This window comes from Euphorbia lathyris, chromosome 6 (assembly GCF_963576675.1).
Source record: "Euphorbia lathyris chromosome 6, ddEupLath1.1, whole genome shotgun sequence".
Taxonomy (NCBI): domain Eukaryota; kingdom Viridiplantae; phylum Streptophyta; class Magnoliopsida; order Malpighiales; family Euphorbiaceae; genus Euphorbia; species Euphorbia lathyris.
Genome location: NC_088915.1, coordinates 85,217,780 through 85,289,868, shown reverse-complemented (window position 1 = coordinate 85,289,868; position 72,089 = coordinate 85,217,780). Strand labels below are relative to the sequence as shown.

The following is a 72,089-nucleotide window of genomic DNA, read 5'->3' as shown; positions in this document are numbered from 1 at the left end:
GTTGAAACCCAATTTTGATTAAGTTTTGATTATGACAAAAATTACATTAAGGAATAAGATCCCTCCATAGAATAAAATTCAGAAGCTGGGTACTTTCTCTGTTATTGCCTTTTACTTCTACTGAATTATATATGCTCTAAACTTTATCTCACATATCAACATTCTGAATATTCTTGTAACTGTGCATATGTTACATATCACTTGCTTTACGTTCTTCAAAACCTCTGATAAAAAGTGGTCCTCTGAGTTAGGAATTGTCAGAAGCTGAAGCAATCTCATATAGACTGAATTGCTGAATAGCTTAGTAGAATGAAATTGCCTCTGATACTGAAGTTACCCTCTATGCTATATTGACTTGAGTAAAAAGGGTTTAAAGGCGCAAAATTACTCAATAGTTCTATTCACTTCCTCTTTAGAACTATTCCGTCTTATGAGGGATCAACAAGGGTTTGCAAACATCAGTGGAGCTTAACTGAGCATCCCGCCAATCCTTAAGACTGCGACATGCCAATTGAAAACCTCATTAGAAGAGATTTGAACATTATTTCAAGCCTTCATGTTTCTTCTATACCATAAACTCCACAAAATCATAGCCCAAAGACCACTTTTCTCAAGCGAAAAACCTGTAAATAATCACCATCCAACTATGAAAATCACCAGTCAAAGCTCTAACTGACAAATTCAGATCAAGCAACTTCCAGACCTGAACAGAAAAACTACAATCTCGAAAAATATGCAAATTCATCTCAAGAGCTAAACCATACCAAACACAACAAGGCTCAACATTAACATATCTTTTCAAAAGATTATCAGCAATAGGAAGAATATCATGAGCAGCCCGCCAAAGAAAATTTCTAACCTTAGCTGGAATTTTGAGACGCCATAAAATCTTCCATAAACTCGTTCTCTTGTCTAGATTAATATGAGTGAGATATTGTTTAAACATAGGTCATCATTAGTACGATTTTTCTATTAACATGCATTTATTTTTAACCGTATGAAGACCGCTTGAACTATTTAGGTCTAATCTAAGCGCTCAAATTTGAGAATTCGTTTCGATTTTTCCTACTTAGATCATCTGGGTATTCTTTGGCCCCCTGATCATTTTTTCGCTACCTAGAAGCCACATGAGAGCCATCTAGGCCGCGATCAAAACAAAAAATATTTTTTTCATTATTATTTTAATTTTTTATTTTATTATAATTCACTTTTGAACATTTTTGCATAATTTTTGGTAAATTATGTTTATTATTTTCAGATATTTTTGTTTAATTGTGTCTATACTTGTTTTCATAGTATGGTTAAAAAATTTAAGGACAATGTTTCACAATTTTCGATTAATTATATTATTTATGGACATTATCTTTTACTTGTTTCAATTGTTTAAATGATGTTGTTGATTTTGACATTATCTATATTAAAGCATTTTATATTATTAGTATAATATATATTTTTCTTTTTAATTGGATTTATATCGGGAAATACAAAAATACAAATACGATAAAACTCTGATTAAGTTTTGACATATCACCGAGAGCTCTATCTATCCGACTCGTGCCTAGCAATTTTTTTACTAGCTTAGTAAACAGTGACAAACCTTTTTTTCCAATGAATATTTATACATAATTTTTTTTTAATTACTAGAATATAATTTTTCATATTATTATAAAGCATATATTTATTAACCAATGGTTTTTAGGAAGAAAAAGGAAAACAAATGATTTGAAAGAAGTTTTTGAATTAGGTACAATGTCACTCTCATATTATGTGAGGCAACTATAATGCAGTTATAACTTATCTCAATTAACTCTGTTTGCACTCGGACAAATTTTAGTATACTTCTAATATATAACGTCATCGTCAGTAGCGTTTACCTGGATCCCAGATGAACAAATGAATTTGAGCATCAAAATTTATATTTATATATATATTTTCAACATTATTTATATGACCCTAATGACTATACCTGTTAATTGGCCAGACTAGGCCGGGTTGGAGCTAGGTCCAGTGGGCTTTTTCCTAAATATTCAGCCCAAACCAAGTCCAGCCCGTTATTAATTTAGATGGACTCTGGCCGGGTTGACTCTGGCTTAAAAATCAAATCTCAAGTCCAACCCATATGAGTCTACCTAAATATTATGTATAATTTTTAACAATAAAAATTAAATTTATACTTAAAAATAAATATTAATATATAAATATTGAAATTTATTAATTAATATTAATAGACGGGCCGGGCTGGACCGGTCCATGCTATTTTTATGAATCTCAAACCCATCTAAAAAAGAAGTGAGCTTTTACGGGCTTGGGTCGGGCTCGATCTAAAGATAAATTTTTATATCCAAACCCGGCCCAAGGAATATGGACCTGGATGGGTAGCCAAGCCCGTAAATAAGTCTACTAATGACCAAAGGACTTTGATGATTTACCGTATTATATATATATGCAACAAAATTGATGATGAAATTGATGAAGAGGTTTATCTTCCAACTAAAAACCGGAAAAAACTCGCAAAAAAAAACTTTTTATACACGCACATGTAAAATGAACCCCTCTAACCGACCAATCTTATATTCGCCACTGATGAATTTTTTTGAATTATTATTTTCTCTATCAACTGAAAGAACAAAACATTATAAGTATAGTCGAAGTTGTGGTTGCAGGTCGATTATAAAGAGGTGGGGTTTTATTGAATCATGATAATTTGGAACTGTAAAATTGATTTGTTTGGTATCTATCTATCTTTTGAATTAACGTCACTTAAGACCCCATTTCATTTCATTTCACTTCAAATCATATAATATATAGTATTTATTTCATTTATTGGTTATTATATATGCTTTCATATCATATCATATCAAAAGATATATATATATAATATAGTTTCGGAGTTATTCATATATAAATCCATAACTTCATCATCTTGTTTGGAAAAGACATGTCTTTTCTACTTTCTATTTAGGATAACCCTTTGTTTTAGTGGGGGAAATTCATTTTTGATTTTATTGTACGTAACGGTTTTTGCTTACATAATAGAAATTTGACTTGTTTGTGGTTGGGGTATCTGTCCGGCCCGTTTAGTCTGCGTCTAATATGTTCACAGGTTTGGTCGGGAGTGGGTACATGAGTGGAGATAGAGGGTTTGGGTTCCGAAAAATAAATTAAACGTGTTTACGGTTCAGGTATATGTCCTGCTCATTCAGTGTGCGTCTAATATATGTTCACAAGTTGGGTCGAGGCGGGTACAAAGGCGGAGATTGGTGGCCTAAGCTCCAATATTGAAATTAGACGCATGCAGAATGATTTTATTGTACAAAACGGTATTTGCTTATATAATAGAAATTAGACTTATTTGTGGTTTAGGTATCTGTTTGGCCCATTTAGTCTGCATCTATATATATTCATAGGTTGAGTCAAGGCGGAGATATGAGTCTAGGCTCTGAAATAGAAATTAGATATATTTACGGTTTATGTATCTGTCCAGTCCGCTCAATCTGCGTTTATATATGTTCACAGGTCGGGTCGAGGCGGGTACAGGGGCGAAGACTGGGGTCTAGGCTCCAATGTTGAAATTAGACATATTTATGGTTCATGTATTTTTCCAGCCGTTCAGTCTGTGTCTAGATATGTTCATAGGTTGGGTCGGTCCGGATACAAGGGTAGAAACCTGGGGTTTGAGGGGCCAAGCCCCCACATCAGCTAGAATTACCCCTACTAAGGATGGTTTTCCCCCTTTCGGCCTCAAAACCAGTCCTACCATGGATGGTTTCGACTTTCTGTTTATGACAAATTAAGATTGTGTTGGTTAATGCTAATTGAGTTTGTATTTAATTAAAAAAAATTAACTTGATTAATATATGATAGGGGATAAATTTCTCTAAATTTGTTTAAAACGAGTTAATCTTACTTTTGTAGTCCAAATCTAGCTTAATTCTGATTTTTTTTTTATAGTGATAGTTGTGAACCACTCAGATGATAATGTATATATATACACAGAAAAAAGAAACACACACGCAGGTATAAAATTACTCACCCCAGTAATATCTTGTATCCGCCACTAGCCGGCTATAACTGGGTTTGATATTTAATTACATTGTTCATATTCAATCTAACTCGACATTTTATTTACAATGGATTTGGACAAGATTGGGTTAAACTATAAATAATTTTCAACTTTAACCCAATCCGTCCAACTAATATATTTATAAGGATAAGGTGTAAAAATACATCCTAATGTTTACAGCCAGAAGCAATTTTACCTATAACGTCTAAAATGATGCAATTTAACCCCTAATGTTAGCACCGAAGAGCAATTTTTACCCCCTAACATTATCAAGTTGGATCAATTTGAAAAATAATTCACCACACTGTCTTCTCGATTATGTATCTTGTCATCTACACTTCAAATGTGAGTCATTTATCACTCATTAGTAACAAATCATAAACATATGATTAGACATGATTTTATTTTAAAAACAATCAAAACATATACTGTCTATTGTACGAGTTGGACCAAAAAAATTCAAAATATTTTACCGAATTTATAAATATTAATCTCCAATTCAATAATTAAATCACGAAAAATATGAATTTTTAAAAAAAACAAACTGTTATGCAATTGGTGCAAAATAAGGAACAAAATATGTGTTTTATAATAATATCTAAAATCGACCCAACTTGCCGATATTAGGGGTAAAAATGCACCATTTTTTTAGACGTTAGAGGTAAAATTGCTCCTAACCGTAAACATTCAGGGTATTTTTGCACCTTATCTCATTTTTATATTAAGAATAAATTAAAATGAAAATGATTAAAAGTTAAAGTTAAAGTTATTCATGAAATCTATAAAAACAAATTAAAAATTAAAAAATCATGATAGAATAAAAAAATAAATAGAATGCTTATTTTCTATAATAGCGGGGCTGGGCCTGAGTTTTTTAGTGTTTTTGACAAGTTTCAAATCGTATACATTATATTTGGGCTTTTGAAGAGTTAGACTGGGCCGGACTAAATACTAAATAGAATATCATAAATAAATACAAAAATTACAACTAAATCATATTATCAAACTTAATTATTAATATGTCAATATTTTCTATATATTACAAATAAAGTATGATTTTACACTCTAATTTAAAAGTTTTAGATCCAATTCATAAATTCTAAACTCTAGAAAATATATACTAGACACCTAATTTATAATTTCTAATTCTTAAAATATATTAAAAATGTTGTTCAAAATCATTACTTGACATAATTATAAATAACTTTTCAAACCTGAATTTCTGTGTAAATTTTATGTATATTCAGAGCCGACCCATGAAAGGTAGGCCAGAGCGGATTGGACGGACTAATAAACTTATAAACATTTCTATTTGTTCTAATGGCGGGCTTAGACAAGGAAAAATGACATTAGACCAGCCTAATTAGGCATGTTTAAGCCGTAATTAGAAGTGTTGAAGCAACTCTCGTTTTTTAAGAGAAAAAAGCGGAAATGTCACCGATAAACCCTTTTGTCTCTCTCCTTTTCTATATATGTTTATGGATAGACCGGCTCGGGACTAACTGGGTTTAACATATAAATATTGTCCAAACTAGCTCATTTTGCAAAAATTTTGCATTTGACTCTGGTCAGGTTGGGGTAAGCTAAGGAAACTAATTCCAAGCTCAGCTTGGCCCGGTCCGTTAAACTAATATATCTATATTAAAACATAAGTTAAAATTGTGATTATGTAGGAAAAAGTGCATCAAAGTAGAATTTAGTCCATTAATTCAACAAAACTCAACAAACATTACTTTAAATATATATAAGGGTACCGACTTCGGCTTTTGAAGCAAACTCAATCCGTAAAAAAAGGACTTAAACATATTGGCTGGGACAACGAGTCTATAAACAGGTCTATTCCTTTTGGGGACTTACCTCCAATTGGATGACACATTGGTCATCACTTAAGAGGCGAACAGATTTCGATTATAATAAAAAATCAAACCAAAATGAAATTATGGTTTTATTATTTTCATATTTCAGTACGATTAGTATATTATCTCTGTTTGACAAATAAAGTTTAGCTGCTAGCTGATCACATTAGTTGTTAGCTGATTATCTTTTTTGTTTAGTTGATTTGTGTAAACCTGTAAACTTAACGTATGACTAATAGTTGCTTGTGTAAAATGGCAAATAAATACATTGATATTTTATGACTATTATTTTAATAATTTATAATCTTAATCACCTGCTAAAAAATATCATATACACATATTATAACTTAGACCTTTAAAATATATAAAAATATATTTAAATAATGAAATTATTTTTAGGTTTTTACTAATAAAAGTGGGATGTTCATCTACGATCTTAAATGTTGGATCAAGAACTTTAGACTTGGATTGCTAATAGTATCTTAGATATTATATAATACATTTTATAATATACACCAATTAATTTATAATTTAACATTTTACTAAAATAAACCTAATATTTTTATATTATTCTCAAAGTTTTCAATAGTATTCATTAGTTTAATTTTTTATTTTAATCCATATAATTTTGAATAGAAATATAATTTTCAAAAATATAATAATAAATTTAGATTTATTAATTGACATTTGCCACTAAAATGTAGCTAGATTAATATGTTTATCATGCTATTAGTTTATTTATTTATTTTTTTACAAAGGAACAAAACAACATATGTTTAGGTAAATTGTAGTAATTAGGGGAAAAATGTCATTAAAAAAGATGTAGCTTTATCAAAGTTAGAGGTTTGAGCTTGTATATTAGTGTTGGATTAAAATTGAAAAGTCGTTTATTCATTCCTCATATCTATACTATATATAATAACAGAGTCATAGAGAAATGAACAAGAAGAGTTTTAAATTCATTTTTGATGAGTTGTTAAAATAACAACAAAGGAAAATTGAAAAGTTATTTATATATATTTATTTATAATTTATAATAAATATTGGTGTTGGATCAAAATTGAAAAAAGTCATTTATTTATTCCTCATATCTATACTATATATATATACTATATATAATAACGAAAGTATAGAGAAATGAACAAAAAGAGTTTTAAATGTATTTTTTATGAGCTATCAAAATAGTAATAAAGAAAAATTGAAAAATCATTTATATATATTTATTTATAGTTTATAATAAATTGAATTCATTTCCTTATAAATATATATTTTTCTTTCACTACTACAGTGGAATTGCCACAACATGGGCGTTCTTCTTAGCAAGAATTATTGCAGTAGATATAAGCTCGAGATAATAGTTCAAGATTTAAGGGGTTCTGCGATATTTGTACTTTTCGACAAATAAATTATACAAGGTTTTTTTTTAAACTTATTTTTAAAAAAAAAACAAAATATTATTATTATATGTAAATGATACTATAATTAAAAATATTAAAATATTAAATTGTTGTACAAAAATTTTATCGACTCGTGCGACTATACTGGTTACTATTATAATACAACGAGTAGTTTTTTTTTTTTTTTTTTGAAACACGAAATTGCTTATTCATTTTACCTTATTCTAAAATCTCAGGTTACAGCTGGAGTTAGGGGTGTTCAAAAACCGAACCGGACTGAAATAACCGATCAAACCGATGAATTTTGGTTTTTCGGTTCGGTTTTTCAATCTATTAGGTTCGGTTTCGGTTTTATTTTTTCTAATATTTCGGTAATTTCGGTCGGTTCGGTTTTTGAACTAAAATTACCGAATTAACCGAACCGACCGAATTAATTAATTTTAATTAGAAATTATGATAACTGTATTTTAAAATATAAAATAAGTCATGTACCTCTATTCACCAATCAGATATTTGGTAATTAAATTTATAATTTTTGAAAATAGTGTAATGGTTATTGTAGGAAATGGTTAATAATAAAATTTTATCATTTTTTTATGTTTTATTTTATGGGCAGATACTTATATTCTTTCAAAACTAAATAAGTTATAAAATTAATGGTTAAACCTATATATTCTTTTTTCTTTTTTTTTTTATAATCAACCTGTATAATCTTTTGAAAGGCAGACCCTATATATGTATTTTTTTAATTAATAGTTACTTAGAACCTATCAGATTAAATTAAGTTCATATAAGAGTGAGTTACACACAATTGTTTCACTCCAACACGAGCTAATTTAGTTTTCTGGTCAGAATGAATTTCAATCTCAGATAAATAATTATTTTTTTTATAAATAGTTTGAAAGCCGAATAATCGAACTGAACCGACCGAATTATTCAGTTCGGTTCGGTTATTCATTATTATTCGGTTAGGTTCGGTTTTTATTTTTAAGGTTATTTGGTTTTCGGTTATTTCGGTTCGGTTCGATTATCAAACCGAACCAACCAATGAACACCCCTAGCTGGAGTTATAATGTAGATATCTAGGAGTTATATAAATAACTTATAGACACCAAAACCTAAAAATAATTGGATAAAAGATGAATTTAATCTTGAAATTAACTTATTTAATCTAAAATGAAGTTTTCCGTTTGTTATTTAGGGCCCGTCTGTTTTACCTACTGTTTGCTGTTGCTGTTTGTTATTTACTGTTACGGTTTGCTGCTTGATGTTACGGTTTACTGTTGTTTTTTGCTGTTGCTGTTACGGTTTGCTGTTGGAAAAAACTGCTTTTCCAAAAAGAAGAGATTCTCTGCTTTTGTAAAAGGCTGTTTTTCGGGTGTAAAAGGCAAACAAGAGATCACTAACCAAACACCTAATGCTACTTTTCAAATGTAAAAGGCAAACAGGAGGTCACTAACCAAACACCTAAACTCTCCCTTTTGAAGTGAAAAGGCAAAAATTAGCATGAAAAAGAGCAACCAAACACCCCCTTAGTCTGATTGAATGGTAAGCGACTTGTCGGATATTCTTTTATTAGATGAATCTTTTTCCAATTAATTTTTTTTTTTGTGTGTATATTAGAATTCAAATTCAAGATATTTAGCTTAAGTACCAATTTTTTTTCTTCTTTTTGTAGCTCGTTTTTTTTATTGTTTTTATATAAAACAAAGTAACCATAACTTGTACCTAGACGCTCGATTAAGCAAAACAGTTGCAGAGTCTCATTCAAAGAGTGGATGTTGCGGTAAAGTCAAAAGAGAGTTCTGAATTCACAACGTTCGAAGATGCTCTTAGATAATGTTTGAGATGAATTGAGAAATGATTTTTTATAACTATCTAAAAAAATTTAATCAATTAATATATACATCAACAACAATAATTGAATTAAACAAACTCTAAAAAATATACAATTAGGAAATCAAAGTAATAATATTGAATTTTAAAGAACAAAATATAGTGAAAAGTATTTTAAATTTGGTTATGTTAGAAACTATTTGGGCCTATGCTGTAAAAGGGCAGAATGAGTAAAGCCCAAAGTGGAAGTGCAAATACAAAATAATGACTCTTTGAAGTGGGCTGGATAGACACGTGTCAAAATTATCATTATCAAATATGAAAACCCTTAAGTGGATTGCTATATACCGCTCCTAAATTACTTATCATTACTTATTTGAAAATCGAATCGAAAACACGAGTTCCATTTCTGGGTTCGGAAAAAAAATTCATCCAAAATGTACTAAACGGGTGATTCACACCATTCCGTCTAGCTCCGTTTCTGCCATGGCAGAAACGGGTGGATCACCCATTTCCGCCGCCATGGCAGAAATCATTTCTGCCATGGCGGCGGAAATGGGTGATCCACCCGTTTCTGCCTAGACGGAATGGTGTGAATCACCCGTTTAGTACATTTTGGATGAATTTTTTTTATATATTGATTGGATCGGTTAGTTTTTGGATACGAATTTCAATTAGTGTAAATAGGAATGGTAGTTATTCGATTTCCTCGACGTTCTCCGGTTCATTTTTCATAAATCCAATTTTTGACTCGGGAGAGAGAGGATATTAAGTTTTTGAATGGAAAAATGAAAAGGGCAAAAATGTCCAAAAGAATGCGGTGATAAGTAATTTAGGGGTGGTGAATAGCAAAACCCTTTAAAAAAATGGACTATCTTATTTGTTCTTTCTTAGAATAAGGTGTAAAAATACCCTGAACGCAAAAACAATTTTACCTTTAATGTCTAAAATAGTAATTTCATCCATAATGTTGGTAGTGAAGAGTAATTTTACCCCTAGCATTGCAAGTTGTTTCAATTTTAGACATTGTTATAAAACTCAGATGTTTTGTTCTTTATTCTACACCAATTGCACGTAAGTTAATTCTAAAAAGAGATTTCATATTTTTTTGTGATTTAATAATAGAATTGAAGATTAATATTTTTAAATTTAGTGAAATATTCGAATTTTTTTTCCAACTCGTAAAAGATACGATATATTTTTTCAATTTTTTTTTAATTTCACATTCAATCATATGTTTGTGGTTTGTTACTGATTAGTAATAAAATGACGCACATGTGAAGTGTAGATGACAAGATTCATGACCGATGAGATAATTTGATGAATAATTTCTCCAATTGATCCAACTTGTCAGGTTTTGCTATTCACCGCCAATAAATTACTTATCACCGCCTCTTTTTGGACATTTTTGTCCTTTGCATTTTTTCATTCAAAAACTTAATATCCTCTCTCTCCCGAGTCAAAAATTGGATTTATGAAAAATGAACCCAAGAACGTCGAGGAAATCGAATAACTACCATTCTTATTTACACTAATTGAAATTCGTCTCCAAAAACTAACCGATCCAATCAATATATAAAAAAAAATTCATCCAAAATGTACTAAACGGGTGATTCACACCATTCCGCCTAGACGGAAACGGGTGGAACACCCGTTTCTACCATGGCAGAAACGGGTGGATCACCCATTTCCGCCGCCATGGTAGAAATGGGTGATTTCTGCCATGGCGGCGGAAATGGGTGATCCAGCCGTTTCCGCCTAGGCAGAAACAGATAGTTCATCCGTTTATGCCTAGGCGGAATGGTGTGAATCACCCGTTTAGTACATTTTGGATGAATTTTTTTTCCGAATCCGGAAATGGAACTCGTGTTTTCGATTCGATTTAAAATAAAAATACTTATTCGGGGAATTATTAGTCTTTTTCCATTACCGTGTTTAAATTCCATGAATGTTATTTGGGTTTTTAAATTTCGAAGAAATTTGAGAGAATTTTAGTTTTTGAGTTTAAACAATGATAAGGGCAAATGTGTCCAAAAAGGGACGGTGATAAGTAATTTAGGAGCAGTATATAGCAATCCACTAAAAAAACTGAAACCATGTGAGAACTTTCAAGATCTAAGTAACTACACACTATAATCCCACAAATCATTATTTTATATTTAATTTATTTTAATTATAAATATTATCTTATTGAATAATAGAATATTTTAATACTAATTGACTTTTTATTAAAAAAGAAATAAGATAGCAGAGATGTCAAATACGTACCAAAAAGTGGTAGCATTACTATAAAAAAAAAAGCAAATAATCATTGTCTCTCTAAAGCAAAACATTCTTTCAAGCACTATTCACCTCACTAAGTACTTTTCTAAACACTCCACATTTAAAATGCTCTAAGGGATTTTTAACAGTCCGGATCCTCAGGGCGTATACAGGGGGCCAGACCTCTCCGGCCACCGGAACCATCTTGGTCAGGGGTAGTTTTGACCCCCTATTTCCACAAAATTTAAGGATTAGAGCATCTCCAAGAGACTCTTAGTACACTTCCTAAAAATAATATAAATAATTGACTCTTAGTGATTTAAGAGTGACTAAGACATCATCTCCAACAATACTCCTTATATTCACTCCTTATTTATTATTTTATCATTAAAATTATTAATTGTTGTTATATTTACCAAAAGTGTAAGGAGAGAGAGTCTTCAATAATAAATTATTAATAAAAAATGAAGTTAAGAGGCACTAAGAGGTGGAGAGATGCTCTCTATTAATAGAGAGGATGAGAAGACTCTTAGTGATTTGAGGAGCCACTAAGAGGCTGTTGGAGCTGGTTTTTCATTCTCCCTCCTCAAATTTTAACTTAAGAGCCAACTTAAGAGGCTGTTGGAGATGCTCTTAGGGTGTTAAAGATTCAGCTAGCAGAACAAACATTCAGTTTGTACTCATGATGAACTCTGCTATTTTCCACACCATCCTTGAATAATACTATCACTCATTTTTTTTTCTAAATTTTTCATATGTTCAAGAGGTTGTTTTTTAGTTCAGGTACGTAATACACATCTCCAATCACGTAGCTAACCCCTTCCAAAACCAACTTCACAACGTTTTTACCAATAACCTTCATTCTAGTATTGTTTCCAAGGTTGACCGTATGCAAGAAAGTAGTATATAAGCTTGTAAACATACCAATTCCCACACATATTGTAACACCCTGGTCCAATACCATGTAGATATTGTCCGCTCTGGTCCAATTCCAACACATTGGGCCTCACAGCTTTAAAACGCGTCTTCATGTATTGGATTATCATCTTACTAATAAGCCCCAATCACTCCCTCTCCATTTCCGATGTAGGATTCAGTTCATTCCTGCCCCCATCGTCATCCCTTAGGGCCGCTCCTTGCTCAGGCCTTCTACCCCGGCGCCACCCTCTCCGGACCGGGTCGTTACACATATGGTTTGAGCATCTGGAGTCTATAAACCATACATCACTTCTCATGATTCACATTTGTTTTTATCATTGATAGTATTAACTAAAGATCGAGAATTTGATTTTATAAACATTTTGAAAATCATTATATTTCAACCAACTCAAAACTTTTTAGATATTGAAACCTTTAGCAATAAGTACAATAGATATAAAAAGCTGACTACCATTTTAAACGTAAAGAAAACTAATAAAATCTCTTAACATAAAATCATAACTAACTCGTTGATAAAATAAAAAAGAATTGAGTAAACATTACATTTAAACGACCCAAAAGGAGTGACTTATTATTATAATAAAAAAACAATAAAGATAGCTCCAATCTCCACGACTTGTTGTCACCTTTTGAGTTGCAACTCAACAAAGAGGTGTGAAAAAAATAGAAAGACATACAATACGGCTCTCATTCTAGAAGGAAAAAAAGTGGGTTGCTATTTACCGTCTTTTTTTCTATTTATCGCCCCTAAAAAAATATATTAGCCCCTTCTTTTTATTTTGAAAAAAAAAGTTTCAAACCCCTTCTACCACACATCTCAAAATTCCATAAATTTTGCCTTAGTGGGCCAAATGGCCCGCCATTAGACATGGGATGGCAGGTCATTGACCTTTGCCATCCCTAAAGGAGTGGCGCGTCAATGACCCGCCAAGGCAAAATTTCCGGAATTTTTTAAAAATTTTGAATATTTTTTGAATTTTTAAAAAAAATTTAAATATTTAAAGTTTTAGGTTCGATTTCTCGGATCCATTCTCCGTCTACTTTTTATTTTGCTCGGGAGAGAGAAAAGTTTTCAATTTTTTAGGCAAAAATATTAAGGAGGGCAAATATGGTAAGAAATGGACGGTAAGTAGAAAAAATGGGGGTGGTAAATAGCAACACAAAAAAAAAAGGTCATTATGTTGCACTTCTAGAATCTTGACTCCACTGGAAAAAAAATTAACATATAAGGGTCACTTTCACATATATTACTGCAAAAAAAGTTTAAAAAGACGGATTTATTATGACATAAAATATATCATCAAATTACGTCTAAAATATATCATATATCATCAAATTTTTTTGTTATATACTAATAATTAAATATATCACATATAAATTAATCATAATTTTTTTAAATGTGTTTAAAATATTTACTATATTACAATATAGTTATAAATAACCAATTAAAAATGTATGAAACTGTTTCAGTTTGTTAACAAATTTATTTGGAAGGTCTGATGTGATAGTTAAATAATATGCAAACCAAAATTTTCAAATTTTCGGTAACATATAACTAAAATATTGCTCGGAAATATTAAAATTAAATTTACACTATTTTATATGTTAGAGCTAAATCTGCGGTCATTAGGGTCAAATTTCATCTTTATAAAAAAATAACTTATTATTATTATTATTATTATTATTATTATTATTATTATTATTATTATTATTCAACTTGGTGTGATGTCATATTAAAAAAAAAAGAAAGAAAGGTAGCACAAACAAAACTTATGGTTTACCCCAACTAGAAAACTATTAAGGGCTAAATACACTGGGAAATATGCAAAATTGTCCTTAACGTTTAATAATTTTCCCATAACATCTAAAATGATACAATTTTATTTTTAATATTGGCAGCTAAGAGCAATTTTACCCCTAACATTGGCAAGTTGTGCCAATTTCAGACAGTATTACAAAACACATATATTTTGTTCCTTATTATGCACCAATGACACATAAGTTGATTTAAAAAAAAATCATATTTTTTTATTTAATAATAGAATTGGAGATTAATATTTTTAAATTCGACGAAATATGAATATTTTTTTATCCAACTCGTATAAAATACAATATACTTTTTTTATTTTTAGGTTTAATCATATGGTTGTGATCTATCACTAATTAGTAATAAAATGATGTAGATGTGAAGTATAGATGATAAGATTCATGAACGATACAATTTAATGAATAATTTTTCCAATTGACCTAACTTGTCAATGCTAGAAGTAAAATTAATTTTGGCTACCAACATTTAACAATAAAATTGCATCATTTTAGATGTTAGGGTAAAATTGCTCATAGATGTAAATATTAGAGGTATTTGATCTAATCAATGACCGGCTCCTTAACATTTTGAGATGTTTCATCAACCCGTATTTTTTTAATAAGATCTAAAAATACCATTACCGGTTTACACTTAACGTTTAAAATGGTACAATTTTACTATAATAGTGACAACAAAAAGCAAATTTATCTCTAACATCGTCAAATTGGGTCAATTTGATAAATGATTCATCAAATTGTTCTAACCGTGAATCCGTCTACACTTTACATGTGCCTCATTTTATTAATCGTTCGTAACAAACCACAAACATATGAATAAACGTATTTTTTTTTTTTTTATAAAATTAGTAGCAGATCACAAACATATCACAAAAAAAATCGTTGAATTTAAAAATATTAATCTTCAATTATATTATTAAATTAAAAAAAAATTGATTTTTTTAGAACCTAAAAATATACAACCGGTGCAGAATAAGGAACAAAATATTTGTGTTTTACAATGATTCTAAAATTGACCCAACTTATCAACGTTAAGCATAAATTGTTCTTGGTTGTCAACATTAAAAGTAAAATTGCACCATATCAAACGTTAAGAGTAAATTGCTCCTGGTCGTTAACGTTAGAGGATATTTTTGCATCATTTCGTATATATTTTTTAAATCCTTAAACTTATCATACCTCCTCTTATAAATAGGGTTGTAAATGAACCGAGCAGCTCAGTGTTTGGCTCAATAAAAATTCGATTGTGTTCGACTCAATTTACAAACTCGCAACCAAACTCGATTATAAGTTAATGAACAAGGTCATGAACAAACTCGGTTATAAAGTTTATGAAGACGATCTTGAGCAAGGTTGTATCGGTTATCTTTTCAATAGTAAAATTTCTATAAATAGAAAAATGTAAAATAACATAATTATGTAGATTTCAAAGTTAGGCCGTTACATGAAATTTCAAATCAATATAATTATTGAGTTGTTCGCAGAATCAAATTTATGAATTGAATTAACAAGAACAAGGTCGTGAGCAGAATATTGAGTTTGAACTCGTTAATATTCTGCCGAGTTGATAAATGAGCAAACCAAAATAAATGAGCAAACCAAAACTTGGCACAGCTCGGCTCGATTACGGGGATAAATATGAAGCACTTCCCATCAACCTCATATATATTAACTGATCAAAACAATATATACACAGAATCAATGAACAAATTAGTTAATTACTTAATTAACCTCAGGAATACTTTGTAGAGCAGGTTTCCAAGACCGATGACAAGGATGAAATTGATCATCAGATTTAACAGGATTCAAAACTAAATTAACCATAACTTCCTCCATTGTCAAACCTTCCTTCTCAACTTTCTCCATTAACGCTTCAAGCTCTCTCTTCGTAATCTTAATTTTCACCGACGACGACGACAAAGAAGAAGAAGAAGTTCCGATTCGTTCCATATTCTCCTCTTCATCTTCGTCTCCGAGAAGCCTCTGTTTTTCCATCAATTTGTGATTTTTCCGGTGGATTGATGATGACGGCGATGATTTCTTCAGCGATCCCCAATCTTCTCCGGCGAACATCACCGACGACGATGATTCTCGTATACAGCAGTTTCCCATTCCGATCTGTTGATTTTGGGTTGAGAGTGAAGAGATTTGGGAGAAGGGAGAGATTGGGATATAAATAGGGAGAAAAAAGCCATTATCGGAGAAGCTCGCATGTTAGAGAGAGAAAAGGGGGTCTTACGTGGCAGCGTAAGATAAGTGTTTGTTGACCAAAAGTTTATGCCAGGTCACAGACAATGCCGTGTAGGATCTAGTCTCAGCAATTATCTAATAGTAGTTTTTTTTTTTTAATTGTTATGGTTAGTTATTAGCTGTAACGCTCCAGAATGTTGCAGTTTTTAAAGAAAATGCTAAATGTTGCGGTGGTATAAACCTAACCAAACGCTATATTTTATGCGGTTTAGAATGAAATATTAAATACTCTTCTGAAAAAGTGAAACAAACACACACTTAGTAAGTCATTTATTATTGTTATTAGCGGTGTAATTATTAGTGTTTGATAAAATTATATTAAATTATTGATGTTAGTATGTAAAATGTCTAGATGGACATGTTTTAAACTAATTAACAAATAAATTATAAAATAAAAATGTATTATATAAATTAATAAAAATAATATAAATAAATAATTTAAAATAATTTTTTCTAAACATAGTAAACTTTGTTCTTTCGATAATTATATTATAAAAATAAAAATAATATTAAAAAATAAATTTATTTATAGAGATAATCTATTAAAATGACTCGTTAGTGTTCTACACAAGTGATAATACAATTTATAGAGATAGGGGGTGTTTGATTGCTACTTTTCATATTCTTTTTTGCATTTTCACTTTCAAAATAAGAATTTTAGGTGTTTGAATAGGGAGCTCCTATTTGCTTTTTACACCTGAAAAGTAGTATTTTATAAAAACAGTAAATCTATTTTTTTGGAAAAGCAGCATTTTCCAACAACAGTAAACAGTAGACAAAACAAATAGATATATAATTTATTTGACTTGATGTGTTTGATACAATTACTATTATATTATATATATAACACTAATATGACACTATAACTCGCTTTGAGCCTTCTATATATTCTATTTTTATCTCATAAATTTATATTGATTTCACACCCATTTGGATCCCCAAACTAAACATTTAAAGTCAATTAGAATCCTAAACTATTAAAATCATCAATCATGTCTTTAAACTAAGAAAAATCATCAATTGAGTCTCCATCCTGTCATAAAATCAGAAACCGTGAATGTTTGATATAGACTGTAATAATCTATGTGTGGTTCAAAATGAGTTTGAGGAAGAGAGTCTGAAACTGTTCAACCGAATGATTTTCGATAAGGCCTCAATTGATGACTTTTGTTTAGAATTGAGACTCAATTGATGATTTTTTGTTAATTCAGGGACTTGATTGATGATTTTGATAGTTTAAAGTCCTAATTGACTTTGAAGGATTAGTTTAGGAAGCCAAATGGGTATTATGCCATTTATATTTGATCATTTTATTTTTTGGTTATAAACCATCTGGTACTCCGAACCACATTGGCCGACTAATTCGGATTCGGGGCGGGTCCAAGGATTACGGTATTTAAACCCTTCCCAATTAATTTACTTAAATTATAATTAGTTAATTATCTAAATTTCTCTTGCATAATTAATCTAATTTAAAATAATAATAAAATGTAAATATTATTTAATACGTGTCAACAAGATTTAAAATTTTTTAAAAAAATTCTATTCACACATGTTATGTTGGATTTGACGAAAAATACCAAGATAAAACTATAATGCTAATAATTTAGTTAGGACAACAGAGGCATTATCCATTAAATTGCTTAATTAATTAGTTTAGATATATATATATATATATTTTTTTTGGTAAGAAGGAAAGAAAAAAACAAACAAACAAAAACCTAACCCGGGATCAGTCTAGAAAGACTGACCCCAATCCTACCCTCAAGAAGAAAAGGTAACAGAAAAGAAGGAGGAACGGAAAGGGTAGAAACACCTAACATCCTCCCATGCCCAGCAGCTGCCAAGCGATCCGCCATGCGATTTTGCTCCCTATAAATATGGGAGAAGGTAAGAGAATCGAAGGCAGGACGAAGCCTCAAGATGGCTTTAATGAGATTCTTTACTTTAATTTAAAACGTGTATTTATTTGGATTAAATTATTATTCAATAAATTGTTTAATTAGTCAAATTAAGATTATTCTTTTTTTTAAAAGAAGATTAAGATAATTCTTAATTGACAATTAAAGTAAAGAAAAAGAAGGATCCATGCATGTGATTTGAATTGAGTAAAAGGAGTGTGAATGGTTATCAAAAAACGGAATCTTTGACAAGCATCATTTATAAAACGATTCCGTTTTCACTATCTAAATGCTTTTTAGTACCGTACGGTCTTAATAACCTGGCGTAAAGTACCATAACATGAGTGTTTATTGAGTTAACCATATAATTATGGTTAGATTAAGGATAAATTACACCCATGGCTACAGAACTTTACCCAATTGAACATTATGATCATTGAAGTTCAATTCTTAAAACTTTATATCTTTAAAAACTAGTGGCCACTTAACACCTAAAAACAACAGTTGGCAGTCTTAAAATAAAAAATTTAAAGAGTTAATAATATTTTAAATAAATTTAATTTTTGTAATTTTTTGTTTTGAGGTCATTTAGTTGTTGTTTGGTTAGGAGAGAGAAAGTGAATTTTTAGAGAGAGAAACTCCAAAAAAAGGTGATTTTGAAAAATAAAAAATGTGGTTTCATGATAAATGTCGTTCTGAACAACTTCAATTCTTGAATATTTTTATTTTGAGATCTTTAACGGTCATTTTGAGGAGTTAGTTAAAGTTGAATGGCCACCAGTAAACCTGTCCACGGGCCCGGGTACCCGCCCGGCCCGCCCAGGCCCGTGTCCCTTGGGCCGGACTTGGACAATGAAATTTACTCTTAGGCCCGGCCCAGGCCCGCTAAAGCCCGCCTATTTTTTGGGCGGGCTTGGGACATATGAAAATATCACGGGCCGGCCTAGCCCGGCCCGCCTTATTAATATTAATTAAAAAATTTACATATTTATAATGAAATATTTATTTTAAGTATAAATTTGATTTTTTATAATTAAAAATTATGTATATTTTTTTAGGTGGGCTTATATGGGTTGGGCTTGAGATTTGATTTTTAAGCCCAAGCCCAGCTCGGCCCGAGCCAGCCTAAATTAATACTGGACTGTGCTAGGTTGGGCTTGGGACGAGCACTTTTACACAAAAGCCCGCCAGGCCCGGCCCGAACCCGGCCCATGGACAGGTCTAGCCACCAGTATTAAAAAGTGTAAACTTCAGTGACCATATCGTTAAGAATTGAAGTTCAATGGTCACAATGTTAAAATGGATAAAGTTCAGTGCCATGGGTGTAATTTACCCTTTAGATTTATTATACACTACTTCTTACTAAGCTAGACACTTTTAGTGGTATCTTTCTCAAAATATCCTTAGTATACATATCAACATTTAACCAATTCTTGCCTAATATTAGGCTTCGCTTCTCAACTTTTGTAATCCAACTTCAATTTCATACATCAATACAAAATCTAAACTCGTATTTTATTGATTTTATATACATAAACTCCTTTATATAGGTTAGTTCTGCAAAAGAGATTCATGCATGCTGTCTGATGAAATAAGAGCATTTCTAATATTCAATATGCAAAATACATCACAAATAACATTCCAATAAGTTTATAATTGACTCGCAACAAAAAAAAATGGTACCACAATCCTACACCATTAAACCCTAGACTAAACCATAAACATGAAAGAAGATTATCATCACTTACCTTCTTTCTGACTTTTCCCATTGAATCGCAGCAAGAAATTACACAAAAATCGCAAGCATATCGCACAGAAATCACAGTTCATCTTTGCACAAGTGATGTTAAGCAAGAATTGGTTAAGTCATAGTATATATACTAAGGCCCTGTTTGGCAAATAGATGTTAGCTGTTAGCTGATGGCTGACGGCTGATTACATTAACTGTTAGTTGATTACCTTTTTGGTTAGCTGATTTGACTAGCTGATTTTGTAAAACTTATTTGGTAAAACTTAATTGATTGTTAATAATTGTTTGGATAAATGAAAAATAAAGACATGATAAAACATTTATTTGAGGTTAAAGGGTAATAATTAGGTGTAAAAATTTCATTCAAAAGAGATGGAGCAATAAGCTAATTGAAAAAACTCCTAAAATGAGCTTTTTCAAAATTAGTTTTTTAGGACCTAATAAGCTATTTCAAACCTTTTTTTACCAAACACCATTATTAGAGGTTTGACTAGTAAAAACCTCTAAAGCGGCCAAAACCTCTAATTTTACTCCAAAAAATCATTTACCAAACAGGTTCAGAGAGTATTTTGGGAAAGGTACCATTGAAAATGTCTAGTTTGGTAAGAGATAGTATAATGAGTTTAAGTATAAAATGAGCCTTTAAATTTGGTCAGTTTTACAATTTATTTTATACTTATTCATAAAGGTCAAAATGACTCATGAAGTTAACTTTAAGGCTGAGTTGATACCGAAATTTCGATTTGGACTAAACGAGTCCTGTCTAAAAACTTCAAGGACCATTTTGACATTAATTATTCATGGACGAGTGTGGAGACATGGGCCACTCCTAATAGAGGTGGTTCCGACTCTTTATTTTCGGTGGATTGAGAGTTGGACACTGCGGATGCATGATGAAGTTATAGGGGGATTAAAATTTTAAAGGGGTTGCTAACTGGACTAGGAGGGCCAGCCGGGGATTTAAACGGGGTCAAAATTCTTCACTCACTATACCAAAATGTATGTTTGGACTGTTAGCGGCCCAAGGCCCCCAACCATAGTGTCGGTCTGCCTCTGGAGTTGGGGGTGTAAGAAGGCCCCTCAATTCTATATGTTGAGAAAAAAAATTGTTCAGAAAGGTGTAAAATGAGATCGAATTTTTTTATCCATAAAGATGTAGTTAGATTTTATATCGTGTATATATAGAGATTCCAAACTGAGCAGTTCTGTATTCGTCACTATTCATGGGTACGAGTATTTGTTTGGTCTATCAGAACCGTACTTGATGGGATGGGTTTAGATTAGGTTGAACATGGAGCTTCAAAAGTCTGAAACCAAACTAAATACTTGAATATAAATTTTTATCATTGAATTTAATCGTTGATTTTTTCTTTAGAATCGAATGAAATTCTACTGTTAACTTACATGACGTACAATTTTGGAGCTTTTTAAATTTCAACTGTTACTGAATAAATATGTTGGAATTAAATCGGAACGAATACCGAAATAAAAAAAATTTATAACCAAATTGAATCATTGATTTTTTTTTAAAACCAAACCGAATTGTTAATTGTATCATTAAACTAAATAATTATGGAAATTTTCAAACCCTAAATTGAATAGGTAAAAGTAACATTATACTAGATCAATCTTTATTTCTGGGTTAACTAGAAAGTCCCTACGAAATGACTTGGCAATTGTAAAAAAATATATTTGATTTGATTTTTATTGAATTGTTCACAAGGTGGGTAAAAAATCTTAATTATTATGACTAAACCTCAAAACAAGACTCTATCAAAAAAAAATAAAAAAAATCATTATATATATATAAAAAAATAGGTATGTAAAGAAAAAAAAATCTTAATTTAACATATTTGGTAAGAAAAACATTTATCTAATAAATTTGTGCTTGTTATAATGTCACATTACAATAGTTGATTTTACAAGTTTGTAATTTTAGTCAAATTATAATAGCATTATAAGCTATAGTTTCGTATTGTAAATAATGTAAAGCTTGAGTAAGGTGATTAACAAAAACAGAAAGTTATAATTACTTCTGGTTTATATAGAGAGAAATTAGGTAAAGGGGTGTTTCGATCTGTAAATAGATTTGTTTATGGCTCGGGTTAGGCCGAATCTCACAGGTTTATATTTAAAAATTTAGGGGCTGTTTGTTTCAATTTTTCAACGTTTAGCGCAAATTGCAAGAAATATTGTGCTTGGTTAGGTTTATATAACAACAACGTTTAACATTTTCTATGGAAACTAAAGTATTTTGGAACTTTTAACTAATAGCTTCTTTTTTGAGATTTTCATGAACAGTTGTTTGTAGTTATTTGCTATTGATAAAATTATCTTTCTTATTTCTACAAGAAAAAATATTTGCTAAAAGAATAAGGTTTTGTTGCGTTAAAAAAATATATTTTTTTTTATTAATTTGTGTAATAATTTTTTTAGTTTATAAATTTGAGAACATCTCTCTTATGTAAGAACGCTCATTAATGGATTAATGTAAATACATATAATGACATTATTGTAAATACTTTGTTATTTTTAAAACACAACCGTTGGTCACCAGTGTCACACTTTTGCGTTCAGTTATTCATCGTCGTCGTTCAACATCTTCGATCTTTCCTTCGTCTCTACTAGAGTATATATTCTATATTTTATAGCATATGTTCTAAAACATTAAGTAAAATGTTTTAAATAAGGCTTAATACATCATTTGCCCCTCTGAACTTGTCCGAAAAGTTTGATTGGCCCCCCGAACTTTCAAAGTGTCTTAATAGCCCCCTGAACTTGCATAAAATGTTCAGTTAGCCCATTGAACTTGCGTAAAATATAATCAATTGATCACTCGGTTGCAAAAAAGTAAGTTAAATACGGAAAATGTATTGCACGCGTCTTTAAAAAAGTAAAACAATCAAGATCGGGATATTGCGATTGTAATATTAGAGAATACAAGGTTCATAGTTGAGCAAGTAATAAACTCATTTTTACTCTATTCTTGAATTATGTAATAACATTCTAAGACACGTCGATTACATCTTCCGCATTTAACTTACTTTTTTGCAACCGAGTGATCAATTGGTTACGTTTTACGCAAGTTCAGAGGGCTAACTGAACACTTTATGCAAGTTCAGGGGGCTATGGAGACACTTTGAAAGTTCAGGGGCCAAACAATCTTTTTGGACAAGTTCAGGGGTAAATGATGTATTAAACCTTTAAATAATTAGTTTTAGAACATAAGACATTTGTTTTGAACATATATTAAAGTACATGCTCTATATTTTACAGTACGTGTTCTAAAAAGTTAAATAAAATGTTCTAAATAATCTTACATATTTTCAATGAGAGGTGTTTTCATCTATATATATATATATATATATATCCTTAAAATTCAACTTTATTTGTATACAGATTTGTTTGCTATAAATATTATAATGAAAAAATTTGTGGTATAATCACATTTTGAAATAATAAATTTCTACCAAATTGAAGTAGTTGAAGAATTCGCTTCTAAGTTTTTAGAGCAATTTGATAAATTTTAATACAGTGACAGTTTTTTAATTTTTTCCAACTTTTGAGTTTCGGTTTTTTAGATTTTCATAACCTATTTTGGGTGGAAACTGGTCAACTAGCAAGACTAGTTGCTTTGCAGTGAGATTTGTGCTTTTTCGGCCAAATTCATTCATTTAGACCTACTAAAATGCAATTTACTTTTTTTTTTGGAGTTTTTTTATGTAATTTTCTTTCTAAAATCTTTTCATATTCAATCGTATTTTCTAGAATTTTATGAATTTTAACATTTACAGATATATTAAGCAACTTTTGATATTCAACCGTATTTTCCAGAATTTCCGAATTTTAAAGGTTGATTAATGAGTATTCATGCGCGAATCAATGTCCATTAGCATTCGTGTAATTTCTGTTAGAGTAAAAAACGGTGACATGTTTTCTGCAAAATCAAATCATATAATTATATTTAGCATAAAACCTATTTAACTTGTAAATTAAAGGTTCAAAATCAATTAGCACTCCAAACTACACAAATTAGCAATAAAATCTCCAACTTTTCCTAAATCTCCAATCAAACATCTTTTAATGCCAACTCTCTCACTCTATGAAATGGAAAACGGACTTCTTTATACTCACATTAATTAGCGGAGCCAGGACCGAAAGCTGGGGAGGGGAGCTCGATGGTGTGTAGAAAAAAAATTGGATACCGATTTAAGGCTTTGATTTTTATTAATCTCACATAAAGTCTCTTGTTAATAAATAACAAATAGCCAAGCAAATTTTTTTAACTAAACAACAAAATATAACAATTTTAACACATTTTTAACGAATTAATTGGCAAGTGACATAATTATTAATGCGGAGGATGAGCCCGCAGATTCGAAAAGCCCAACAGGCTCACCCCAGCCTTCATATAAAAGAATTGGCCAACTAAAGACAGGTCCATCAGGCCATGCATCAACAATTATTCTCAAATTTTCTAAACCACCAAAAACTAAAAATTGAAAACAACCTATCACCTAATTAAAATGTACTTAAATCATCCAAAAAAATCAATTATCACGGGGATAGTCGGGGATCTCCCATCGGAGATTAACAGGGCGGAGACAAGGATTCCCACAGGACAGGGCGGGATACCTTTCCCCATTCCTACCACGGAGAAAAACCATCCCCGTCCCATGGAGATTCTTATCAGGGATTTCCTATATCCAATGGAGCAGGCACCAACAAGGACGGGCATCCGCGCCCCATTTACATCCAAATTCTGTCTACCAATTTCAGATGATATTTTAACCATTAATTCATTTTAGTTGCGAGTGAAAATTAATTATGGGTGTTGTAGGCCAACAATATTTTACGATCTCAAATTATTAAAAATAAAAAATTCCAAACGAAATCATGTGTGACTTTAATTAGATTGAAAAGAATTTATCTCTTAACCCAAGTCAAACGGTTTAATTATAATTAATTAATTAAGGTAAAGGCTATGCTTACTTTGTTTTAACAAAGTAAACCTTACTTTGTGTGTTTTCACCATTAGATTAATTTTCTAATCCATCATCCAATGGTGAAAACACACCAAGTAATGATACTTTGTCAAAAACAAAGTAACTATAGAAGGCACCAATTAATTAATTATTGGTGCAGCCATGTGATTCTAGATGAAGCTACACTACAAAGCTGGGTCAACACATGTTATTTTGAAATTTTCTTTATTACTTGAAATAAAAAAAAACTGAATTATATAATTTCACAATAATTCAAAACCTATTTAATAGGCTACTAATTTTCCATTAAAAAAAAACATGCTTCTAAAAACAGACCGTATCTAAGATTCGAACCCGATTGATAATCATATAAAGCAGAAGCTATTTTAGCCATTTACATCAAGCAAATTCTATTGAGTCTGACTCATGGTGATCATTTATCAAAGAATGACTTGTAAGACTTGGTCACGAGGTTTAGCCAAATATTTTATATTAGTTTTTTCATTGGAATGCACTTTTTCCGGGAGAGGAATCAGGGGATATTCAATTTGTTCCGAACGATGCCTGCATAGTCGACCAGAAACAATTAGAGGGTTTAAATTGATCCTTTCCCAATCACATGACACTAACGTTTACTGTTGCGTCAAGACTCGATCATAAAATAACCTACTAATTGTTAAAAAAATAATACTAATTATCATGATTTTTCCCCCAATAAAGACCATTTAACTTTAGGTGTCTTCTATGGTTACTTTGTTTTTGACAAAGTAAATCTTACTTTGTTTTTTTCACCATTGGATGATGGTGGACTTTAACAAAGTAAGTATAGTCTAACCCTCTAATTAAGTATAATTATATAATTAATTTGAATCTTTATTAATTAATTTCTATCTGTATTATAATACTATAGACTAAATTTATACTTTATCCCTATTTAAAAAAAAAAAAATTAAGGATCATTTTTTTATATTTAACAGAGGGTCAACAATATTTAAGACGGGTCTGATGTCAATTATAACCCAAAAAAATATTATTCTCTAATTTTATTTCACATTAGTATCCATATTTGATATATTATTCTCATTTTATAATTTTACAGTAAATTAATTATTTTTCGTCTTGATTTAAGTATCGAAACATTTTTCTTTCTTGTTTAAAATAATATTACATTTGAATAGATTTTACATATTTTAGATCTCGAGGCAACCATCTTTAATCTTTTTTTCATATAATAACAATGATTAAATATATAAAGGTTGCTTCTAAGTGAAAAAAAAGACTTAAAATTAGGTTAATTAGTGTTTAATTAATGAAACAAATGTAATTTAATATTTCTTGTAATGTGGTTGATTTTGAATAATTTAATTTAGAAACAATCATTTCTGCAAGTAAATGGTATAGTCAATAATATCTTATAAATATATTTGGAAAACAATTATATAACATTTTTTTTTTATCGTTTTACAAAATAATTTGTAAATTACTCGTGAAATAAATCTTAACCATTAATATCACAAAACTATTTATAATGCACTTACTATTTTGAGGCCCTGTGCTATTTCACTTTTTACACAACTTAGAGCTGCATGATCATTTTATACAATATAGTTAAATTTGCACTTCTTTGAAAATATTAAAGTTAAAGGTTAGGCTATGCTTACTTTGTTTTTACCACCATTAGATGAACTTACTTGGTTAAAGTCCACCATCATCCAATGGTGAAAAAAACAAAGTAAGATTTACTTTGTCAAAAACAAAGTAACCATAGAAGGCACCCTTAATTAGATAATTTAATCGTTATAACTAGCTTTAGGTTTCTGTATATATAGCAGTGTAAAAGCAACTTGGTTTGCTTAACTTTTCTAACGATTTCACCGGTGAGAATGATGAGTTTTCTTCTTCTTTCCTTAATTTTCAAATATGTTATAGTATCAGAAAAAGATTATTTTCGCATTTTATTCGAAAGATCGAGGAGTTTATAGATTAGCGATATATCATCTTGTTCTTTCATTATTCGTTGTTTTTAGATTTGTTTTTCAATTACGAAGGTTGTTTTAGATCTGGATGTCATACATCATTGTTTTGATTGGAGAAGTTGATATATCTAATCATCGATTACACAATATGTCGATTCCGGTAGATGTATCTCACCATCCTTCCAATCCTTTCTTTGTCCATCCTAATGAGAATCTAAATTTGGTTTTGTCAGTCAACCTTTGTATGTGTTAGAGAGGTGTCAAATATCGAGTAAGCACTCAAAAGATTCTTAACCATGATTAGGGGCAAGTGTACTCCATCGTATCAAGTAATAAATCTGATAAAGATAGAGTGTCAAATCCATATGAGTTATTGTTAAGAACTTATTGTCCAATTGGGCTTCCTTAATGTTTAGGCGAGCAAATAAAATTGATTTTGAATCTAAGTTATAACTCTACTCCTACTCTTATTCTATGAGAGACAAATTTTTAGCATGCCAGTTTCCAACATATGTGAATAAGTTGGAGTACAGTAAGATTGATTCAATGAGATATGTTTTAGTGTTCTAACTCAGTTTTATGCAAGCAAATTACACTGATCTAAGTTTAATCTCGACAAGCCTCTTTTGGCTTAATCAATCCTTTTAGCCCTGCTAGGGAATGGTTGAATCTAAGCTTCAGTCCTCGAAGGGTGATCAAGCCTACAATTTTCGAAGTTTTTAACCTCGGTAAGGTCTCAAATATGAAGTTGGATAAAGATAAGGTGATTTAGACACAATTAAACAAAGGGAAAGCAAGCATAATAACCAAAGTAAGAAACAAAAGACTGAATAAATATTGAAATCAAAATATGAATTGATATTAATGAATACGAACACCTGAAGGATAACAATCATATTAATTAAGTTCAACCAAGTACTATAGGTCCTAAGAGCAGAATAAAAATATGCGCTTAGAGCACTTGTTAACCCTATACTATGTTCCGTTAGCGTGAACATGAAGTGACCCTTTGCACGTTAGAAGATGGATGGCGGATTGCTTCAATAGCTCGATGGATGAAGAAACTTCTAGCTCGGGAGTGATACTAGGGAATACCATATCTAAAAAACTGAATCAATGAATGCCAATTGATACAATGAATACAAAGGTGATAAAGAAAGATAAAAAAATAAGTTATGGAAAATTCCCTAGAATGTGTTTCTATGCTTTCTTAAATAGAAAAACCTAAGTGATATGAGGAAGAAGTGTCAAAAGATGGAAATAAAAAATGTTGAAACCCTTCAGGCCTTCAACACGTCGTGTTGAACTTTGACACGCCGTATTGAAGACCAGTATCAAATAATGAATTGCTTTTGAAGTTTTAGATCCGATAGCCTTTGGTAATTTGACCATTACAGTTTCATAAAAACTCAGATTTGGATTGTTCAAAGTGCTACTGAAAACTAAGAGATAAAGGAACAAACTTTCTCTTTTGCAAATTTCAAGATTCAGAGTCCAAAGTCTTGAAATTGGGCTCTTAAGTAAGTGCAACTATTGAATCCTTGTCTTTTTGGCACAAGAATTAGCACGATGTGTTGGGAACTTGGCATAGCGTGTTAGGAACTTGGAACAACGTGTTGGGAACTTGGCCAGATATATTGAAGACTCTCCCAAAACACTAGACCTTCTACCTCTTAACACGACATGTTGCACATCTCGACACGTCGTGTTGACTGTTGACAATTGTCTTCGTTTAGTAAATTTCTTCTTCTTTTTTTTTTTTTGGTAGAAAAGGAAAAGAAAAACGAACAACAACAAACTACCCATGAATTAGCCTAGGGAAGCTAACCCCAATTCTATCTTCTAAGAGAAGAGGAGAGATGAAACTAGGGGAAACAGGAAGGGTAGTAACGCCTAACGTCCCTTCATGGCCCACCGCCGCCAAGCGATCAGCAACACGATTCTGCTCTCTAAAAATGTGTCTGAACTCTACGAACTCAAAGGAGGAGCAAAGCCTTTTAATAGCTTTGATGAGGTTGCGACTGTTAAGACCCATAGAATGATTCTCAGAAATCATTTTGATTGCTTCCAAATTATCAGACTCCACAGAAAGCCTCTTAACACCCAGCCTTTTAGCAAGATTGATTCCAGTAAGAATAGCCCAGAGCTCCGCAGAAAAGGAAGAACCCAACCCTAAATTCTGGGAGAACCCAGAAAGCCAGGCGCCCCCTGCATCTCTAAGCACACCTCCAGCCGCAATCTTACCGTTACTGAGGCAGGAACCATCAGTATTCAGCTTCACAACCCCCTCTCTTGGCCTGCTCCATCCCACGAGATGGACATCACAACACTGAGAGGCTCTAGCAAGGGACTCTCCTTTGAAACTATCGATAATAGAGAAAAGTTTTTTCGAGAAGAAATCAGCTAAGTTTGTCATAAAAACAGTTTTATCTCCAAAAATCTCCTCGTTTCTCCATTTCCAAACTTGGTGACAGATAATAGCAAAGAAAATGTCACCATGCTCCATGTATGGAAGCAACTTTCCTCTAACACCATCAGAGAACCAGTCGACCTCAGAATGTGCCATGAAGGAAGAGAAAATATGGTGTGGAAGAATTTTCCTCCAAACCTCTTTACTATTAGAGCAATCTCTAAGAGCATGGCACAAAGTCTCAACATGGCCTCTGCATCTACTGCAAGCTCCAGAATCAGCCAAGTGCCTTCTGTGCTTATCCGAATTAGTAAGAAGCCTGTCCTTAACGCCCAGCCACAGGAAACTCCTAATACGGAAAGGAACTTTAAGGGTCCAAATCGACTTCCACACATCCGAGGGAGGATCAGATCTAAAGAGAGAGAAAGCTTCAAAGGCCGATTTGCAAGAATAAACTCCATTGTTAGTCAGCGCCCAGCAGTGCCTATCCAAGTCTTCCTCTTGATTACTCACCTTCACTCCCCGCATTCTAAGGAGAGTCTCAAGGCTAAAGAAAGTATCAAACTTTGACCAGATCCAGTCCCCTTCCGAGTCAACCACATCGGTAATCCTCCAGTTGCGTATATCACTAGGTGGGGGGGAAGAACACACCTCAATTAACGGTTTATCCCCAATCCAGTTATCAAACCAGAAACTAATGGACTTACCATTCCCCACCTCCAGGCCAACTCCCGAGCAGAACTCATCAAACACAGCACTAAGTCCTTTCCAGAGGAAGGAACAATTAGCAACTCTCTCTTTCGGGCCCCCGAAGATTTTGTCTTTCCGATACTTACCACAAAGGAGGCGAACCCAAAGAGAGGAGGGGTTTTGCCACATACGCCAAAGGAGTTTTATTAATAAAACTTTATTATTGTCCTTTGCTTTGCTAATACCCAGACCCCCAGAATCTTTAGGCTGGCAAACCTCACTCCAAGGCACAAGATGGATCTTCCTGCCCTCCGCAGCTTCCCCCCACAGGAACTTACGATTAATCTTGTCAAGATCATTAAGCACAGGATCCGGAAGCTTACAAGCCTGCATGATGTGATTGGGAGCAGCACAATTAACAGATTGAATTAACGTGAGGCGGCCAGCGAGAGACAGAGTCTTAGCTTTCCAAGTGGCACACTTCGAATTAGCTTTATCCAAAGTCTCTTTGAAGGAGCCTTTAGACACACACTCACTGTGGAGGGGAACGCCCAGATACTTCCCAAGAGAATCAGTAAGAGGAATACCTGAGAGATCACTTAATCTCTTACAGACTCTCTGATTCATATTCTTAGAGCACATCATCCTAGATTTCTAGATATTAAGCTTCTGCCCAGAGGCCGAACAAAAACAATCCAGAATATCCATAATGACTCTCAACTGCTCCTCATTACCCTCAAGAAAGATAAGGACATCATCTGCAAAGAATAAGTGAGTCACCTGGGGACAGAAGCTGTTGATCGCCATAGGGTGGAAACTCCCATTATCAATCGCATCCTGAATCAGGTGAGAGAGCCTCTCCATAGCAATAACAAAAAGGAAAGGGCTCATAGGATCCCCCTGACGGATTCCTCTGCCCGGGGAAAATTCCTCCGATATATCCCCATTGACCATAACTTGAAACACAGGAGAAGAAATACATACCTTAATTAAACTTCTCCAGCTGTCCGGGATTCTAGCTCTCTCAAGGCTCTCCATCAAGAAATCCCAATTAATTCGATCATAGGCCTTCTCTAAATCCAGCTTCAGAGCCACAATGCCTTTCCTCCCCTTCCTAATCTTCATCGTGTGGACCATCTCTTGGGCGATCACCACATTATCCATCATTTGTCTACCAGGCACAAAGCTACCCTGATTCTGACAAATGATCGCAGGAAGAATGCCACGGATTCTATTAGCCACAATCTTTCTAACAGTTTTGTAAAGAACATTACAAAGACTGATAGGTCTCATATGCAAAAAGGAAGAAGGCTTATCAATCTTAGGAATCAGAACCAGGAGGGTTCTATTAACCAGCTCAATATCCTTTGAACCACTGAACACCCCCAAGACAAAATTATAGATGCCTTCCTTCACGACATCCCAATGCTTATGGTAAAAGCCCGCCGGAAGACCATCAATCCCAGGAGCTTTAGAAGCCCCAATTACACAATCTCTATTTATAACCTCCTTTAACTAAATTAAAAACTCACTATCCAATTTTTACTTTTCAAATTTGAATTCAACCAATGATAAATTTCCACTTTCAAATCAACAAAAACCGATTACGAAAATCAAATCAAAATCAAATAACTAAAATCCTAATAATCTTAATTTAAATCTAAATTTAAATAAAATCACTAAACTAATTATTTATTTAATCTTAAGACAAAAAAATTAAAGAAAATAAATGCCAAATAGGCAACAGAAAAAGTTGACTAAAATCAACAACTAAAACTGAAACTATAGGAAAATGATTGAAATTAACTGAAACTTAAATAAAAAAAATTAGAAAATCAACACAAGGCGTAAAATAAGGACAAAACATGCATTTGACTCAACTTACTAAGGAAAATAACTCAAAATGAGCTAAAAGATCGTAAAAACCGTACTAAATAATATAGATTTTACATTTCTATCATTACTACTTTCCTGGATCTAACATGTTTTATCTTCTTCTATTGCGAAATCTATAATCTGGTTTGATACAACCACACAATTTTGGCAAAATCTCAAAACCCGGGTTTTTTCACAACGAAATGCTCTTCATATTCTAGAGTTACAACTTACAATATGATATTATTGCTAAGTTGACGGATTATTTTACAAAGTTACAAATAGTTTGGGAGGAGTTGATTAATTTTCGGTTTAAATCGTATACCGAACCGATTAAATTCGGTTTTTCGGTTCGTTTTTTTGACATTTCGGTTCGACAACTGCTTTATTTTTAGGTGCATTTCGGTATTGGGTTGGGTTTGATAAAAAATGTAAAAACACCAAACCCCACCGAATTACATATATTTTACATTATATATATATATATATATATATATATATATATATTTATAAATTTAATTTTCTTTACTATTGTTGTGATAATAAGCTAATATAAATATATTTTAAAAGTATTTAAAGGTAAATTTAATGATAAAATATAGTGATTTTTATTTGTCGTTTTCATTTTTTAACTAAATTCGGTTTGTTCGGTTTAAAACCGAGTTGAATGTTTCGATTTAGGTGTATTTTGGTTCTATTCGATTCAGTGTCGGTGTGAATTATTTTAGTAATTTCAGTATTCGATGATACGATATTAGGTCATTTGGGCTCTATTAGAAAGCTCTATCATGACCCGAAGACCTCAGGTGGGCCTTGGCCCATTCAAGATTATTGAGCTGGTTAGTCTTGGCCGAAGCTTGACCCAAATCAAAGCTTCAGGCGTATTCAAATGGTCGAAGACCGTCTTCGGAGGAGTGTTTGGAGACACGTGGACCAATCAATACTCTGGATTCCAAACACACGCTCCTCATTTTCAGAAATACATTGGCACGCAAAGATAGGGTCTCATGTCCTATCATGAGATGCCATGTGTCCAAAATGCATCTCAAATTATCTATAATTAGTAGAGGCATTCCAAGATCCCAGGTATCACACATTTTTCAGTTATCAGAATCCTATTTTTATAGTGGGTAATTAGTTTATTAGTCTCTATATTTTGACAAAACACACTGTTTAGTCCCTGTATTTTCAAAAACACATGATAAGGTCCCTAACCTTTTTCTCAGTAAACTGTTTAGTCATTCCGTCCGTTTGTTAGATTTTTTTTAACGTTTATGACTTCGGAAATGACTAAATTTCCCTTTACTATTTACCTTCAAACTTCAGAAGAGAAAATCCAATTTAGAAGAAGAAGCTATTTGTATAGAGAACAAGAAAAAGAACAGACCCAATGCTTACGAATTTGAACGATTAAGAAGAAAATCAAGAAGAAGAACACTCAAAGTTGATTTCAGATGCATTAGAGTTTAAAGGAAAGGAAAATAAAGGAAAAGAAGAACGCAAATCCAAATTGACTAACAGAATCTTCATGAGAGTCTAACCGCAGGGAGTAAACAGTTCACCGAGAAAAATGTTAGGGACTAAACAGTTCACTGAGAAAAACGTTAGGGACTTTACCGCGTGTTTTTGAAAATACATGGACTAAACAGTGTGTTTTATCAAAATAGAGGGACTAATAAATTAATTACTCTTTTATAATTGTGATAGCTTGATATTCCGTAATATCACTGACTTTAGTATCGGAGAGGGTTCACCAGAACTCTAACCCCTTTTGTGACGTCTATTGTGGTTTTCAGACGACCGAAAGATTAACTAGGATCAACAATCAAGAATTACGGTTTTTTCGATTCGGTTCGGTTGAATGCATCCCTAACATCCCTAGTGAAATGTGTTTATGTTAGTTGTATCCATAATAAGTTTAGGGCATTTCATTTCACACCTGCAGAAAGAAAGGTGATAAATTAGAATATAGTAATAAAATGGGTGGTTGTAACAAAGATATTAAATGTTTTCTGGGCATTTAAGAAAATGGCAGTTTTCAGTTTGTTTGTAATTGCTCTTCCATTTTCTAACTTTTGGGACCCTCCATTACTCTTTATTTTTCCAACATTTCAACCTTCTCCATTTATGGACCTAAAAACATTTCCATAAAGAAATGAAAAAAAAAAGAAGAAATTTAGTCAAAAATAGACCTAATGTTCGAAGAAGAGTTTAGAATAAAATGATTCGATTATTAATGTAGTGCAATATGTGTTGCTGTCTAAGTAACAGTTAGTCAGAGAGGGACGGGTGTTTAGCGAAGCCGATGCTTAAGTTAGTAAAAGTTGAAAAAAGATTAAAGACAATGAGACTATTGGTGACGGCAATATTTACATTCCTTTTGAGGATTGCTCACCTTATCTTTATATAGTAATACCTCCATTTCATATTACATGTCTTTCTAGAGATTCGTTTTTTTCATATTACATGTCATTTTATATGATCAGTACACGTTAAGTCATCTTTTTTTCTACTATAAAATGTGGGTTTACGGAAATTAATTAAAATAATGGACTTATTATAGAATAAATAAATATTGGAATCAATAAATAAAGGGCAACAATGTCTTTTTTCCAACATTCTTAATTTCTATACAACTGTCCAAAAAGACATGTAATATGAAACGGAGGGAGTAGTTCTTAAGGGTAACTATCGTAATCTTGAAAATGTGTCATAATGACTCATTGGACACGTGTCAGCATTTGGTACATAGATGTATAAAATTAATTGAATGAAATTACATAAAGTATATGCAATTACATGAAAGCAAATGGGAACGAAGTGAAAAGAACTAAAAGTGTATGAAACACGTTGATACTTTTTGTGAACAGAAATCTGGAAACGAAGAATCTGAGGCATGTATGAACAGTCTCCTTAAGATAGATTTCGTCACTATTGACGATAGTCTTCTAATATAGAGCAGAATACATATGCGAACTCTAGCCATAGACAGTTCGTTATCAATGGAATAAGAAGCAAGCACAATAAGTAAGATTCACATAGTTTCTGATTTTTAAGCACAAAAGAACGGGTACATAGGTAAGCAAACATGGTCAATAACAACACAAACATGCGTATTTCAGTCCATAAAGGTAACAAAACATTTGGGTTTGGTTATATTTCATACTTGAAAATAGTCTTGACAATATCTATATGTCTAAGAAATCAATTACAAACTATTCATGTCCATAACTCTATGCAACATAAATAATAATAGTAAGACATTAAATCCGAGAAACCATTTTATAATATTCTTATGTCCATAACCAAAAGTCCATAGTTCGATCCTCAGCTTTGGGAATGGAAAGAATTTCGTGTACAAAAGGGGATTTTGTATAACTTCATTTCGAGAAAGTAAAAATCTCTATAAACGATGAATAACAAATCTTCTTGCTCTTGATCTATCGCTCGGACCGTTGTACCTTTTGAAAATCTGGTAGCTAGTTGTTTAAAGTTAAATACAAAAATGTCATACAACGACATCAAAACAATATATTCTTCCTCTCACATACGTATAATTATTCAAATCCAGCTTGTGCGCGCATCTGTCAAGTTTTGCCTTAAAAAGCTTTATTTCTTCCTTTTCCCCCCTTTAAGCATGAGCTTGAAATATATTTTAATAAAATATAATTAATTTGAGTTTTTGTTTTATTCCGGGCTCTTACTTGCAAGGGAATATAATATCCGTTTTCTTGCGGTAAAATCGGACAACTAAGAGGTAATTCACTGTATACAACTTCTGGGGCAATTGTTGGAGTCCATCGTAATCTCATTCGTGATATCCATAGTCTTCTCCGCTCTTTTAAAGGAATAGAAGTTTGCCATATCTACCGTGAATAGAATTGTGTGGCGGATTTTCTTACTGCTCGTGCTCATGTGTCGGCTTTTGGGTTTCTTGAGCTTTCCCAACCCCCGCCGCTACTGGTGTAATTTCTTTTAGATGATCTTGTTGGTTCTTGTTTTCCTATGTCTATCATGGACTAGTTTGTTTTTTTTACGTGCTTGTCCTTTCTTTTTTTTAAAAAAAAAACATAGCCAGTTTTTTTTCCCGTAATTTTTTTTTATCTCATTTCTTGTCATTCTTACGGCAAATTATTAGAAGCACCCGATTCTGTTAGGAATAATTGAAATTACGATAAACGAAAATAAGCAAACACACAAGAATTGTTTACCCAGTTCGCCACTCAAGATGAATGACTACGTCTGGGGGCACTACCAAGCCAGAATATTTACTATAATGAATGAGTTACGGATTACAGAGAAAGAAGTTACATTTATACTCCTGAAACCCTAACCGTCTGAAACCCTAATCGTCGCTGCAGTTGGGCCCATCGCTTCAGTTGGGCCCATCGCTTCAGTTGGGCCTATATATATTAGTCTCCATAAGCCCAACAGTCCATGTCAAATGGAGGACATTCCATACATATTTTGACACGTGTAATATGAACCCACACATATTATAAGAGACTCCACTATTTTAATTATTACATGAGGTCATAATACATGAGTCCAAATATGAATTAAGAGTCCTCCAAATGACATGGAAAACCAAATGCTTAATATTAGTACTCCGTTCTCACACCAAAAAAAACTACCATTTCTTACGTGGCTTGTTTTTAGTGTAAAAATATATTATTAAAGACATGGAAGATAAAAAGTAACACCGGACAGTAGATTTTCTTTGACCAGTTTCAAACTGCCACATAATCATTTACACGTGCCAGTCAATCACGCACGTGAGAACACAATCCACTTGTCACGTGCCATGCGTGCTATGTGAACATCGTGACAGAGAAGTGAAGAAAAAGCTAGTGATGGCATTAATGGCAACTGTGCTATTTCTATCTCCACTCTTTAATTTTCAATAGTAGGTCCCTTTCTCTCTCTCTCTCTCTACAGCTGTTCTTACTCTTCTCTTAGTCCCACACCACTTCCCCAAAGGTTTCATCCATGGCTGCGGTTTTTTTCTCCTCCTCTCTAATTTGTTTTCTCACTTCCCTACTCTGAATTCCAGGTTAGCAACTTCAGAAAGTAGTTTTGTTTTGAATTATTGGGAGCTGAAATTGAAATTTCAATTTTGATTTTGATTTTCATCGATTCTTCTATTTATTAGCTTGAGGAATGAATGAGGGATCTTCTGTGAAGTTCAGTTTCGCAATGGTTCTTCTTCTTGAGGTGTTTCTTCTGCTATTGAGTGAGTTTTCTTTTCTTATTGTGATTTGATTTCACTTGGGTAATTTGTTAAATCGATGTGTCTTGGGATGAATGTAATTGGGGATGGTGTTCTTTTGATTGTAATTTGTGTATTTCTGTAAATTGATGCCATGGAATTTTGGAATTTGTGAAGTTTTATTAATTTTGTGTTTGATTCAATGAATAACATTGGGTTTTTGAACTTATTTCTCATTATGCACTTGGTTTGTTCTCTGTTCACAGTGTTAGTTTTTACTTGATTGTTGGATGATATGCTGCTCTTCTTGTTTGATCTTTTTAGGTTTTGTTTCTCAGACCTCTTGTTTGATATCCAATATCCCTTAATTAGGGAGCTATGGCTCCTAGAAGTGGCTTTTGGGGGTGATTTAGGTCTTTCTTTCTATGGCATCGAGTCTGTTACACCACCGGAGTCTTTTAGACTAAGTGGTCGGGTGGAGGAATAAGTTTTCGAGAGTTGAAATCATGACAACTCCATTAACGGGTTGAATGCACCATTGGTCAACTGAAATTCATGGTTGTCTCAAAATGGTCACGCAATTTCAATTTGTCTTAATAGAATCATTCAACTTTGAATTTTGTCTCAATAAAGGTACTCCAGCGACTTCAAAGAGCAAAAAGACACTAGAAATATAACTTGGTATTCATGTGAGCACTAGTCAACTTTCACCACTGACCGAAACATGTGGCTGCCACCTCATGTGTCATTTCGGTCATCTAGGTGGCAGCGTCATGTCGTTTCATTCAGCGTCGGAAGTTTACTATTGCTGATGTGACAGTCACGTCACTTTTCCGGTGTCTTTTTGCTCTTGAACTTGTCGGAGTAACTATACAACAACAAAGCCTTAGTCCCGAAATGATTCGGAGTAACTATATTGAGACAAAATTCAAAGTTGAATGATTTTATGGAGACAAATTGAAGTTTGAGTGATCATTTTGAGATAACCATGAAAATTCAGTGACCAACGGTGCATTCAACCCCTCCATTAACTCCATTTGTTAATGGAATATATGTTGCACTGAAACCGAAACGGACACGAAACGCTACTGAATAGGAGTTTTCGTCAACATCGAATGGAATTTCAACCCATGAAATTTCAAAAGCTTACAAGCATTCGCTGCCGGGTCTATCAAGAGAGAATAATAAAAGCTATTCTTAGACCTTTAGCTATCACTTTAAGTTTTTGGGTCAATAGTTTCTTGGTATGGTATCAAAGCCTTGTATTCAATGTTGGGTCACCGTTGATATTTGATTCACGCTCCAAATTGTTTGGGCGTGAGGGGGTGTGTTAGATATCCCATATTGCTTTATTAGGGAGCTATATGGTTCCTTATATATATGAGGCGATCTTTCTTCTTTGAACTAGCTTTTGGGGTGAGTTAGGCCGTTGTTTACACCTTTCATTATTAGAATTAGAACGTTTAGCTGAAAGTCGTATTCTATTGAATCAAACTCACTACTCTAAGCTAAAAGTATTGGTTTGATATAATCTGTTAAGACATTGCTGTTAGGGATTTATATGGCTGGAGAATCAGCTGTAAAGAACATTCTATCTTGTTTATTCTCATTTGCAGTTTGAGAGAGGCCAACAATTTGTTTGCTGTTAAGTATCCAACATTAGCTTACTATAACAATAACGAGTCATTTATGAAAGTGAGACTTTTGTCATGCTTAAAGGTTCCAAAAGGCCTTAACATGATATAGAGCCTCCTAGTCCAATATTGGGACACCCATATTCTTGGGTCACCCGCATAATGTAAAGTCCTACAAACTTCACGGTCCATATGTCCAGCTCTGCGCGTGATTAGGCCTTTGCTTACATTTACTAAGTTACATGAGCCAGTCTTGTTGCTTTGACCTTTGTTTAGACTATATATTTCCTGTTTAAGCAAGTTACATGAGCGAGTCTTGTATGCCAAGTTTGTATTTCTATTCCATGTCTTTGTTGAGTTAGATTCTGATCATATTATTTATGTTCATTTCATTTGGAAGAACTATTACCTAGCTGAAAAACTGGTTCAAAAATAGGGGTTAATTACACCCATAGTCATCCAACTATTAGAAGTAGAATAGAAATGCCATAAAACTTAAATTCTTACTTAGAAAACCATTGTGGCCATTTAACTTTGGTTGTTTGATGACATGTCATTCACCGAATTATCGGTGAATGTGTTTGTTGGTTTCCGGACAAAAGGACCATGGTTGACATCAAAGTTAAATGACAATAATTTAAAAGTTATGGCATTTTTGTTCCATATTTGATAGTTGGAGGACCATATATGTAATTAACCCCCTGTTGGAATTTTGTACTATCATCTTTTAATCAGAATTTTAAGTTAAGTATCACAATTTACCTGTATTTTTTTTTGCTATAGGTCTAAATAAGGGCTCTGCATCAATTGATAGAAAACTGGATGATTGGCTTCCTGAAATCTCACCAAATGCAGCCCCTCAGCCTTTTCTACCTATTCTTGCACCTTCTCCTTTGCAACCTTTCACAAACAGTTCTATACCAAAATTATCAGGTTTAATTTCTATACCCTTGTTTGATTAGATTGTCGGATACCCTGAACTATAGCGCTTCTAACGCTATGACCTGCTAAAGTTTATTTGGTGACATAAAAGTACTTGAACTTTACATTATAGTAATATTAAAGTCTAAACCAAAGAAATCCGTTAAAAATTACCGAATGATGACCTGAAAATAAGGATTTGACCATGATTTATGAGATAAAAAAGAGTTAATGATGTAGTCAAACTTGTCCAGGTTATCATTTAACGGATTTTCTTTTTTTTGATTTGGACTTTAATGTTAGATTTAATGCATCTCTAGCCCCTTGTATTTGTCCAGAAAAGTCAACTGCCCCTTATACTTCGGAAACGTACTATGTCCCCTGAACTTGCTTACAATGATCTACTGACCCTTTGAACTTGATTAAAGTTACATATACTTCAACTTGTCCAAATTATCTACTGACCCTTTGAACTTGATTAAAGTTACATATACTTCAACTTGTCCAAATTATCCACTTTCTCTACCATGTGGACTTAGGGGGCGGGGAATGCATTTCCCATCCCTGTTCTCCATTCGCGTCCCCGCGAGTTAAACGGGGACAAATTTATCCCCATCCCCCTCCCCACGGGATCCCGATTCCCCGTTTACATATGTTTCAAAAACTTTTTCCCCATTCCTCATTCCTCGCCGGGAATCACCGTTTTATGTTTAAAAAAATAGTAATACCTAAAACTTTTAAGAATCGGTAGCTAATAATACGAAATATCAACAATCATTCTCAAATTTTCCAAACCATAAAAATGTAAAAATTGAAAACAACTAATCACCTAATTAAAATGTACTTAAATCATCCAAAAAAATCAATTATCACGCGGAATAGTCGGGATCCCCCATCAGGGATTCCCCCGGGGCGGGGATACCTTTCCCCATTCCCACAACGGGGGACAAAACTATCCCCATCTCCGTCCCATGGGGATTCTTATCGGGGATTCCCCATCCCCGTCCGGGCGGGTCACCAACGGGGACTGGGAATCCCCGCCCCATTTACATCCCTAACTTAGGGGGATCAATAGGTCACTTTAAGCAAGTTCTGGAGAGGTTTAAAAAGTATAGAGGGGCAATTGACTTTTCTTAATAAGTAGAGAGGGCTAGGGATGTCTTAGGCCTTAATGTTACAATAATGTAAAGTTTAAGAACCTTTATGTCACGGAATCAAGTTTAGGGGTCATAACGTTAGTAACGTTATAGTTCAAGGGCTATGAATGTATTTCTTCTCTTAGATTGTCTAAGCCTTTTGCATTACATTGTTTGGTTGTAATTTTCTCTTAGGACTATGTACATTCAACTTCACTGCTGCTGAAGACTTGATGACTGTGACATCGATGGATTGCTGGGGAGTTTTCGCTCCATTGCTGGCTAATGTTATATGCTGTCCTCAGTTACACGCAACCTTAACGATTCTTCTTGGCCAATCCAGCAAAGAAACTAACGTGCTTGCGGTAAATGAAACGGTTTCAAAGATTTGCCTTTCCGATATTGAGCAAATTTTGGTTGGTCAGGGTGCTGCAGATACTGTTAAGAGAATCTGCTCGGCCCATCCATCGAATCTCACTGCACGGTCTTGCCCAGTAAAAGATGTGAATGAGTTTGAGAGCACTGTCGATTCGGCTAGCCTTCTTGCTGCCTGTGAGAAGATAGATCCTGTGAGGGAATGTTGTGATCAAATATGTCAGAATGCCATATCAGAAGCTGCTACGAGAATTGCACTGAAGGCTTCTGAAGTTTTGACTGTGGATAGCACCAATGGTTTACCTGATCATTCACCTCGAATTGATGATTGTAAAGATATCGTCCTTCGGTGGTTGGCGAGTAAACTTGATCCTCTACGTGCTAAGGATGTTCTCAGAGGACTATCCAATTGTAAAGTTAACAAAGGTGAGTTTGGAGAATTTCAATACAATTTGTCCAAATTATTAGCTTTCCAATCCATTCTTCTGTTGACGAGAGTTTTCTGTTTTCAACATCCCATTCAACATTCGGATAGTTAATTGTGCAGTCGGAGTCACTAAAATCGTGTTTGAGACAATAAAGTCACTAACATAGCACATCTCACTAACATAGCACATCGGATCCAGTGACTAGATCCACCGGAATGCTGATGTCAGCGACACCTCATCGACACTTAGGGAACGAGATTAAAAAAAAAAAAATCAATACAGAGGTCAGATTTCAATTTTTATTTTGCCACGTGGACGCTCATTCAATATGGATTCTAACATGTGGTTTACGTGTCAATGAGGTATTGCTAATATCAACATTCTGGTGGAGCAAGTTGCCGGATCTGGTTGTAGTGACTTTATTCGTACAGATGTACTACTTTAGTGACTTTATTGTCTCACAACTGATTTTAGTGACCAGCAATGTAAATACGCTTTACTTTAGTGACTGTGAATGCTTCTGACCCGTTTCATCCCAAAAGGTAACCGGGTCAGTTGGGCTTGTTATGCTAGAAGTCACATATTTCAAAAGTAGCCATGGCTTATTACTGCCATGCATACACAGAATTGGTTGTACACGTAGATTGTTGTCAATCTCTCCATGGTTACGGCTGGTGTCTGCAGTTTGTTTAGAGAATACCTAGGTAAAACAGACCTATAGTCCCTCAACTTTGGTGTTACTAACATGTTGACCCTGAACTTCAAAATGGGATCTAAAAGTCCATGAACTTTGATATATATAATATACTAACGTAAAAGTCCAAATAACTGTTGACTAGTGTAGATACCGGTTGACCACTTGAATTGCCCGTAAATCACGCGGGTAAATTCACACATGGTCCCTCAACTTGGCGTTATTAACTTGATGGCTCTGAATAAAAGAGTGTGAGTTACCGGCTAACGGGTATTTACACTGGTCAACGATCATTTGGACGTTTATGTTAGTATCTATGTTGCACGGAACGGAAATGGACACGAAAACAGAAACGGACACAGGGAAATATTAAAAATATAGGGATATATTTATAAATAATACTCCCTCCATTCCTTTTTATAAGTCATTCTAGCAATTGTTTTTTTTTCCAAAATATAAGTCTTTCTAGTTTTTCAATAACTTTTAGTATAGTTTTCTGGTCCAAACATTAAATATTTTGTCTTGGTCCATTTGTTTTTCAAAATTACAATACTTATTCACCAACCATTACATGAGAGAGAAATGTTTTTTAGTTAATCAATGTAAATTCATTAATTTCACTATACATTAATTGTATTTCTTAATTTGTGTGAAACAATCTAGAATGACTTATATTTTGGAATGGAGGGAGTAAAAGCATACATAAAAAGAAATTGGTATTTATACTCCCTGATGATGACAACGGTGAGCAGAAAATTGAAATAATTAGAAATTGTGGAATAGATTTTATATCAATGAAGAAGTTACAGCGAAAGAAGAAGTTTCAATTAGCTAGAATCATAGTCGGAATTGGAATTGGATTGTGTTTGCCGGCGGAAATAGTTTCCTAAACCAGAAACGAGTTTCCTATTTTCAGTATTTAATGAACGTGCTTGGAAACGTGTCGTACTGGTTTCCATTTCCGAAATGGACACAAAATGCGGAAACGCTACGCAAGCGGAGTTCCGTGCAACATAGGTTACTATGAGTCAAACTTCAAGACTTTTGTATCCGGTTTTAAAGTTCATACGTCATCATGTTAGTAATCCCAAAGTTGAGGGGCCATTGAATACCTTCTACTTCATATTAGCTACTCTCATTGTTTACTTGCTTTTCCTGTTTTTTTTCTTATCTTGTGCTTCTGGTTCAGTTTGCCCTCTGGTTTTCCCTGAAATGAGCCATGTTGCAAAGGGATGCGGAAATGGGATAAGTAATACGGCAGGATGCTGTGACGCCATGGATAGCTATGTGTCTCACTTGCAGAAGCAGAGCCTTATAACTAACTTGCAGGCTTTGGATTGTGCTACAACTCTTGGAATGAAGTTACAGAAATCAAATATCACAAGAGATGTTTACAGCCTTTGTCACATTAGCCTCAAGGACTTTTCGCTCCAAGGTCAGGGTCAGTCTTCTTGCTCGAGTAACTTGTCGTTAGGGTTGTCAACAGGGTAGAGGTTCCATGTCTCCGCCGGGGACGGGTTTCTGAACAAGTTTCCTGCTTTTCCCCAATTCATATGCGAGAAATGAAATATTCGGATCTCCAACATGCTTTTCCCTAATTCATATACGGGGAATGGGATTTTCCGAAATATTCGGGGGCCTAAACCATATGGAGCTCATAAAGTTGTCCATTTTGGTCACTTTGCCCACGAACTTAAGGGACAACCCATTAGCCACTCTTAACTCCCTGAAAGTGACATAAAGTGTCCCTTATTTTTCCTCAGTAAGAGAAGATTTTGATCACTCGCCTTTCGGTTGACTTCCCATATGCAATATGGCTAATGGGAAAAGCCACATTGCATATGGAAAGTCACAGAAAGGCGAGTGGTCCTCAGGAGTCAACATCTTCTCCCATTGAGGAAAAATAAGAGGCACCTTATGTCACTTTTAGGGAGTTGGAGTGGCTAATGGGCTGTCCCTTAAATTCGGGAGAGCCCCAAAATGGATAACTTTAGGGGGCTCCTTATGGTTTAGGCCTATTCAGGGACGAGGACTGAGGAACCATTTTCGTTTTCCGTCCGCCCCGTTTACAACCCTACTGGTAGTTCCATCTCTTATCAGTCTGTTTTTTTTTCTTAAGCATCTTTTACTAATATGAGAATCTTTTTGTCTTTCTGCCATCTGTAAACGATACTGGTGTTCAACAATTTATACATGTCAGTACAAGGTATGTATTTTTTCTATACAACCATCTGTACTTTTATTTATTTGCAAGGAATACTTGGATGGTGTTTATTTATTTTGGATATGGTACAAATTTAGCCCTATACTTATTGGGAGAGTAGATTTAGGCTCCAGGTTGACAACAATGCAATCTTAAGCCTAACGTTTATCAATTGGTGCAATTTCAAATCCAATTGGCGAAAAATGTTTTTTGTTCATTAACATAAGATCTGCAATCTCAAGCCTTATTAGGTGGCTAGAACGCTGGGGTTGGAGGATGACCCAAACATGAAAGTAGAAATGAAAAAAAGCGCATTTTTCTTCAATTAGGCTTGGAATTACATCAATTGGTTTAGGCTTAAGATTGCATTTCGAACCCATCTTTCATCAATTAGGCTTGAAATTTCACCAGTTTGTTAGGTTTAAGATTGAACTGTTTTCTACATGGAGATTAAATTTGCTCCCCCCAATAACCATAGGGCTAAATTTGTACCTAACATTTTTAGGGAAATTCAGATATACCCCTAGAGTAAGAAATAGTAAAATTTTGTCCTTAACGTTTTCAACTTGAAGCAATTTTGAGCCCCTAGATAATGGTACATTACATGCAACAAATTTTGGGCCCAGGTAACAGAACTCATAAAATGAGACTCTTACCTGGGCCTGGAGTCAGAGGTAGGGGCACAAGGTGCTAGCACATACCCTTGATCGTCAGAACCAACCCTTATAGGGGTGGTTTCACCCCTACCCTCCATCTATATCCGAAGGGTGATGATTGCACATCCAGATGAAGTGTTGCCCAGGCTTAAACCGCGTCTTTTTAGTCTTGTTAGGGGCAATTTTTTTTTCAAGTCCAGCTTATATGGGCTGAGTTTATTTTTTGCACTCCAAGCAGTCAAGGTCGGACTCCACCATTCTCTGGCCCAAAGTTACTTGAGAACAAAATTTTATCATTTCTTAGTTAAGGGTATATGTACACTTCCCAAAAAACGTTAGGGGTAAATTTGGACTGTATGTCTTTTTTATTTTGGGATTTAATAGTTAATTATGTGCTTCATTCTTCATTTTTTTTTCACTTTTCAATGAAAGAGTCTGGATGCCTTCTACCGAGCTTGCCGTCTGATGCAACATTAGACAAGTCTTCAGGAATCAGCTTCATTTGTGATCTGAATGACAATATTCCTGCTCCATGGCCCTCCTCATCCCAAGTAGGAGCATCTTCCTGCAATAAAAGTAAGTGAAAACAGGTTTTTTTGGGGGTAAATTACATTGATGACCGGACTATAACCGCTACTAACATTATGGTCCCTAAACTCCATTTCATGATATAAAATCCTTAAATTTTATATTACCATAACATTAAGGTCGAAATCAACAAAATCCATTCAAAAATTAATGAGATTATGAGAGTAGTATAGGTATTTGACCATAGTTCACGGTGACATGGATAAAAAGGGTTTGATATATAATTACACACCTGAACTTGTAACTTTTTCCTGTTTGGCAGACCTATTACAAACCTAAACTTGGCAATTTTGGACCTCCGACATCCTTATTTGCTAATTTGCCAAACTTCAAAGCTAACACATGGCCGTGTTAAACTTCCACCTAAACACGTTCCATGTCATGCCAGCAAAAAAAGATGACGGAGACCCAATATCGACAAATTTAGGTATTTGATAGGTCAAAATATAAGTTCAGGATGACAAAAGACAAAAAATAACAAAAAGTGACAAGTTTAGGTGTATAATTATGTGTAAGTCTAAAAACGAGCCAATGATATAATCAAACTTATCTAGACCATCCTCTTTTTGTTAATTTAGACTTTAATGTAAACTCCAAATTTTTTTATGTCAAGAAATGAAATTTAGGGTCATAGTATTAGTAGCATTATAATTCAGGGGCCATTGATGTATTTTACCCCGGGTTTTTGTTCTTCGCCTGGTGTAGTTTTATATTAACATAGCTTGCTGAATGTGCAGCTGTGAAGATTCCAGCACTTCCTGCAGCTGCATCTGCTCAAAATGGTAAGGAATTACTTACTAGCTTGCATTTCTGCTGTTCACTTCTGATTAAAATTTACTAGAGTTTCTAATTTTTTAAAATTATGGAAACGTGACCCGTAATGCTTCTTACAAGTTTCTTAGAGTTTTTGTTTCCGAAACATTAAATCCTTTAAAATCAAAATTTGTGCAACATAGAGCATAAGAGTGGTTATAAGGATTAAAGCATCTTGAGGCCCCTATTCTTTCTTGTTTTTGCACATTTAGCCCTTGATCATCTATAAAGCTACGCATTGACCCCTGGTAGCTGATATACACTTCGATCAAGGGCGCAATTAGACTTTTGAAGGTACAAAACCTTTATATTTTAGGACAAGGTACAAAAATACTCTTATCAATGCCAATTAAGAGCTAGTTTACCCTAATGTTATAAATGGTACAATTGAGTGCCTAGCGTTGCAAGACATCATTGACGGAGCCATCTGTGCAGTCATAAATTTTGTCATTTCCACTCCGCCTGCCTATCATGTTACCACTCATCCCTATATCAAAGACACGTATACACATGTTGCATCATGTGGGTCCCATCTTTGTCGGATTTCTTTATCACATGTTCCGCCCGTATTGGACAAAACAAATGAAAAAACACCAAATATTTTGTCAAAGTTTAAAAGCATTTGATCCCCAAACCTATTTCGAGATCACAAAAAAGCTCAAAACTCTATCCTTCCGAACCAAAAGATATGCAACTAGTGCAGAATACAAACAAAATATTTGCGTTTTTTAGTGATGTCTGAAATTACACTTCAGACCTTCAATTATACCATTTATGACGTTACTTTCTGGATTTAACGTCACCTAACTTCGACTGAAATTTCATAATTGACAGGGTTATACAATGAAAAAGTGGCAGTTTATGCAATATTTGCTGCCTCAGCTGTAATTGCATCGTATCTACATTGAGAAGATCCCAATACTTGATGATACAATTTCACTAGTTGCAAAATGAAGATGAAATTACATTTCTGACCCTTGAGTTCATTCAAAGAGTCCAGCTTCAACTCAACCTCAGGTGATACTAAATTAGTAAATTTGCCTCTCTGATTGTATTAATTCTTGATTCTTCTTCCATGCTTCTCTAATAAATTTTTTGTAAAGAAATATTAGAAAGTTTAATAGGGTGTTTGTAGAAAATTCAATATATATATAGTGTTGTATGTTAGATCGATTCAAATTTCGATATTTATACTTCCTTCGATGTTGGATAAATGGTAGTTTAGCCCTTTAAGCTCGGGGATTTTTCCTTTTATAATGTTGGTCTCGAGAAAAAATTATTCAAGTAAGCTCGGTTAAAAACATACCCGGGGTTAATGCTCATGTTTAGTTTGTTAAAGGGCGGATGAAACAGGTGATAGAAACACCGGTTTCGTATGCAAAGAATCCGATGATTGGATCACCGGGTTATAGATATATGATGTTAGCATCTAAAACTTCACATCTAACATTAGTGTTTTAAACATTAGTGTCAATGGATTAAACAGTTGCATCTGATGCTGAATTCGGTGATTCAATAAACAAGTTCTATCCATTTGAAATCAGTTTGTTGTACTTTTTTTTTAAAAATAATTCTCGATAATTCAAATGCCGATAAATTGTTTCGCTCTGAAGAAATATTCCTAAGTTCGCATGTGAGATCAAACTCGCAACCGTCTATATTTGATTTCAGAGGCGTACGAATTGAGCTATGTTTATTTGGTTGTAACATGTCTTTTCAATTTTGTGTTTACGTCTTTTCAATTTTGTGTTTACTTATTTATTTATTTTAAAATTTCAAAACGGATATAAAAGTGTATGAATTTTGCTATTTATTAACACAAGTATCTTAATCTTTAACTACTTAAATAGTAGGTAGATTTCCATGATAATAAAAAAAATATTTTAAGTAATTTTATTTTTTTAATCTTTTTATTTTAAGATCGTGAAAGTGAAGTTTAGAAAGAGAAAACTATGAAATAAAACGTGATTTAAAAAAAATATGATTCTAAACAATTTTAATTCTTAGATTTTTTTTTTTTGTAAATTTGAGATCGATAACAGTTGATTTGAAGTTATTTACTTTTATGAGAAACTTCTACATTAGTAAAAGGAAAATTAAAAGATTTTTACTGCCGATTTGAAATTCAGGTGTCATAAAAGAAGTAACACCTAATAGAACATAGCTGTAAAATCAGGAAATTTATGTCATTCACTTTTAAAGTTTTTCATAAAAAAGATTTGTTTGTATTTATTTAATTTTGACAAAATTATCTCCTATTTTCACGAAACGTGTTTTTTAACGTTATTCTTATTTTGTTGATCTATTTTGAGGAGGACAAAGGAAGTTTGTCTTCCTTCTTCTTCCTCCCATCCAGTTAGGTTTCTTTATTTTTTTTATTGTTATTTTCTGTTACTCTGTATTCATATATTTTATCGGATCTCTTTATTTGTCTGAATTGTATATGCTCTCTACTATTCTATCGTATATGTTTTATTGTTGTTTTGTGTTTTTTTTATACCTTTTATAGTTTTCTTTGCTCTTTGTAGTCGTTTTCATTCGGATCTTGTATTGGCTTTAGCCTGTACGATGTTTTATTCCTCATGTTTTGCTTGTTGTATTTCTTATTTTTTCACCTAATGAAGATAGAAGCATTTTTCTGATCCGATTAATTCCCGGTTAATCCTTGATTAATCCTCGAGGGCCATGTTCGTCTTACTAGTCTTAACCTTTTTTCAACATTGACACACACACATACATATATATATATATATATATATATATATATATATATATATATATATATATATATATATAATGCCTAACTCGTATTCTTTTCGTATTTTATTGATTAACACTCGATTTTTCAATTTAACATATTAAACTATCAAATAATTATATATATCAAGTTTATGATTGGTAAGAGTGGTGAGGAGCTAACATGTTTTATAGTTTCGTAAGATATATTTATAGATAAATTGTATCTATAGTCGTTGCAGTTTGAAATCGATTTTAAAAAAGTCATAAAACTTCATTTTTTTTAATAAAGTCATTAAACTATTTTTTTTAGTGAAGTCATTCCAACCAATTTCGACAGAAAAAGATCACTGGAATAATAATGTGATAACCATGTGACAACTCATAACAATAATAATAATAAATTTTGTTGTAACGTGACATTTTCAAGTAGTAGAATTACATAATAAATATATATAATATTTATTTTCTTTTTGTTGTCATTTGATTGTCATATCATTTATAAAAGTCAATCATTTTCAATATTGTTTCTATGTTACTTTTCATTTCCCGTCAAAAATGGCCACAATGACTTTTATTGATATAAAAATGAAGGTGTTCAATACCTTTATTGAAACTAAATGAAGTTCGCTGATTTTTTTTAAAACTACTTCCAAACTTCACTGATAATTGGGGCAATTAACCAAAATAATGAGGTTGACAAGATTCGGATCTTTGACCACTCGGTTTAAGAGGCTCTAATACCATTTCAAAAAATCTCTTGAACTAAAAGTTGGAGTTGATAGTTAAAGCTTTTTATGATAATTTCTAACAACTATAAGGTTAAGGGATTTTTACACCTTATTCCCTTAAGGAAATAAATGGTAAAATAAGGCCTAATGCTCCCCCAGCCCTTTTAACCTGTCCAAATTGGTCATTTTACTCCTCCAACTCATCGAATGTTCTAATTACCCCTTTAACTCCATAACAATGGTATTTCTCACCCCTCAACTTGTCCATTTACCCCAAACTCATAGAATGTCCTATTTACTTCCTTAACTCCACAAAAGTGGTATTTTTCACCTCTTGCAATCCGTTATCGAGGCCTAAATTGATACAGTTTTTTAAACGTTAAACCTATATTGGTGTTATTTTATGTGTGGAACCTAAATTGATACTTTTCCAAAAACCATAGAACTATTTTGGTACCTTATCCTTACATATAATGTCTTTAACTTGTTTATATTAATGTCTTTGTTATTTGTATCTTTTATTCATTCCTCCTCTTTTCAATTTTTTGGCTAGTTAAATTTTGACCATCTAATTATTGTAATACAATATTATTGTAATAAACACATAAAGATCAATATAATTATCAAATTAAAACAAAATAAAAAAGTTGATATTAAAAAAATATATTTTCAAACTCATTTGAATAAGTCCTATGCACTATAAAGGGGTAAGAAATACTACTTTTATGGAGTTAAGGAGGTAAATAGGATTAGAAGAGGTGTGAAATACCACTTTTATGGAGTTAAGGGGGTAAATGAGACATACGATGAGTTGGGGAGAGGTAAAATGACCAATTTGAACAAGTTAAGGGGTGAGAAATACCATTTTTTATGGAGTTAAGAGAGTAAATAGGACATCCAATTAGTTGGAGGGGTAAAATGACCAATTTAGACAAGTTAAGGACGCTAAATGAACATTAGACCGGTAAAATAAATGATTAAGTTCTTGAACTTTCACTGTTGTATATATAGTAATTCATACCGTTGAATAACACAAGGCTTTACTCAATTATTAAGAACATTATTATTATTATTTTTTTTTTGAACCAAACTAATGCCTTTCAATTAAAACGAACAGGTTTGCAGATCCTGTTCAAAAACAGTTGTAAGCCAATGAGGCTTTACATTTGAAAAAAAATAATTAGCATTGGAACGAGATTGTCTTGCTACTATATGAGCAGTCCCATTCGCTAATCTAGAAACATAAGATACTGAGAATTCCCGGTTGTTTGCTAATATTTCTATGCAATCTTGCACCACTAATCCAAACTCAGTTAGGTCGTTTGAGCGGTTCAAAATTGCATTAATCACCACTTTTGCATCTGATTCTATCTCAACCTTCTTCCACGGGGTTCCAACTAGCCATACTAAACAATCTCTAACAGCTAGAGCTTCAATTAGCATAGGGGAGAACGTACCTGCACGCACTCGACGCAGACATCATCGGAAATTTCCTGAGTCATCTCTCACTATAGCACCCGTTCCTCCCTCATTCGGATTTCTGAACAAAGCTCCGTCTGTATTACATTTAAGGAAACCACTTCGCGGTTTACGCCATCTGACTGCCTGCTTGCTCGGTTCAGACGTGAATTCTGTGTCATAGCAGTCCCTCGCTTCCTGCTATTCCGCATCTGCTGTCCGCCCTTTGCTGGTCTGCAGTGTTAAACGGAGCATCCGCCTCTTCTACGAAGTCCGTCTCCCGTCTGCTCGCCTGCCGTGGATTGCCGCTGCTGTCACAGACGAACTGCTGCATGTCGCTCCTTGCCGCTGTTCGTGTTACAGTCGCGCCCTGCGATCCGTCCCTCTCCTCTACATTATCGTTGTGGTTGCCTGCTGCTGCGTCGATTTGGACTGACGGAGAGGTGAAATCAGCCGTCCACCATTCTTGTAAGTACAGTGCCCCTTTCCGAACACATTCAGCAGCCGATACCTCTTGCCCGTTCCACAGATAGTTGTTCCTTTACCATATCGCGCAAATTACCATCACTCTTTCTCCATTGTTACATTATTATATGTCAGAAGCCATTGAAGAGCTGTGGTATAGTCTCCCTCCGGTTGAGGAATTCCCGCTTCTCTCCAACAATTACCTGCAAAAGAACAGAGTGAGAATAAATGTTGACACGTCTCCTCCTCCCTACCGCAAATTGTGCATTCAGGAGGCATCAGAACATGTCATCTAATCAGATTTGCTCTTGTTGGTAAGCACCCTGAGCATAGCTTCTAGACAAACGCTTTCCATTTTGGTGGAATTGACAGCTCCCATACCCTCTCCCAACCTTCTATCGGTGTTCTGTCATAGATTGCTTGCTCAAACGCTCTATAACCGGAATTAGAGGAGTATCTCCCATCCTTCGTATAGTTCCATACTAGAATATCCTTGGTATCCCTTACTGACAGTGTAAGAGCGCAGACCTCTCTGGCCTCTTCCTCATTTAGACAGCCATACACCTTTTCAACATCCCATTCCTTCCCCCCTTCCATCATCAAATCAGCGACCTTCATCCCCTCCATTCCTTCAATACAAAATGAATTTATAATGTAGTTTTGTAATGAAGGGACCCAAGGATCCCCCCACACTTGTATTGATTTTCCATCTCCCACCATCCACCTTATCCCTTGTTTTAACAAATCGATAGATCCCCAAATACTTCTCTAAACAAAACTAGGATTGTTGCCTAATTTGGAGGACAAAAACGAATTAGTAGCAAAATATTTAGCTTTGAACATTTGACTAACCAGAGTATTTGGAGTATTGATCAGCTTCCATCCCTGCTTGCCCAATAACGCCAGATTGAACATGTGAAGATCCTTGAACCCCAACCCTCCTTGATCTTTTCTTCGGCACAGAATAGCCCAGTCAAACCAATGGATGTTCCTCCTTCCTCCCTTTTTCGTTCCCCACCAGAACGAATTCATCATACGTTGCGGTTCTACACAAATTGATTTTGGGATCAAGAACGTGCTCATACAGAAAGTTGGTAGAGCCTGTGCAACCGATTTTAGCAAAACCTCCTTTCCCGCACGAGAAAGAAACCTAAAACCCCAACTCCCAAATCTTTTTCTAAGCTTGTCAACGAGGAACACAAAAATATTTCATTTTGATCTGCCTATCAGTGATGACAGCCCTAAATACCGACCCGTGTTAATCGGCTGGGTGACATTTAGCACTGCACCAATCTCCTCACGCAGATTACCCTGGACGTTTCTACTGTAAAATATTCCTGATTTGTTCAGATTTATTGCCTGGCCCGAAGCCGCTTCGTATTCATGCAGGATATCTACAATGTTCTATGCCTGTACAGTGCTCGCACCAAAGAATAAGAAACTGTCATCTGCAAAAAAGAGATGGCTGATTGATGGTGCCTCTCTGCATATCCTGCATCCCTGAATCCTGTTTTCCCTCTCAGCTTTCAAGATTAACTTTGACAAGACTTCAGCACATAGTATAAATATATATGGTGACAAAGGGTCACCCTGTCTTAGCCCTCTGCCTGGTGATATTGGACCCTCAAGAGCACCTTGTAATTGACTGAGGTGATACAGAGCATAATCCACCCTACCCATTTCTCATGGAAGCCCATTCGAACCAGAACTGCCCTTAAAAAGTCCCAATCTACCCTGTCATAGGCCTTGCTAATATCAATCTTTAGGGCTATCTCCCCTTCTTTCCCTCTATTCTTCCTGTTCATATGATGTATAGTCTCAAAAGCAATCTGCACATTATCAATTATTGATCTTCCAGGCACAAAAGCAGATTGACTCTCATGCACAATGTTAGGCAAGTAGGCTTTGAGCCTATTAGCCAAGACCTTTGCAATTATTTTATACAAAACATTACATAGGGATATAGGCCTAAGGTCCTTGATTGACAAAGGAACCTCAATTTTTGGAATTAGCACAATTGTCGTATCGTTTAGGTTTGCAGGGAATTGCGACTTCTCCAACCAATCCTTGCACGACCTAAAAATGTCTGCCCCAGTTAAATCCCAAAAATGTTGATAAAATCCTGGACTAAGCCCATCCGGTCCAGGAGATTTATCAATGTGCATAGAAAACACTGCAGCTTTGAATTCCTCAATTCTAAAGGGTGCAGTAAGGCCTTGGTTCATCTCGTCTATTAAAACTCTATCAAGGACATTTACCATTTCATTCTACGCAAACATAGATGGGGAGAAAAGGTTTTTAAAGTACTCACAGATATGTTGTCCCAGCAATCCCAGTTCGTCAATCTGCACACCATTATCGTCAACTAATCCTGAGATCACATTCTGCTTCCTCCGAGCTTTTACACATGAATGGAAAACCCGGGTGTTTTGGTCCCCATTCCTTAACCAAAATACATTAGCTCTTTGTTTCCAGTATTGTTCCTCCTGCTCCAGAACCACATTCAATTATCGTCTCACATTTAGGTATTGGGCTCAAACTGTCTGCCTTCTTTATCCCTTAAGAACTGCAGCTTCTTAGTCAAGCCTACCTTCTTTTCTGCGAACCTCCTCCTATATTCCATACCCCATTTGTTCATTGCTCCTGCACACCCTTCCAGTTTTTTCATAATATCTGTCTGACCCTGTAGCACCCAACTGCTTTCAACCACCTCTCTAAACCTTGGTTCTTTTACCCAAGCATACTCAAATCGAAAACCCCCTCCCCTCTTCCCCTCCTCAATTCCCTCCAGCCTTAACACAAGTGGTAAGTGATCTGAGTAAGGTGAGACCACATTCCTCAGCTTATAGTTAGGGAATAACAGAAACCACTCCTCATTTGCAAATCCCCGATCTAATTTCTCCCTCACCCACCCAACTGTACCCCTACCTCTTTCCCAGGTGAACCGACTACCCCCATCCACTAGTTCAATTAGCCCACTATCTTCCACTGCCCTAGCAAATTCTCTACTTAATGCTGGTGGGTATACCGTGCCCCCCATTTTCTCCTTGGGACTTAAAATACAGTTGAAATCACCCAATATTATCCAAGGGAGCGTTGATAAACCTGCCACACTACGCAATAAATCCCACGACTCTCAATGCATGCTCCTATCTGCATACCCATAGAACCCCACAAACCTCCATACTTCCTTTATCGGATCTTTGATAGCAAGATCAATATGGTGATCCGAATATCCTTTCACCTCCACATCCACTCCCTCTCTCCAGATCATGGCGAGGCCCCCACTCCTGCCTCTCGCACCCACGCTCATTACTCCTTTATAGTTCAACTTCCTCCCTATCCCACAAACCCTATTCTCATCTGAAAGTGTCTCTATTAGGAAAACCAAATCGGGTTTGTTAGTCCGGACTAACTCCCCCAATGCGCGAACTGCCCGAGCTGAACCTGGCTTCTAGGTCTCGCCTCTTCAAAAGTAAAAGGAAGTTCCGTATCTGTCTGTGAAATAGAACTACCCTTTTCTGTGCCCATGGTACTCATCTGCCCTTGTTTACCCTGATTACTAATATCCTGCAATACCGAATCTCCTCCTCCTCTCATTACTTCTTCCCTTCTCCTCTTTCTGTCATCGTGGATATCAATCCCCTCATTCTCTTTATCCCTTATCTCTCCTCCACTCGAATCTCCCTCTACAAGAATTCTACCACTCGACCCTCCTTTGAACACCATCCTCGTGGTTTGATTGTGGACAGGATGGCGGTTTAGCCTTGTGTCAAGTCTCAGTTCTCCCATCGCTCTAGGTAAATCTCCCTCCCCTACTCCCCCTTGCCCTGGTTCCCTCAGCCACGTCGAGCCACTTTGATTCCCTTCCTTGCGCACCGACGCCTTTAACCATTCTCCCCACTCCCTCTTTATCTCTGCCCCCTTTGTTCAAACAATCGCGGACAAAACCGGTCCGCATGACCCATTAACCCACACAGATAGCAAAAAATACCCAGCCTTGCATATTTAAAATTCACAAACTGCCAGTCGCCCTGAGCACGTTGAATTTTTTTGAACCTCTTTAGAGGCTTAGTCACATCAACTGCTACCCTTATACGCATATAGGATCTAAAAGTACCACTACTGTTGTTCACATCATATTCCCTAAACTCCCCAATAAAGTTACCCAGTTGTTTTCCTACATGTTCTGACATAGCACCTAAAGGCAAATCAAAAATTTGTATCCATATCTCCATATAATTCAAGTTAACATTTTCAGGATTTTCAGCTAAGTGGAGATAATTCGTCACTAACACGTAATTGTCAAAACTCCACGGGCCACCCCCTAACATTCTATCTCGATCCATGATATGATAAAATTCAATGGTATAAAGATTCATACCTATTGGATTGTCACTCCTTTACCCGGTCTCCACAGATTTTCCATTCTAATCTTCATAGCAGGGATATTGAGCACTTTGTCCGACACAAAGCATCCAACTAGACAGAGATTCTCCCACGGATTGACCTCCACAGGCGCAACCAACCCCAAATCCAATCCAAGCCCTTCATCCCCTTCCTCCTGATGCGTCTCAACATTCCTCTCCATCTTTAATTACATAGTGGCGTCTCAATACCCTCACCCTTAGCCGTTTTAATTTTTCGATCAGCGGCTCCACTAGACCCCCTTCAACAGTCGACAGACCTCTCGCCAAACCTTCTCCCGCGGTGACCAGCGATCGCGGCGAAATCACTGAGCAAGAAAACTCTTCTTCGGTTACTCGCCTTCTCCCTAAATCGCACCCCTCCTCTTCTAATTTTGGGAACAAACTCTCTGTACCCAAGAAACGGTGACCTGAACCCGATCGTGAAACAACCAAGATCGAACAAAAACTCCCACTGAAGGCGGAGACGGAAAACTCGCACGGTGGCAGAGACTTAGGTTTATCAAAATTCCAATTTTAACAACATTATTATTATTTAGTTTTTTATAACATATGAACAACATTATTATTATTATTTTTATCAAGAAGAAGACAAAGCAAAAAAACTTAATGAACTCTTCGTTCATACTTGTTAACACAAATATGCTTCCTATTGATCCGAAACTTTGTTATACGTTTTCCATTCATGATTTTATCAACCGATCCAATAGAATCTAGAATCATTTTCGCAAACAAAGGATGTCCATTTTCAGGCACTTTTTCTTGCATATTAACATCAACAACTCACTCATTATTTAACTCAGTAAAAAGATTCGCAACTTCATCTTTAAAGGGATACAATTCTTATAATAATACAATGTAATGGGGGAGACTGACTATAGTATTAAATAAAACACTGTAACGGTCGTTACCCCTCGAAAACGTTAGAAACATGGTACGGTCATCTACAGAGGCAGTTGTACAAGGACCCAATGCCATAATCGGTCTACAGGGAAGTCAAAATCCATTGGTCTTGGCACAATGCTCATACACTCCCAAATACTGGGTCAGGAAAACCCGGAATTGCTAGCGTTGGCTTGGGCTTGACGATCCTGAATTTTCCTTGCATAAAACAAGTTGCAATATATCTGGGAAAATCCGAGAACAAACGATGTTAAAAAAATTCTTCACTCCACTGATTGTGGAAAACTTGTCATGGAAAAATGTTGCTCTCCATATCCCTAGCCGTGAGAGGGATTTCTCCTTGGGGAGTAAAATGACAAAAATTTATAGAAATGTTTGGTAGAAATCTTTGGTCATTGCCGTTTATGAGTGGACTTGCCTTATTTGGGTCTTCCCCAATGTTTACTTGCCATAATTTGATATGATTTGCCTTAATTCCCATTAAAATTAAAATCCAATATACTATATTAAAATTGAACCTATTTAATTCGTTTAACGCGATCCAATAATGTTTATGATCCAAAACTCTGTATACATTTCCCATTCATGATTTTATCAACCGATCCAATAAAATCTAGAACCATTTTTGCAAACAAAGGATGTCCACATTCGGGCACTTTTGTCTTGCGTCTTAACATCAACAGCTGACTCACCATTTAAATCAGTAAAAAGATGTGCAAAACTTCCTCTTACGTCATTGGAAAACCCCTCGAAAATGTCATAAACATGGTACGATCATCTTCAGAGACATCTGTACAAGGATCCCAATACATAATCGGCCTACAGGGAAGTCAAAATCCATTAGTCTTGGCACAATGCTCACACTCCCAAACACCGGAATTGCTAGCACTGGCTTGGGCTTGACGATCCAGAATTTTCCTTGGGTAAAACAAGTTGCAATATGTCTGTGAAAATCCGAGAACAAACGATTTTAAGAATTCTTCACTCTACTGATTGCGAAAAACATGTTGCGAAAATATGTTTCTCCCCATATCCTTAGCCGTGAGAGGGATTTCTCTTTGGGGTAGGAAAGGTATGGTTGTGAGAGTAGACATCTTTGGCCACTGCTGTTTATGAGTGGACTTGCCTTATTTGGGTCTTCCCAAATGTTTACTTGGCATAATTTGATATGACTTGCCTTAATTTACATTAAAATTAAAATTCAATATACTATATTAAAATTAAACCTATTTAACTCGTTTAACCCGATCCGATAATGTTATGATCCGAAACTCTGTATACATTTCTCATTCATGATTTTATCAACCGATCCAATAAAATCTAGAACCATTTTTGCAAACAAAGGATGTCCATATTCGGGAACTTTTGTCTTGCGTCTTAACATCAAAACCTGACTCACCGTTTAAGTCAGTAAAAAGATGTCCAAAACTTCCTATATCATCATTAAAAAACCCCTCGAAAACGTCAGAAAAATGGTACAGTCAGCTTTGGAGACATCTATACAAGGATCCCAATGCATAATCGGCCTACAAGGAAGTCAAAATCCATTAGTCTTGGCACAATGCTCACACTCCCAAACACCAGAATTGCTAGCATTAGCTTTGGCTTGACAGTCCTAAATTTTCCTTGGGTAAAACAAGTTGCAATATGTCTGTGAAAATCCGAGAGCAAACGATGTGAAGAAAATTCTTCACTCCACTGATTGCAGAAAACTTGTGTAAAATATGTTTCTCTACATATCCCTAGCCGTGAGAGGGATATCTCCTTGGGGTAGGAAAGGTATGGTTGTGAGAGTAGACATCTTCGGCCACAACTGTTTATGAGTGGACTTGTTTTATTTGGGTATTCCCCAATGTTTACTTACCATAATTTGATATGACTTGCCTTAATTTGCATTAAAATTAAAATTAAATATACTATATTAAAATTAAACCTATTTAACTCGTTTGACCCGATCCGATAATGTTTATGATCCGAAACTCTGTATACATTTCCCATTCATGATTTTATCAACCGATCCAATATAATCTAGAACCATTTTTGCAAACAAAGGATGTCCATATTCGGACACTTTTGTCTTACGTCTTAACATCAACAGCTGACTCACCATTTTAGTCTGTAAAAACATGTGCAAAACTTCCTATTACGTCATTGGAAAACCCCTCGAAAACGTCATAAACATGGTACAGTCATCTTCAAAGACAGCTGTACAAGGATCACAATGCATAATCGGCCTACAAGGAAGTAAAAATCCATTAGTCTTGGCACAATGCTCACACTCCCAAACACCGAAATTGCTAGCACTGGCTTTGGCTTGACGATCCTGAATTTTCCTTGGGTAAAACAAGTTGCAATATGTCCGTGAAAATCCAAGACAAACGATGTTAAGAAAATTCTTCACCCCATTGATTGCGATAAACTTGTTGCGAAAATATGTTTCTCCCAATATCCCTAGTCATGAGAGGGATTTCTCCTTGGGTTAGTAAAGGTATGGTTGTGAGAGTAGACATCTATACAAGGATCCCAATGCATAATCGGCCTACAAGGAAGTCAAAATCCATTAGTCTTGGCACAATGCTCACACTCCCAAACACCAGAATTGCTAGCATTAGCTTTGGCTTGACAGTCCTAAATTTTCCTTGGGTAAAACAAGTTGCAATATGTCTGTGAAAATCCGAGAGCAAACGATGTGAAGAAAATTCTTCACTCCACTGATTGCAGAAAACTTGTGTAAAATATGTTTCTCTACATATCCCTAGCCGTGAGAGGGATATCTCCTTGGGGTAGGAAAGGTATGGTTGTGAGAGTAGACATCTTCGGCCACAACTGTTTATGAGTGGACTTGTTTTATTTGGGTATTCCCCAATGTTTACTTACCATAATTTGATATGACTTGCCTTAATTTGCATTAAAATTAAAATTAAATATACTATATTAAAATTAAACCTATTTAACTCGTTTGACCCGATCCGATAATGTTTATGATCCGAAACTCTGTATACATTTCCCATTCATGATTTTATCAACCGATCCAATATAATCTAGAACCATTTTTGCAAACAAAGGATGTCCATATTCGGACACTTTTGTCTTACGTCTTAACATCAACAGCTGACTCACCATTTTAGTCTGTAAAAACATGTGCAAAACTTCCTATTACGTCATTGGAAAACCCCTCGAAAACGTCATAAACATGGTACGGTCATCTTCAAAGACAGCTGTACAAGGATCACAATGCATAATCGGCCTACAAGGAAGTCAAAATCCATTAGTCTTGGCACAATGCTCACACTCCCAAACACCGAAATTGCTAGCACTGGCTTTGGCTTGACGATCCTGAATTTTCCTTGGGTAAAACAAGTTGCAATATGTCCGTGAAAATCCAAGACAAACGATGTTAAGAAAATTCTTCACCCCATTGATTGCGAAAAACTTGTTGCGAAAATATGTTTCTCCCAATATCCCTAGTCATGAGAGGGATTTCTCCTTGGGTTAGTAAAGGTATGGTTGTGAGAGTAGACATCTTTGGCCACTGCAATTTATGAGTGGACTTGCCTTATTTGGGTCTTCCCCAATGTTTACTTGCCATAATATTGATATGACTTGCCTTAATTATTATTAAAATTTAAATTCAATATACTATATTAAAATTAAACCTATTTAACTCGTTTAACCCGATCCGATAATGTTTATGATCCGAAACCCTGTATACATTTCCCATTCATGATTTTATCAACCGATCCAATATAATCTAGAACCATTTTTGCAGACAAAGGATGTCCATATTCGAACACTTTTGTCTTGCGTCTTAACATCAACTGCTGTCTCACCATTTAAGTTAGTAAAAAGATGTGCAAAACTTCCTCTTTCATCATTGGAAAACCCCTCAAAAACTTCAGAAACATGGTACGGTCATCTTTATAGACATCTGTACAAGGGTTCCAATGCATAATCGGCCTACAGAGAAGTCAAAATCCATTAGTCTTGGCACAATACTCACACTCCCAAACACCGGAATTGCTAGCATTAGCTTTGGCTTGAAGATCCTGAATTTTCCTTGGGTAAAGCAAGTTGCAATATGTCTGTGAAAATCCGAGAACAAACGATGTTAAGAAAATTCTTCACTCCACTGATTACGAAAAACTTGTTGCAAAAATATGTTTCTCCCCATATCCCTATCCGTGAGAGGGATTTCCCCTTGGGGTAGGAAAGGTATGGTTGTGAGAGTAGACATCTTTGGCCGCTGTTGTTTAGGAGTGGACTTGCCTTATTTAGGTGTTCCCCAATGTTTACTTGCCATAATTTGATATGAGTTGCCTTAATTTGCATTCAAATTCAATATACTATATTAAAATCAAACCTATTTAACTCGTTTAACCCGATACGCTAATGTTTATGATCTGAAACTCTGCATATATTTCCCATTCTTGATTTTATCAACCAATCCAATAAAATCTAGAACCATTTTTGCAAACAACGGATGTCCATATTCGGGCACTTTTGTCTTGCGTCTTAACATCAACAGCTGTCTCACCATTTAAGTCAATAAAAAGATGTTCAAAACTTCCTCTTTCGTAATTGGAAAACCCCTCGAAAACGTCAGAAACATGGTACAGTCATCTTCAGAAACAGCTGTACAAGGATCCCAATGCATAATTGGCCTACAAGGAAGTCAAAATCCATTAGTGTTCGCACAATGCTCACACACCCAAACACCGAAATTGATAGTATTGGCTTGTGCTTGACGATCCTGAATTTTCCTTGGGTAAAACAAGTTCCAATATGTCTGTGAAAATCCGAGAACAAACGATGTTAAGAAAATTCTTCACTCCACTGATTGCGAAAAACTTGTGCGAAAATATTTTTCTCTACATATCCCCAGCCGTGAGAGGGATTTCTCCTTGGGCTAGGAAAGGTATGGTTGTGAGAGTAGACATCTTTAGCCACTACTGTTTATGAGTGGACTTGCCTTATTTGGGTCCTCCCCAATGTTTACTTGCCATAATTTGATATTACTTGCCTTAATTTGCATTAAAATTAAAATTCAATATATTATATGAAAATTAAACCTATTTAACTCGTTTAACCCGATCTAATAATGTTAATGATCCGAAACTCTATATACAATCCCCATTCATGATTTTATCAACCGATCCAATAAAATCTTGAACCATTTTTGCAAACAAAGGATGTCCATATTCGGGCACTTTTGTCTTGCGTCTTAACATCAACAGCTGACTCACCATTTAAGTCAGTAAAAAGATGTGCAAAACTTCCTCTTTCGTCATCGGAAAACCCCTGTAAAACGTGAGAAACATGGTACGGTCATCTTTAGAGACATATGTACAAGGATCCCAATGCATAATCGGCCTACAGAGAAGTCAAAATCCATTAGTCTTGGCACAATTCTCACATTCCCAAACACCGGAATTGCTAGCATTAGCTTTGGCTTGACGATCTTGAATTTTCCTTGGGTAAAACAAGTTGCAATATGTCTGTAAAAATCCGAGAACAACCGATGTTAAGAAAATTCTTCACTCCACTGATTGCGGAAAACTTGTTGAAAAAAATATGTTTCTCCCCATATCCCTAGCCGTGAGAGGGATTTCCCCTTAGGGTAGGAAAGGTATGGTTTTGAGAGTAGACATCTTTGGCCGCTGCTGTTTAGGAATGGACTTGCCTTATTTGGGTGTTCCCCAATGTTTACTTGCCATAATTTGATTGCCTTAATTTGCATTAAAATTCAATATACTATATTAAAATTAAACCTATTTAACTCTTTTAACCCAATCCGCTAATGTTTATGATCCGAAACTCTGTATATATTTCCCATTCATGATTTTATCAACCGATCCAATAAAATCTAGAACCATTTTTGCAAACAAAGGATGTCCATATTCGGGCACTTTTGTCTTGCGTCTTAACATCAACAGCTGACTCACCATTTAAGTCAGTAAAAAGATGTGCAAAACTTCCTCTTTCGTCATCGGAAAACCCCTGTAAAACGTGAGAAACATGGTACGGTCATCTTTAGAGACATGTACAAGGATCCCAATGCATAATCGGCCTACAGAGAAGTCAAAATCCATTAGTCTTGGCACAATTCTCACATTCCCAAACACCGGAATCGCTAGCATTAGCTTTGGCTTGACGATCCTGAATTTTCCTTAGGTAAAACAAGTTGCAATATATCTGTAAAAATCTGAGAACAACCGATATTAAGAAAATTCTTCACTCCACTGATTGTGAAAAACTTGTTGAAAAAAATATGTTTCTCCCCATATCCCTAGCCGTGAGAGGGATTTCCCCTTAGGGTAGGAAAGGTATGGTTGTGAGAGTAGACATCTTTGGCCGCTGCTGTTTAGGAATGGACTTGCCTTATTTGGGTGTTCCCCAATGTTTACTTGCCATAATTTGATTGCCTTAATTTGCATTAAAATTCAATATACTATATTAAAATTAAACCTATTTAACTCTTTTAACCCAATCCGCTAATGTTTATGATCCAAAACTCTGTATATATTTCCCATTCATGATTTTATCAACCTATCCAATAAAATCTAGAACCATTTTTGCAAACAAAGGATGTCCATATTCGGGCACTTTTGTCTTGCGTCTTAACATCAATAACTGTCTCACCATTTAAGTCAGTAAAAAGATATGCAAAACTTCCTCTTTCGTCATTGGAAAACCCCTCGAAAACGTGAGAAACATGGTACGGTCATCTTTAGAGACATTTGTACAAGGATACCAATGCATAATCGGCCTACAGGGAAGTCAAAATCCATTAGTGTTGGCACAATGCTCACACTCCCAAACTCCAGAATTGCTAGCATTAGCTTGGACTTGACGATCCTGAATTTTCCTTGGGAAAAACAAGTTGCAATATGTCTGTGAAATCCAACAACAAACGATGTTAAGAAAATTCTTCCTCCACTGATTGCGAAAATCTTGCTGCCAAAATATGTTTCTCTCCATATCCCTAGCCATGAGAGGGATTTCTCCTTGGGGTAGGAAATGTATGGTTGTGAGAGTAGACATCTTTGGCCACTACTGTTTATGAGTGGACATGCCTTATTTGGGTCTTCCCCAATGTTTACTTGCCATAATTTGATATGACTTGCCTTAATTTGCATTAAAATTAAAATTCAATATACTATATTAAATTAAACCTATTTAACTCGTTTAACCCGATCCGATAATATTTATGATTTGAAACTATGTATACATTTCCATTTCATGATTTTATCAACCGATCCAATAAAATCTAGAACAATTTTTGCAAACAAAGGATGTCCATATTCGGGCACTTTTGTCTTGCGTCTTAACATCAACAGCTAACTCACCATTTAAGTCAGTAAAAAGATGTTCAAAACTTCCTCTTTCGTAATTGGAAAACCCTCGAAAACGTCAGAAACATGGTACGGTCATCTTCAGAAACAGCTGTACAAGGATCCCAATGCATAATTGGCCTACAAGGAAGTCAAAATCCATTAGTGTTCGCACAATGCTCACACACCCAAACACCGAAATTGATAGCATTGGCTTGTGCTTGACGATCCTGAATTTTCCTTGGGTAAAACAAGTTCCAATATGTCTGTGAAAATCCGAGAACAAACGATGTTAAGAAAATTCTTCACTCCACTGATTGCGAAAAACTTGTGCGAAAATATTTTTCTCTACATATCCCCAGCTGTGAGAGGGATTTCTCCTTGGGATAGGAAAGGTATGGTTGTGAGAGTAGACATCTTTAGCCACTGCTGTTTATGAGTGGACTTGCCTTATTTGGGTCCTCCCCAATGTTTACTTGCCATAATTTGATATTACTTGCCTTAATTTGCATTAAAATTAAAATCAATATATTATATGAAAATTAAACCTATTTAACTCGTTTAACCTGATCTAATAATGTTAATGATCCGAAACTCTATATACAATTACCATTCATGATTTTATCAACCGATCCAATAAAATCTAGAACCATTTTTGCAAACAAAGGATGTCCATATTCGGGCACTTTTGTCTTGCGTCTTAACATCAACAGCCGACTCACCATTTAAGTCAGTAAAAAGATGTGCAAAACTTCCTTTTTCTTCATCGGAAAACCCCCATAAAAGTGCAATTGATCTTTCAAAGAACCCAATTCAACACAGCAGAATGAAGCATGTCAGCATCAGACATCACTTCATTAGAGACCATGTACTCAAAGGTGAGATCAAGCTGACCTTTGTCCCAACGGACGAACAGCTTGCGGATATCTTCACGAAGCCATTGGCTCGTGAGCAGTTCAGCATACTGACAGAAGCTATCGGTATGTTTAATCCTTTTCAGTAAATTCCTGTACTAAATGAATATGCATGCTGAGTGAATTACTATTCTGAATGATTGTCTTTGTTGTGTACTCATTGAAACTAATTAAACAGCAAATACTGAGTAAACTTGCACACTGAGTAAATTAGTTTAAACTCAAACTTAGAAATCATCCCCTTATGCAATGCTGACCACTCAGAATATCAAACGATTAGTATTCTAAACGCTGAGTGTTAGATCCGTTAGAATAAATGCAATAGCACGCGTATAGCCCTAGGATGACGTATACGCCGTATGTGTCATAAATGCCAGGATCTTTGTCGGTTCAAAATCCCAAGGCAAAACTGACACATGGATTCGATTAAATCCACACCACACATCACCTCTATAAATAATGGGTATTTCCCCATTTTTTATTCTTTACGCTTATCGAATACTCTGGCTAAGAAATTCCTTCTCTCTCAAAATCCCTCTAAGCTTTCCCATCCTCAACAATGAGTAAGGTTTCCCACAACATCTCCGGTGCTGGCCACTCTAAACCCAGCTCCGATGATATTTCCAGGCAAACCTCTGTGCCGGAACCTACCAAAATAACCTCGCCGAGCAAAGGAAAAGCTGGCCAAACCTCTGGTTAGGGAAAACCTGTAAAATTCAGGACCTACTCCAAGGTCTTTGAGAACGTCCGCGAATGGAAAGTTGAGCCCTCAAGATGGGTATCAGAAAACTTCGTACAAAATAAACAACCCTTCTGCGAGTGGATTTCACAAAACGGCTGGACAGAGCTGTTTTCGGTTAGGGATGAAACCTATCCTGACCTGGTAAGGGAGTTTTACCACAACCTCAAAGTTGCAAATGACAACACTGACTATCTGTGCACAGTGGTGAAAGAGAAAACCATCTTCATCAACCCTCTCTACTTAGGCAATCTTCTCAAATTAAAGACTGGGGGAGCAAGGCTGAGAAGATCTGGAGATCAGGATGGCACTGGGTATGAACAAAACTTCTGCAAACCTGAGGGCCACTCAGGAGAAGTCTCAGCTTCATCCATGGGTCAGCACCAGAAGATGGCTCATTATTTTCTGACCTACTTTATCTACCCAAAGATCAACTGCACTACATCTGCAACTAACTTCGAGCAATGCTTTATATGGCATATGCTGACATACACTCCAATCAACATGCCAGTTTTTCTCGTCGCTGGCTTCCTACGCAGCACTGGTACACTGAGGCTTGGATCAATCATCACCAGAATCCTGATTGACCACAAAGTTGATCTCGAAGGTGAAGAAAAGACTCGAGGAACTGAGATCACAGCGGCCTCGCTGAGAGCACTAAAGTTTGGACAGCCTTTGAAGAAAGGTAAAACTGCTGCTGCTGCTGGACAAGTTGAGGGAACTGCTGAGCCAAAGAAAGGGCGAAGGACTAAGGCCCCAGCTTCCCGCAAAAGGAAAACTGCTGAGACTCCGTCCAAAAATGTTGAGTCTCCAGCAAAAAGGCAGAAGTCAGCTGGTAAGTCAGCTGAGAAACGAAGCAGGCAAGGTGAGCCTGAAACTGAGGAAACTGCTGAGCATCGTCAGAAGAAGCAGAAACCTTCTACACTGACTCCCCTCAACGCCATACCTACTGACTTTGTAGTACCGGGCGACTCTCACTTCACCCAATGTCAAGGCAGTGTAGCTGAGTCTGAAGAACATGAGGTACAACTGGATGACTACTTCATCTCACAAGTTGAGGAAGAACTTGATGGTGACAGTACCGAAGAAGAAGAAGAAGCCAGCGGTCAGGATGACGCTGAGGACTCTGAGGAGACAGCCAGTGAGCATGAAACTGAGCAGGCCAATACTGGGTTGGATGCTGAAGAAGAGCAAGCACTTGACCAACACAATGTTGATCAAGTCCAAGTGCAAACTGACCAACCTGCTGATGAGCAACACGAATCTTCTCCTTCTCACTCAGGAGATCCTACTCAGACTGTCACTCCACCTCGTAGAAGAAGAAAGTTGGTTAAGGCCAGTGAGAAGCCTGTCAGTGAAGATTTTGTTCCACCACCAACTCTTCCTGACTTTGTCATCTCAAAGACAACCAAGGACCCCTCCTCAGTAAAACTAAAATTCTTCAAACGCCAACCAACTTCCACTACATCGGCGCCATTAGAAAAGCAAGCCCCTGTTTCTTCTCAACAGGAACATGCCGACCAAAATGCTTCCGCCACCTCAACCAGTCAGGTTGAGCCGATTACTGTTCATGCCATTTCTTCAAGCATGGTGCTGACTCCACACACTTCTGCCGTCAGCACAGACAGTATTCGGATTACCACTTCTCCAACTCAACTCTCTGCCGATCAATCAACTATACCTAAAACTCAAGAGCAGATTGAGAATGCTATTCCAGTCACTGACCAGGTAACTCCTTTCACTCCTCTTCATTCCGGTCATACTGATGTCCCTGAAGGCTCACAAAGCTATCTGAATGCCACTGAGTCCGGTAAAAAGATCATTGACTCAGTGCAAGCATTGATCAGAGACCTTCAACAGTCCACTCCTGCTGCTGCTGGGTCTTCAACTTTTGAGAATACTCAGCTTTCTCAGGTCACTCAACTTCTCAACGAAGTTAAGGGACTCAAGGACTTGCTGAATGTAATCATTACCTTCCAAGCACAGCAAGCTAAGCAGGATTCAATTGCCAAACTGGCTGAGATCCAGCTGACAACCGTGCAATACTTGACCTCCTTACAACAACAAATCCAGAACTTGCAGTTGTGAACACCGACTATGCCACTTCATCTGAAGTCAAGATGCTCTTTGCTCAGCTTCACACCGAGCAACTCAAGACCAATGAGCAAATGGTTTCTTACAATCAGTGCTCAATAGAGCAAATAGGTGAGGCTATTCGCTTGCTTAATCTGAATAAGCAAGAGATGGATACTGACGCATTGAAACAGAATGAGATGCAGTCTATCATGCAACAAACCTTCAACCACATTCGTCATAACAATATTCAACGTCAGTATTACGACACAGCCCTCTTAAAGACCTTTCACCAAATCTTTGCTGGTCTTACTGAAGCTCTCATCTGGCAAGGCAAAGCTCAAGCGTTTAGCGTCAATATGCTCAGTGCAGCTGACCTCAACATACCCGCAGAGGTATCAACTGATGGAGTTGCAATCTTTGACGGCGTCAATGAAAGCGCTGAAAAACTTAAGGAGCTGTCTAAAGAACTGACTCGAGCTGTCTTAACTGATGCTTTCAAACTTCCTCCTCCTGATGCTGACAAAACGGGGGAGAAAGATAAAACAGCTAGAGCTCAGTATGAGCGAAGTCAGTCTCAACACAAGAAAAATAAATAGATAGGCTAGCTCAGTATAGACTAAGTCAGATGTAATCTATATGCCTTATCTATTAGTTTTGTTGTGTAACCACTGACTACTATAAATATATCATATCTGAATCTTTTATTCCTATTTCTAAGTTATGATATATATTAATATATGCTACTGTGTACTGAGTCATTACGCATCTTCAATTAAATCAGCTATGTTTTATACTTATAAATCTTATTGACTGAATCAAATGCTGATAACATGTTGATATTGACTTATGTGCTTATAAAACATTGTCTGTTAAGAACTCATTGAACAACAAATTACTCAGCGCACTCTATATGATTATACCTTCCGCTTAATACTGAGTAAATAGAATATGTTTAATAAGCTGACCTATATCTGAAAAACTGACCTTAGACTTACTCGAATTAAACCTTTAAATGTTTAGAGTAAAACTAAGTCAGTAGCTCAACCCTTACGGGAGAGTTTGCTAAGTTAAAATAGGTCAACTATCATGGGGGAGCTCAATACTGAGTTCTTCGCTGAATAGTTTTGCCAACATCAAAATGAGGGAGTTTGTTGAAACACCTTTCCACATAATTTTGATTTGACAAAATTGTTTAAGTATAATTGAAATACATATTCTAAACACACTAAGTTTAAATGCTTTGATTTATTCTACTAATGTGTTTGTTCAATGTTGAGTTAAAACTGTTTATAAGACATAAAAATTAAAAGGCCCAAGCCCAATACGGAAGTCAAGGCCCAAGTTAAACAACTCAGTACAACTCGGCCCGCGTTTGTCAAGACGTTGCCGTTTTGAACAAAACGCAACTCAGCAAAAGAAGGATCTAGAAGACCTTCGGGAACAACTTCAAGATGAAGTTGCTGAGTAGATTCGACAAACGTACAAGACAGCAGCTGGCTAATGAAAATTTCCAGACAAAGTATTTCTACTTAAAGTTCAGACGACACAGTATGCTGTCCAGTTGACTTTACCATAAAAGGAGAGACAGTCTGCTGAGCTGACAGAGGACAGAAGATACACAATTCTGATTGGCCGAGAGCTTTGAGCAAGTCAGGATGACAACGACAGGTAGCTGTTTCCCTCCAACGGTTATTTCGAAATTCGAAATGACCGATGCCCAGACGTCTCTATAAATAGTGCCATCAGAAGCTTCACTCAACACAGAACTTGATCAAGCCATTACGCTGACCAAATTTCTACACAAGTTCTGCAAGCAAAGAAGCAAAGCAAATCTTACACTACAATTCTTATATCTGTGTAAAAGTCTAGAGTGATTATTTCAATCGTCTAAAGTGTCTTAGCAAATCTTTGTATAGGACAAAACACTTATCATTTCTAGAGATTAGAAAGGAGAGGCTGAGTACTCGGTTATAGTACTCAGCGAGAGATTAGGACTGAGTAGAGGTATAGAGGAAGGTACTCTTGTTATACTCAGTTGCTAAGATTGTAAAAGGTTTGAGGCTCTACCTTTAAAGAGCTCAGTAGAGGATTCGAAATCTCGGAACGTGTTCTGGGGACGGGACGTAGGCTTAGAAGAAGCCGAACCTGGATAAATCTGCTGAGTAAAGTATTTCTTACCTTTAACTCCTTATTTATATTGCTTGCTTAAAATAACCAAAAACTGACCAAGTAAAGAGGTCAAGTTTGAGTTGTGCGCGTTAAACGTCTGAGCTCAGGAATAGACTCTAAGTGCTATCTCCTGACTCAAGCTAAGAAACTGACCTAGTCACCAGTTGACTAAGCCAGTATCTTGCTGTTCACTCAGCGCCGCTGTTAAAACCTTTTTCCTTAGAAAAAGAAGTCTGCCCTAATTGCGAAAAAGTTTAAATAGTTCCTAACCCCCCCTTGGAACTATACTTGCAACCTTACAAGGGACCAACAAGTGGTATCAGAGCTTAAAAGCTCACTGTAAAAGGTCTAAAAACCTTGAGCTGATCCCTACCATGGGCGAAAACAGCACTCGGTTTCTCCCTGGAAACCAAACAACTCAAATACTGCCTGATGGGCTGTCCATTACTAGGCCTCCCCTATTCTTCGGGTCAAACTATACCTTCTGGAAGAATAGGATGAAAAACTTCATTCAGGCTACAAACATGAGTGTCTGGCTATCTATAGTCCAAGGCCCATTTGTACCTGTCGAAGTTGTGGCTGGCCAAACAGTTGTAAAAGCTGAGGCCAAATGGACAGAGGATGATCTTAAGAAGCTCCAAAACCATGCTTCGGCTATCAATATGCTTCACTGTGCGCTCGATGCTGCAGAATATAACAAAATCTCAGGTTGTGAGTCGGCACAAGAGATCTGGAAAAAGCTGGAAGTCACCTACGAGGGAACAAATAAAGTAAAGGAGTCTAAGGTGAATCAGCAGATGAGACTGTACGAGCTGTTCGAGATGAACAATGATGAGGGCATTTCAGATATGAATGCAAGGTTCACCAACATCATAAATGAGCTCAAGAGACTTGGAAAAATCTTCACTGAGGAAGAACAAGTCAAAAAGATACTCAGGAGTCTTCCTAAAGATTGGCAAGCAAAGAAGACAGCAGTTGAGGAAGCTGAGGATTTAACCACCTACAAATATGACGAACTCATCGATTCATTGCTGACCCATGAGATATCTATGAAGAACTTCGAGGTGAAGGAAAAATCTGAAGACAAGAAGCAAAAATCCCTTGTCATGAAAGCTGACTCCACTGACGGGAGCTCAACTGATGATGAGGAGATGGCTATGTTCACAAGGAAGATGAAAAGGCTATTCAGGAAAAATGACAAATACTCTAAGAAGCCTTATAGAAAGTTTGATAAGTATAAAGCTGACTCAAGTGACAGCAAATACAAAAAGGACAGCTCAAAGCCCATTACATGCTTTGAGTGCCATCAAACTGGCCATATTAAGTCAAGCTGCCCCCACACTGAGGAAAGACAAGAAGAGTGGGAAGAAGGCAATGGTGGCTACTTGGAGTGACAGTGATGAGTCTTCATCCACAGAAACTGAGGCCACCGAGTCAGTGAAGATATGCTTCATGGCTGACGAACTTGC

The 72,089-nt window shown here is 35.2% G+C and overlaps 2 protein-coding genes across 2 annotated transcripts; one reads left to right on the top strand and one right to left on the bottom strand.

Moving 5' to 3' along the window:
• Positions 1–15,824: 15,824 nt before the first annotated feature.
• Positions 15,825–16,364, bottom strand: LOC136233127 (uncharacterized). Its single transcript, XM_066022707.1, has one exon. It carries the CDS (start codon positions 16,287–16,289, stop codon positions 15,900–15,902), a length of 390 nt encoding a protein of 129 aa, XP_065878779.1. The 5' UTR covers positions 16,290–16,364; the 3' UTR covers positions 15,825–15,899.
• A 20,523-nt stretch (positions 16,365–36,887) lies between these two features.
• Positions 36,888–47,866, top strand: LOC136232579 (uncharacterized GPI-anchored protein At1g61900). Its single transcript, XM_066021806.1, has 8 exons — positions 36,888–37,067; positions 37,167–37,247; positions 39,641–39,790; positions 41,110–41,715; positions 43,601–43,852; positions 45,703–45,846; positions 46,596–46,640; positions 47,506–47,866. The coding sequence occupies exons 2-8, from the start codon at positions 37,175–37,177 to the stop codon at positions 47,577–47,579; spliced, it is 1,344 nt and encodes a 447-aa protein (XP_065877878.1). The 5' UTR covers positions 36,888–37,067; positions 37,167–37,174; the 3' UTR covers positions 47,580–47,866.
• Positions 47,867–72,089: the final 24,223 nt, after the last annotated feature.

Excerpts from the sequence above, each read along its gene's own strand:
- LOC136233127 (XM_066022707.1), bottom strand. The coding sequence starts at position 16,289 with ATGGGAAACTGCTGTATACGAGAATCATCGTCGTCGGTGATGTTCGCC.
- LOC136232579 (XM_066021806.1), top strand. The coding sequence starts at position 37,175 with ATGAATGAGGGATCTTCTGTGAAGTTCAGTTTCGCAATGGTTCTTCTT. Across the intron at positions 43,853-45,702 it reads CTTTTCGCTCCAAGGTCAGG|AGTCTGGATGCCTTCTACCG; the intron begins GTCAGTCTTCTT and ends TTTCAATGAAAG. Across the intron at positions 46,641-47,505 it reads AGCTGCATCTGCTCAAAATG|GGTTATACAATGAAAAAGTG; the intron begins GTAAGGAATTAC and ends CATAATTGACAG.